At 34.9% G+C, this 72,089-nt stretch overlaps 1 protein-coding gene and 1 long non-coding RNA gene across 2 annotated transcripts in view; both read left to right on the top strand.

Annotated features, from left to right (window-relative positions):
* LOC118766817 overlaps positions 1 to 24,324 on the top strand; it is a 31,404-nt gene extending 7,080 nt beyond the window's left edge. Inside the window, exons 2-9 of the mRNA XM_036510600.1 lie at positions 492 to 642; positions 2,902 to 3,220; positions 5,784 to 5,845; positions 16,472 to 16,775; positions 19,696 to 19,761; positions 21,499 to 21,819; positions 23,033 to 23,322; positions 24,166 to 24,324. Of these exons, the coding sequence (XP_036366493.1) occupies positions 16,766 to 16,775; positions 19,696 to 19,761; positions 21,499 to 21,819; positions 23,033 to 23,322; positions 24,166 to 24,324 (846 nt within the window). The 5' untranslated portion in view covers positions 492 to 642; positions 2,902 to 3,220; positions 5,784 to 5,845; positions 16,472 to 16,765. The remainder of the gene's footprint in view (positions 1 to 491; positions 643 to 2,901; positions 3,221 to 5,783; positions 5,846 to 16,471; positions 16,776 to 19,695; positions 19,762 to 21,498; positions 21,820 to 23,032; positions 23,323 to 24,165) is intronic.
* A 9,356-nt stretch (positions 24,325 to 33,680) lies between these two features.
* LOC118766966 lies at positions 33,681 to 40,299 on the top strand. The gene is made up of 3 exons (XR_005002885.1): positions 33,681 to 34,255; positions 34,747 to 34,762; positions 40,216 to 40,299. It is a non-coding gene; the product is annotated as an uncharacterized LOC118766966 (long non-coding RNA).
* The last annotated feature ends 31,790 nt before the right edge of the window (positions 40,300 to 72,089 follow it).

The following is a 72,089-nucleotide window of genomic DNA, read 5'->3' as shown; positions in this document are numbered from 1 at the left end:
ATTCTGTCTTCATTGTGTCATTCTTTTCCAAATTAGCCTATTATTTTCTAGCACGTAGATTTAATGAATGGAGTTAGCTAATGTACGACACGTACTTCTGATTACTTTAAACAAATTACTTTGCAGAGTATTTAGCAAGAAATTGCAAAACCTTCTTTATCGGCCTACGAGAGGCTACTACCATTCATTCATTCATTCATGAATTAATTCATTCATTTTCTTCAATGTCCATGGCTCTCCATATTGTTATCTCATTCTGCGCCATTGTTATATAACTGCAATTGTATATTTCTCTCATTTACTTGTTACCCTTGCTTTTACTTATAGCTGTTAACATTGTAGAAACAACACCAGCTGAGGGTATTGAATTTGGAAAGACATTTAATATAACATGCATGCATGTGTTAAAGAATATTCTTGACTTCAGACTCCAACAAAACGGAACTACAGTTTTAAATATACAATATCACAGGAAATCTAGATCATACCAGAAAATATTTATGAGCAAAGGTTTCGACTGTGATTTACCTGTTAATAATATAGGTTTTGTTACCTGTTGGAAACATAACCCCACTTGCAATGATGTAGCAGCTTACTCATGTAAAACATTTCACGCAGTTTCAAAACAGAAGATCATTAAAGGTTGGTGTTACCCGGCTTTTGCACTTACTGAGCCCCAGAAATATTCATTTTAAGTAGATTTATTTCTTTTGTGTATTTCTAATGCACTGTGGAACGCAGACCATCACATTTTGACACATGCAATATTTTGCACCTGCCAAAGTCCTTTTCTTTTCTATTTTATATTGCAATGAAAATACTCTGTGTATGATGTGATATACCTAGTTTTTCTATTCTCTGTAGAATGAAGTAGAAGTTAGTATTAATGATGTATAAGGCCAAAAAATCTCAATTATTCACTATTAAACAACTGTATGTTAAAAACAATTCATTATGTAAATGACTAAATTCGCTTAAAACAATTATAATTTTCCAGTCACGCTTAGATTAGGTTTTAAGGATAAGATGTAGGAATAAGTCACCATACAACTCCTAAATATTATTAGATTCTCTCCTTTTACTTTTCATTTTTGATGAATTATAATTAACTAAATTTCTAAGATCCATCAACCTGTTTCAAACCAGGGTCTGTAATCTACAAAAAGATTGTTCTAATCAATAAATGTGTAACTTTATAGATAATAATTCCTGGGGTATAGCAATCATTTAAGTGTTAACTTTTCATCCAGCTATATATCTGCTCGTCATTCCATGATTATCTGTTAGATTTAGCCGAAGATTCGCAAATCACGTCTAATAAGACCGAAATAGTTTTGGCGATTTTTCAGTAACACCGAAGACCATACTTCTGCTTTACTACAGTCTCTATTTAATATTGGGTTGTCTCTCTTTTCTGTTTTATGTAGCAGTGACTAAGATTAGTAATTTATTCTGACAAAAAGGGTTTTATTCTTAATTATAATATATTGTATCTTGAATTGCCATCAGAAGTTTGCTATCATCCATTACTACTAAGTTTTCTTAAGCGTCCCTGTGTATTTTTTGTACGGTGTGTAGCATTTTGGTAAAAAATGAAAAAGCAATTCATTTCCTGCTAGCTTTGGAAAATATGTGGTCGATTAACATTGATATCTTGGAGTCTGTGAACTAACAGATTCCAATGTGCTGTTTTGTGACTTGCAGACGTCTTTTTCAGATGTAAGTCTAAATTACCTAATTTATTTAATTTCCAAGCAATTGAAACATCCAAGTTTGAGAAAGGGTTGATGCATGCGAAGAAAGTCGTAGTGCCATCCGCACTACAAAAGCTTTTAATAAAGGAATTTCCTATGGGGAACCCAGGAGTCTCGAGAATGAAACCACAAATGAGAAAAATTCGTATATTGGCCTACAATGGACAGTGATATTAAAGAGTCGGTGAAATCCTGCAGAGGTTGTACACTTGCAGCCAGGTCACCACCGGTAAAATTCCAACCGTAGTTTAAAACCGACAGTCTATAGATCAGGCTGTGTATAGATTTTGCTGGATCAATAAATGGCGCATATTCCCTGATTGTAGTAGATAGTTATACTAAGTGGCTGGAAATATGTAGATGTAGGAAACCAACTTCTACGGTAACACTAGAATATCTTCATCAACTCACCATAGTATCAGAAAACGGTACGCAGCTTACGACGTACGAGATTTTTACTAAAAATGAAATTGAACACATCTGTATTCCGTCATATCACGGAACTGTTCGTGGATGCGTTTAAAGGAGCATTTAAAAAAATCAAGAAACGAGCTAATCGATAACGCAGCAATGACAGAACTGTTGAATGTTTATAGGATAACACCAAACCCAAACACTTGTCCAGGCAAGTCGTTTGCAGAACTAATATTTGCTTGAAAGATAAAACCAATTTTTTACTAGCTGTTACCAGTAAGAAAAACAAATAGTTAGCAAATACTGTTAAAAATACTGTTATCAGTTGGAAATATTGTTACCAGTAAGAAAAACAAATAGGGAAAACACTAAAAATACGATAAAGTATTTTAATATCGGTGCCAATGTGTTTTTCAAAATATATAAAAATGCAGAGACATTGGGAAGACGGAGTAGTAAAAAAAACGAGTAGGTAAAATGATATATTTGATAAGAGGCGAAAAATGAGAACACAAAATACATTTAAACCAGCGCGTGTGCGTCACTGTGTGCGTGTGTGTATGTGTATGCAAATTAGAAACAGTAGTTCACAGAAGTCCAGCATCAAGAACAATTCGTCTGGTGTTAACCATTTTAGTTTAGTATGAAAATTGTAGTTTATATTAGTGAAACAACCCAATAGTCAAAGCATATTGTTCAAACATTTTGATGTATTAGATCGTTTTCTTTGCAGCAAAATCCAACTTAAAGAGTCTGGAAAAAGTTAAGGAGTCTGGCGGACAAGTAAGAACCTTTAGATGTGTAGCAAATGTTGTCAAACCATTTGAATCACATGTATCCTTTGTGTGGATTGTAACAAAACATGGAAAATCAAATCATGTCACCAAAAGCGTGAAAATACCAGTTACTTCGAGCTGTTATTCTCTGGTGTCATCTGAGTATAATTTCCATACACCAATGAAAGACGTATCTGACACAAATATCACATGTAAAACAAATTTTGGTTCAATTACCAGACGAATCTCCGGTTAGGGAGCAGTTCGTAAGAAAAGGTAAATCAATTTTCTATTTCTTACCCTGATTGGTGGTTACCCTTTTCTTGTAACAACGGTTATTTAGCCTCAGCTCAACCGTTATCTAAGAGTCGACGGTATTCCGGGTGTGATCACACATCTGTACCTTTCAGGAACTATAATATCCAATGTATCCAAATTTCTTTTAAAACAGTTCTTGTGATATGTATGTGACGTGGCTACTATTTCTTGTTAGTTAAAATGCCACATAGAGGTATTCTCGTTTAAATATGCTTACGGCGTCTCTATGCTATTGTATGTATTCATACTTTTCATAGATGTGTGTGTGTGTGTGTGTGTGTGTGTGTGTGTGTGTGTGTGTGTGTGTGTGTGTCTGTGTGTGTGTCTGTACCTTCTTGCGTACGAAGATGTTTTCGTGTTTTTATACGTGTGGGTCTTTGCAAAAAAGCTTTGTTTATGTGGTTATATGTATGTGGTTTCTGTGCATTAGCATACGTGAAATAGATACGTTTCCTTGATGGGGGATGGTGCAAACATCTGGGCAAATATTCTTTTAGAAACAAGCTTGCATTCATATTTGTATATGTATGGCGGCATGCATATTTTGTGTACGTTTACACACACGCGTGATTGTGAATATATGTATGCATGCGTATTTCCATGTATGTATATACTTTTTTCATCAAAACACACTTAAACCCTTATGTAATATTAATAATATTATTAGGAATGATACTTTGTGCACTCTGAATCACAGTTGTTACGAACGTCGAGGAAATAACAGTAGGATATTTGGGTTGTAGATAAATTGTTTACAAAATAACCGATAGGCATTGTGTATGTTGTCCACAGTTTTGGGCAGCTGGTTACAGTGAACTCAAATTGGTTATCCATACAATCAACATAGACGAGATTAATAAACAGCTTCAGGATACTGAAGACGGAACATATCTCACACAAAATGGACAAGTTGTGCAGATCGAATTAGCCAACCAGTTACGCAGGAATTGATGGGTAAATTTAATAACAGATGTTGGGTTTCATCAAAAAGAAATATTTACAGAATATTAGAAGTGTAGTTTCGACAGAGGAGGTGAAGAGAAAAGACATCGCCTACGGCGTGCTCGTCGTGAGAATAATCATTCATCATTTTCTCGATCCCTGAAATACATGGACAAAGATTTGCAGAGACTAACCATGTATAAAGGCCCCATTTATGTCTGTGACGGACTGCAACGAGTAAGTCAAATGGTTCCAGACAATGGTAGCGGTTTTTAAGCGGAACGTGTTTCCAAAAAGCAACAGACTGGAGATGTCGGATTTTGAACGTGGATCGTTGCTATAATGCACAGTGACTTCTGTTGGTTATCAAAATAAGCAATAATCTATTGGTCGTGCGTTGAATCAAGAGTTTGCTCCATTAAATTTGCATTTTTGTTTTTTCTTTTACATATTGTCTCTCATGAGGATCGTAACGAGCTGTTATAAGTATTGAAAGGTATAACGCCCTAACTATGACAGAGAAGGAAGAATCGTGTCTGCGTAAAGACTGGCGATTTCACTCTCATCGTTCCGACCACTGGAACTCATGATAAACGGTGCATTACCAAAAGCGATCGAGATGGTTGCATGAATGTCTGTTATTGATGAGAAGACGAATGGATATCGTTTATAATTTTAGGTATTCTGGTTCAGTCCATATGTCTATGTTAATTAAAATTGAGAATAATTTTCAAGCATCGTTACCCTTCTCACTCAGAAAGGATTAAGTACTGGTGATAACTGATTGGCATTGGTGTAGCTGAAAGACGGCTGATCTCGTCATAAGAACCTTCTGAGCAGAGTGACAACAATTCACTTTGTTTCTTGTCGAAGGAACAGGGTTCAGTGTTCAAGAGATGCATCTACTCAAAACATCCATTTCAATTGAAGACGTGAGATGGTGTGGCTGATGATGCGAAGACATGAAAATACTGAACAAAGACTTCCAAATAAACAAGTCAGATAGATGTGGGTGTCAGTTATGAAGCTTATTTTCGTACACTTGCTCTCCTTCCCCGTTCTTTACTCTTGGGAGAAAGGTTCATAGAAATTTAGGGGTTTTGTATCTTGAATGTTGCCAAGCACTTACCACATTGTATTAACTGGACAATGAGCTGTGTGAGACGTCGAATTTCACATTTACAGGGTCATTGGAGATCATGACTGTAAATGGAAGTTAGGAAATCTTTTCGGAAGGTACACTTGAGATGAGATGAAGTTGAATGTTTGGTATGAATTTTATTGTTACGAGTTATATGGTGCAGCCAACAAACGAACATGCCCGAAAAGGATGTATGTATGTATGTATGTATGTATGTATGTATGTATGTATGTATGTATGTATGTATGTATGTATGTATGTATGTACGTATGTATGTATATCTATCTACCTGTCTATCTATCTATTTATATTCATAAACACACACATATAAATGCGCACGCACTGACACAGCGCATGCTTGTAAATATGTATACATGTTACCTTCTTCATAACCTAACCATTGTTTCTCTATATGATGGCAATTCTTCCCTTTTACAGAATGCTGTTTACTTAACACCTGATCCAAAATTTCGAAGTCAACTTCACTGTCAACTTTCTTGGTAATAAATAAATATATTTCCTCTATATAGTGTACTGAGTTCTTTGTTCAGCTATTACTACTTGTTACTTTTCAGTCTTAAGTATGTATGTATGTATGAATCTACTAGTATATATATATATATATTATATATATATATATATATATATATATATATATATATATATATATATATATATATATGTATGACTGTATGTATAAAATATATATGTGTATATATATGTATGAATGAATATACATATATATATATATGTATGTATGTATATATATATATATATACATATATATATATATATATATATATATATATATATATATATATATACATACATACATATATAAATATATGTATATACATTCATACATATATATATACATATATATTTTATACATACAGTCATACATATATATATATATATATATATATATATATATATATATATATATATATATATATATATATATATATATACTACTGTAGTAATTGAATAATATTCTTAAGGCCGCAATATATTCACACGCAGTACATTTCAGAGATTGTCACTAATTCAGTTATTAACCAAATTGAAATAGTTAATATTTTCGTAGAGGACTTGTTCCGAGGTACATTTTGGCAGAAAGAAATTGAGTTTTGATCAAGCGAGAATACTTTAAAAAGTGAGAAACAAAAAGTATCAATATAGCTAAAGTGTTATGCAAAATGAAATGATATGTATGGTAGGCAAATTCGTTATGTAAAAAAGAAGTATTGGCTCACGCAAGCAAATTTTATTGTGTATTTGTTATGGCTAAATTTTGCTGAATATATAATATTTATTATTGTATCATTCAGTTTATTGTACTAATTTTGTACTACTATAATTTTTTATAGTCCATTTTAAAAATTCCTATTATAAATTAATAATTAAAATGATAAATTTTCTTAAAGTGCGAAATATATTTTAACTGAGCTATTTTTAATATTTAATAGAAGTAACAAGTAATAACAAATAGAAGTAATAACTTGTAATAACAAATAGAAGTAATAACTTGTAATAACTAATAGAAGTAATAACTTGTAATAAAACTTTTACTTTTTATAAAAGCTAATATTTTCTGAATCTAAATATTTCATCTGAAATTTTATCCTTATCTGCAATATTTTAAGTAAAAGTTTTCTACATCTGTATTTTACCAGATCTAATAAGTTTTCATGAACTTTTGCAAGTATAATAACGCTTCCTGTAATTTTGCAGGTTTCTAATCTTAAGAATATTGTTTCTCTTGCTCGCATTTTCCATGTAATATTACTCTTTTACTCTTTTACTTGTTTCAGTCATTTGACTGCGGCCATGTTGGAGCACCGCCTTTAGTCGAGCAACTCGACCCCGGTACTTATTCTTTTGTAAGCCCAGTACTTATTCTATCGGTCTTCTTTTGCCGAACCGCTAAGTAACGGGGACATAAACACACCAGCATCGGTTGTCAAGCAATGCTAGGGGACAAACACAGACACACAAACACACACACGCATACATATATACATACATATATACGACGGGCTTCTTTCAGTTTTCGTCTACCAAATCCACTCACAAGGCTTTGGTCGGCCCGAGGCTATAGTAGAAGACACTTTCCCAAGGTGCCACGCAGTGGGACTGAAACCGGAACCATGTGGTTGGCAGACAAGCTACTTACCACACCGCCACTCCTGCGCCTATATATATATATTTACCAGACGCAAAAATGAAGTCGATGTTGTTACATAACTTCAAGGTTCTGAGAGATTTGAATAGCTTTTTAAGCTATTCATCACAATGTATTTGGTTTGCACGCATTGTTAATCAATTAATTGATGAATTTATCAATGAACTAATTAGCCTTCGACAAATCTCATTAGGATTTGATATGTAGTTCTCTATACAAAGTTAATACCAAAAATTAACTTTGCACTACTATTTGCAGGAATTTTGGCTGGATTGTGATGTTAATTTTGAATAATATATTAAAGCTGAGTTTTGCTTTATAATCCTTCCTATTCTTTTTGGGTGTAAACTGAACCACAGTGACCTAGTTGTGGATATATCCTCAAAGATAAGAACGTTCCGTAATGACCCCGATATCTTCTATGTCAGTGGATACTTCATTCTATAGGCTCATTGGTGCAACATCAATAACTTTGTCTAGACGGTGTGTCTTTCTTACATTAAAGTAGCACTTTGAGACCAGGTCAAAACTTGGGCTCCCCATAAATTTGCAAAACATGTCTTGAAACTTAGTATAATGAAGCAAATCACAACAGCTCTTGATCATAGTGGAGGCTGTTTTAGTTATTAAGGTACATCCTTTCTAAGTATCTGTGACGAGAAGAAGGCAGGAATATATGATGGACATGAAATAAGAACACTCCTCAGGGATCCACATTTTGCTGCTATAATGAGGGTGGGCTTCTATGATGTGGTGCTGAATTCTTTGGGAACAGGAAAGGTGACAAATATGAAGAGATTGTGAAAGAGCTGCTCTTGAGTTTGCAAGCACTTGGATGTAGAATGAACATTAAATTGCACTACTTACTCAGTTTCTTGGATGAGTTTTCTGAGAATCTGAGTGATGTTAGCGACGAAAAAGGTGAACGCTTTCATCAAACAGTTAACATAATCGAAGAACACTACCAAGGGCGATCGGACTCAGATATGATGGTGGAGTAATGCTGGTGTTTGATGATGGCCATCCCAGAAGCTGTGCACAAGAGATCTTCCAAAAAGATGACGTTTTTGCAGTAATAAAATGAAAAGATATTTGTTATGGATATTTGTTATGGATCTTCTGTAAGAAGGAAGCTGTATAGCATAATTTGCCATTTGTATATACGAAGACCAAGAAGAAATCTTGCGACACAGAGTTTATTTTAATGAGATACCTCTTGAAATCAGCTCTCGAGAAGAACATCTACATGACAGATACACCTAAATCAGATGTTCAGGTTTTAGGTTTTAGCTTACATATAATAATTATTAAATAATAAATTTATATTATGTTACGTATCTGAATTATAAGTAAAAAAAATATATAGTAATTGAAAGTCCATATTTTTTCAATCCATAAACATATAAATAAAGAAATAAATTACTCCATTATTACTTAAATAAATATTATAGATATCATTCCGAAAATATTTATGAAACTGAATATAAGAAATGAAAAATTCCAAAGTAAAAACGTGTAACTTATCGTTTATAAACTTATTTACGAAAAGATACATATTATCTTTCTTCTTCTTCTTCTTCTTCTTCTTCTTCTTCTTCTTCTTCTTCTTCTTCTTCTTCTTCTTCTTCTTCTTCTTCTTCTTCTTCTTCTTCTTCTTCTTCTTCTTCTCTTCTTCTTCTTCTTCTTCTTATTATTATTATTATTATTATTATTATTATTATTATTATTATTATTAAATTTAATAGTACTCGAAATATAATACGAGCTTTTAGTTATACCAAAACATTTGTACAATCAAAATCACAGTGATTATATTTTCAGATATAATAATTATAAAATAATAATAATTAAATAAATGTATCTAAATTATCATTAACTAATAAAAAATAAGAAAATCATATTTAACAATCAATACTTATATAGATTAAATAAATATCTCAAACAAAAATGTCTACTTATCTCTCCAAAAGGTGTATTATGAACTAAAAAGTTTCAAAACGAAAAACGTATTACTTAGCGTTTATAAATTTACTCGTGAATACGTGGCTTAGAGAAATAGAACAAACAGATGGAAATATACATTTTATCCATGAAAACTACAAATATATTTTAGCTTAGCAAAAAAGAGAATAAAATCTCTAAGAGAGAAACAAATACTAAACAATAAGATATCATCCACTAGAAACCTAAAATTTAGAATTAACTATGATAAAATATAAATAAACTCAAATTACCATATAGTTAAATAAATTTATATAACTACAATTTACTGTATATTCTCTAATACTCTTATACAAATTTATTTGTTTCATTCGTAATTGTTTTTAATCATTGCAGATAAAGATATATGTATATTAAATAAATATCATTTGTGTACTGATTTTTAAGTTTATCATTTTTGTTTGAATAAAATAATAAAAATTACAATAATTAACATTTCGTAAAATTGTCCTTTTGAATAATTTTCATTCATACAATTTTCCATTCGAATAAATGATTTTTGAATAAATGTTTTCGCATAATTGTTTTCAAACTATTATTTTCGAACAATGGTCACATAATCCTTCGTTATAGGGTGATTTCGCTGATTATTTCAGGATCGGTAGTGGAGTTTTGATTTAGAACAAATTTACAGTGTTCAACCCATCTTTCCCAGAATTTCAACTTTGCTAATTTCTGTTCTGTCGCTAGAGAGAAAAGGTTCTGTGGCTCCCTTTAGATTGTTATACATTCCTCTAAGTTTCGGAGAGTTATCATCCTGTTCAAGTTCTTGGGCTTTTTGACCCTCCAAGAAATTTTCATATCATACAATTTTTTCTGTGTAGTTTTTCTAGAGAAAATGTATAGTGATCTTAGTGTTGGTGAGTTTTAGTCCGGAATCCGTGTATTGTGTCTCTTGTGCAAAGTTTGTGGGAGAGATTTAATTTGAGAATCGTTCTCGTTGAACCAATTGTGCTACAACACTTCATGGTTGTTACACTCCTCTATTTCTGCAAGCTTTGAGTTTAAATGCATTTCAAAATGTTTTGTCGTTTCTAGATTTTTTTCAAGAAGCGATGTTTATTCTCAGATGTATACTGCATCTCAGTATCCTCTTTGTATATGTTTTAACAAATACTTTGCTGTGAACTAGTCTGTGATCCGTGGCAAATAGTGGAATATGTTATAACGAAGAACAAGATATATATATTTATATATACTTTTACATATATATATATCTATATATATTCATTATACATATATACATGCAATACATATATGGTTACAAACACACACATATACACATACATATTTAGAGAGAGAGAATGATTGAGCGATTTCTGACTTAAGTATTTAAGTGCGCATTAAGCCAGCAGGGTAGCTTGGACACTAAACTTAGTCTATACAAGCCTTCACCACTGAGTACGAAATCCCTGTGCGTGCTATCTAATGGTCATCATGACGTGCATTGATAGAAGAAGTGAATTGGCTTGAATCAATAGACTCTGCTCAACCATTGGTTTATGAGTTCATTTTGTAGACGGAAAATGTGTAGAAACATTCGTGTGTGTGTTTGCGGACTTCCTGTTTTGCTCACAATCATTGATAACTTGTGATGATTTGTATTCGTCCATATAACTTAGCGTTTCGACAAAATATTCCCGCAGAAAAATCATTTGTTTCGATTTCTTCAAGCAACGTTATAGGGCGGTGCTCAAACATGGCCGCATCCGTTTGACTGATACAAGTAAATGAGTAAAAGAGTAACAGAAATAACATAGTTAAGGAGTAATAGGAGTGTATGTATCCACGTGTGTATGTATACCTGCACTCATATATGCATGTGTATATGTTTAAACCAGGTCACTTTTAGTGATACTGGTAAGGTGCAACCCAGCACAGCCGGTCGCATAGTCGAACTGTCGGTGAATATACCGGGAGACTTACCCAGCTGGTTTGGTAAGGAGGGTGATTTCCGTTGGACACCCCACAGGACGAAAAACAAAACCTGTGAAAATGTGTATTAACGCGGTAGATTTAATGGCCATCCAACAGGTTGGAATAAGATCCCTTATTCTGATGGAAACCTTACACTGATATATCACATGAAACTTCGTCTGCATCCAGTTATGTTGACTAATACGTCTTTTACTTAAATATCAATTTAAAATTCGGTACGGGCAGTGATATCACGATAATTATTACAGATACATGGAGAAAAATAGGGAAGCTTAGATTAAAGGAAAGTTCGAAAATTGCGCGTGGTTTTCCAGGAAAGAAAAATTGCATTTTAGGGACGAAATGATAAGTGATGTTACATTTCGTGGGAAAACCTTGAAAGCAAAATATTTTGCATTGAAAAATATGACAAATTTATTTGGAACTGATTAGATGGAATTATTTAACTTATGGGATCTTTTTATAAAATTTTTGTAAAATCGGATTGGGTCCTCCGCCAGTACATACAAAGCATCGGAGGACTTAAAAAAAAGTTTTTTATGAATTGTGTCTTTGCTCCAAAACAGAGGCAAAACATCAAATGAAAGAAAACGCTATACCGGTATTTAAACCCAAACAAGCTGTACCTTTCACAGCATTGAAACAAGTCAAAAAAGGATTGGATAGACTTGAAAAGATTGACGTTATTGAAATAATTGATTACACAAAATGGGCTGCCCCAACACTATATGTCAAGAAAAAAAGTAAAATCCGATTAGGTGCTGATTTTTTAAGAGGCTTAAATAAATGTTTGATGAGAGTCAAGACTATTGAAATGGTTGCAAGACGCAACGAAAATTTTGGGAAAATTAAAATAAGAAATTAGTGGAAATTTTACCGGTGAGTGTGGTAAATTATAAGGCACGGAAAGAAAAGGACTCTCCCCTGGCACAACATAACATGATGTCATAAAATTACTCGTTATCAAGTCCGGAGGAAATTTTCGCGAATTTGAATGGAGGAAAATTTCTTCAATGTTGGACCTATCGGAAGCATACTTGCATGAAAAAGTTGATGATGAATGTTCTAAATTATTGACAATTAATACTCATAAAGGGCTGTATAAATTTAAGCTACTTCGTTTTGGTATAAAGGTAGCACCTGGCATTTTCCAACAAGTTATGAACGACATACCTTGACGACATGCTCATATAAAAGTGAATTTCGGTGTCAGAATGTTGAGTGTTTTAAAATGGCCTTCGAAAAAATAACTCAGCTGGGAAAAGTGTGAATTTTTTATGACAAGAATAAAATATCTAGGGTAGATTATTGATGAAAATGGACGCAGATCAGACCCGTATAGGGTGAGTGTAATAATATGCCACTCTCGACGAACATTACAATGTTACAGATATTTTTGGGGCCTTGCGAATTATTACCAGGTATACAGACCGTTATGAACGATATAAAAGCAGTTATGTTTACTAGCCGAAAATGAATCTAGATATTGAGAAGATGGTAACATCCTTCAGAAGTTGTACTCTTGCAGCGAAAGCACCACCTAAAAATTTTCAACCTTGGCCCAAGACCGATATGCTATGCACCAGGCCACACCTAGACTTCGCTAGACCGTTAAATCAATCATATTATCTAATATTGGTAGATTGCTATACAAAATGGCCAGAAATATATAAATTTGAGAAACCGAGCTCCACGGTAACAGACGAACTTCAACATGAAATTCTTGTTAGGTATGATGTGCCCGACAGCATAGTCTCCGATAACTAAACAATTCATGGCGAATGAAATTAAGAATGTTTGCAAGAGCTACTCAGTTGAACAAGTCACTAACCCTCAGTGTCACCAAAGACCGAACGGACAAGCTGAACCGTGTAATACGAAGCCCTAATATCTATTTCAGGCGAGTCGCCTACTACACTGATGTTCGCAAGATAAATTAGGTCAGTTTCGCAAAATAATAAAACGAGTCGGTAAAATGACAAACCTGGTGAAAGATTCGACATGGAAGCATAAAACACATAAATCAGCTGAAAAGAAGGTTTGCTGAAGAAAGGTTTACGAGGAAAGAAGTATCCATGGAAGTCCACGACGATATTTTTAATGCGCCGACTCCACAAGAAATTGTCGAATCAAGGCGTAGCGGTACAGGAAAAAGAAAGTATACGAAATGGTTGGAGGTAGTACCACAAATTCTAAAAAGAAAGATGTGGTGTAGAAAAAAATATTCACTTCCAGCAGAAGTCAGTCTCAAAAAGGGAGATGTGATAGATACGAGGGGCGTTCAATAAGTAATGTTCCTGACCCACTTGCAGTTGTTTGATCTAGCTGAAAGTTTGCATGTGCACGTATTTATACCTCTATAGATTAAGTGGCGAATTACAGCTCTGAACTAATTGTGGTTTCTGATTTACAGGTGTTTGAACTGAGTCAAGTGTGAAATGGAGCCTGTTGAGTGTCGAGCAGTGATCTGGTTTCTGTATTTGAAAGGACGCACACCACGGGAGACTTTTGATGAAATGAAAGTAACTTATGGTGATGATGCCCCATCATATGACCTTGTAAAACGCTGGCATTGTGAATTCAAACATAGTCGGAACTCTGTGGAAACAGCTCCCTGATCTGGTCGCCCCTTTCTGCAGTTGATGAGACGTCTGTCCGTCAAGTTGAGGCTGCCATTTTGAAAGGTCAACGCATAACTATTCGCCAAATAGCCCATAAGGTCAAGATTAGTACCGGGTCTGTCGAAACTATCATTCATGACCATTTACATATGCAAAAGGTGTCTGCCAGATGGATTTCCAGGTTGCTCACACCTTTCCAGAAGCAAGAACGCGTTGAGTGCTCGAGGATGAATTTGGAGATGTGCCAAGAAGATGAGTCAAAATTGTTCAAAAGACTGATCACACAGGATAAAACCTGGTTCCATCACTATGATCCATAGACCAAAGCCCAGTGAATGCAGTGAAAGCACCGTGACTCACCTCCTCCAAAGAAGGCAAGGGTGCAGCCCTCCGCTGACAAGGTTATGCTCACAGTCTTCTGGGACCAGGACGGAGTAGTGATGACAGATTTCCTGGCAAAGGGTACCACAATTACAGGAGCCTATTATGCTTCACTTTTGAGGAAATTAATAGAAGCTATCAAAATCAAGAGGCGGGGCAAGATCAGCAAAGGCATCCTCCTCCTGCAGGACAACGCTCCGGTCCACAACTCGCGTGTCGCCAGATCAGAAGCACAGGCGTGCAGCTATGAACTCCTTCCCTTGCACCCTCTGATTTTCACCTCTTCCCAGCCATGAAGTTGATTTTGAAAGGAAAGCGTTTCCCAGATGATGCAGCCTTCATTTCTGAAGTCACGTCGTGGTTGGAGGACCAAGCTGGAGTCTTCTACAAAAACGGCCTCCAGAGCTGTATCAAACGATGGGAGAAATGCATAACTCTGGGTAGTTCCTATGTAGGAAAAGACTAATAACTGTGCCAAGTGTCGTTGCTCTACTGTTATGGGACGTGGGTCAGGGGCATTACTTATTGAACGCCCCTCGTATTAACACACATCTGTGTAGACTTATCGGATTGTTATATCGTTAATTACGTCAAAGGGTGCTTTTGAAACTTCCGCTCAGTAAACAGAGAAATATAAATTACGCCTTGTGAAGACATTGATATTGTTATGGATTTTGGCTAGTGCAGTATTTCTGACCCACTTTTGGGTGTGGCGCCGGCACGTCTGGAAGAAAAGTGACAGTCCTTTGTTTACTGGGAGATTAATGGGACCTTTTGGCCTTGTGCGGTCGATTGGAGGTCGTCCTAGACACCCCTTGAAGAAGAGGAAGAAAATTAGTGAGAGAGATAGGGTATAAGGCTAAGGGAGATTGAGGATAGAGATAGGCAGTAAGGGCAGACAGCAGATAGAGAGGATATTGGCAGTGAGAGAGGATGAGGGGCGATAGACATAGGCAGTTAGGGACCAGGGCAGAGAGAGAGGCTATAAGCAGAAGAGCAGATGGAGATTAGGGTAGTGGAAGGAGAGAGAGGAAGTGAGGTTTTGGCAGTTGGTAGTCGGTCGTCAAGAAGGACAGTCGGATTTTGGAAGTCAAAGGGAGTAGTTGGAACCTTAGGAGCAAGCGGCTGGATTCAGGACTTGGCAAGCTGGAGTTAGCAGAATTGAGAGAGAGATGGAGTGCAATATGGGACACCGGCGATTCTAATTAGGAATTAAGGTATTTGATTATGTATTGATACGTGTCACGATGTAAAGAGACAGTGAAAAGAATTGGTGTATTGAACAGTGAAAAGAACAGTAAAGGACTTGTTGATGTGACGTTATCTGTGATGTGTTTTGCAAAAGAACTGTGAACGTTATCTGTTGAAGTGATTTGAAATAGAACTGTTGTCTTCGGACGTGTACCTTTGAAATGCTGTTGTTATTGAACATGATGTATTGAGTAGTCACGTGCATGTCCTCCTTTAAATGTTTGCCTTAAATGTATTTGATGTGTAACAATTGATTGTCATATAAACTGGTTGTTAAATGTAAGCCAGTGTTGCCGTCCTGCCTCTTTTGGTGTATCTCTCGGTTGTATCTCTGTGTCTCTGTTGCCTTGCTGCGGTTGTGTCTCTCTCTCCTCTCTCCGACGAGTTTCCGTAGCTTATTCGCTGCATGGAACGGGCCTGTGTGAAGATTTCCGTAACAGTTCGAATCGGATGCCCCCCACCTCGTAACAATATTAAGTCCACTTCGTTAAATTATATATCCGAACATTTTAAGGGTATAAAAGTATATTACATACGTTTGATCATTATAAACAAAATCTTTATACAGGTCTATCAGCAAGAAACTGCTGAACCTTCTTTCTCAGAGTGCGAGAGACTACAATTGGCATTCACTCATTCACCTTTTCAATGCCATTGCTCTCCGTACTATATCTTCTTCTTAACCATTGTTATATAAGCGCAATTATGTATTTCTCTGATATATATGTTTCTCTTCATTGTTCATTTAGATTCTATAAATGACACCAGCTGACGGTATTGATGTTCGGATGACTTGTAACATGATGATATGTGGTATATAATTCTTTTGACTTCAAACTGCAACAAAACGAGGTTAGAGTTGTGCATATACAATACGTCACGAAGGACAACATACGTGAAAACCATTAATAATTATCCAAGGTATCGAGAATGATTTATTTTCTGGTGAAGTAAGCTCTATTACGTGTTGGAAAGCAAACCCCACATGCGAAGCTGTAGCAGTCTGCTCATGGGAAGATTATAAACGAACTTGAACAAGGAAGATGGTTAAAGGTTAGTGTTATCTGGCTTACAGTTATTCAGCTACATTACTATTAATTTTCGGCAGATTTATTCTTATTGTGTATTTCTACAGCACTGTCGAGTAAGCGTCCCTGAGTATTTTCTGTATGTTGATAAATTTGGAGTTTGGCTTAGGTTTTTGATATTTCTTTTTAAATCACTCCTAAGACATCTTATTGTAGCGATTATTTCTATTTTCATCTCTTACATTCTAGTTGTCCCTTATTTCCTATCTGTATATTTAGGACACTTTTCCATTTCGTTTAGAAATGAATTATCTATTGTTGAGGCTGGTATCTTTTGTAAAAAAAACAATTTCTTTCCTGGTAGCTTTTGAATGTATCAGTGTCGATTAAAGTTGATCTCCAGGGCTATGTGAACTGACACATCCCAGACTGTTGATTTTTTCTTTTGCAGAGGCTCTTCTGGTGTAAGTTTACACCACCTCATTTTTGTATTATATAAAGGCATTAATGCGGTGAGCTAATAAAATTGTTAGCACGCAGGACGAAATTGCTTTGGGGTATTTGGCACGTCACTACATTCAAAGTTCAAATTCCCTCGAGGTCAATTTGTCATTTATCATTTTGGTGTTAATACATCAAGTACCAATGAAATACTGCAGTTTATGTAATCGACTTGTCCCCTCCCACCAAATTTTCCACCTTTAGTAGTAAGGATCATATAAAATCAATAAGACACCGAGCTGGCAAAATCGTTAGCACGCTGGTCAAAAGACTCTTTACAGTGTTTTGTCCTTCTACGTTCTGAGTTTAAATTCCACCTTGGTTGACTTTACCTATTATCCTTTCGAGGTCGATGAAATAAGTACCATTTAAGATGTAATCGTCTAGCCCCTCCCACACCAAAAGTTCAGGCCTTGTGCCCAATATAGAAAGGATTATATGAAGTTAATATAATTTCCAGTAAGCGTAATTTCCAAGTTTGTCGCGTCTCTTGTATTCAGTCTTTGTTAAATCTGTGTTTACTAGCGACTATATTTAATTTTTCTCTCACCAATATCCAAATATTCCACAGGTATTTAATTCATTCTGTTTCATTACATGATTTTAGTATTTTCGATTTAAGAAAGCTTTTATTCTGTGCCTCACTCAAAACTTCGACAGTCCTCGCATTCTTCTATCTATTCCCACTTTCTGTAGAAATGTCAGGTATTGAACATCATTTTAACATTTTTCTATTGCATGATTGTTATGCATTTTCTTATTGTTGCTTATATTGAAGATACGAAACAATATTTTCTTTGTATTCATATCTTTCGGCAATTTATTTTAGCCTTCTTCTGTTCTTTACAACTTATATTTATAATTCCACAGTGTTATAGTTGCATAATTTCCATATATCTGTGTTAATAGTAAATATAATCTAGTTGGTGTCATTCTATGTCCCTCGTTCCTTTATCAAATGACATTAAAATTCTTAACATTAGTGTTCTTAACTATTTCCTGCCATTGATTGTTATTTCGGTGCAGTTTTCTAATCCAAATCTCATATGCAGTGCCTAAATGAATGTCTGTACTGTGTGTAGCAGATGCTCTATTTGTGCATGATCTCACAACAAGAGCATGTTTGTATACGAAAAGATGTTTACGTGATCATCCATTACGTTTGCATTTGAGTCTGACTTAGAGGAACCTGATGGTTTCTATAACAATAACATCATCAAGAACAATAACAGCAACAACGCAAGCATTACATCAACAAAATACAATGAAATATTTCTGAACTTATTAAACCCAGAAATACTCTTCCGCTTGCAACAGAAATTGGTGAAGCACCACGTCTGCGGTCGCTCCTGTTGTGTAACCGGAAACATTAACAATGACTTCCATATAAACTTAATAGGCAACAACAAGACCACCACATCAGTTAGCACCATCATTTGAGAAAGCAACACGAGACTGGGTTGAAATTCTATTTCAGGACAGCATAGATTTAGTGTTTATGCTCCAATGAGGTGAAAGCAAAAATGATAGTCACGCACGGGTACTATAGGGAGAAAGGTAGCCACAACAGCAGCATGAAGAACATTACTCGCTTCATATTCACAACAAAGGCAGAGAAGGGGTTGGCCACTCCTGTTATCGAAACTTTGAAGTCCCACAGGGGTGCCAACCTACCAAAACTAACGACATCGTAACATGAGCACAAATGGCAGATGTACACTTATAGGCATCAGACAAATTCCGTCTTTTCTTCTTGTGTCTCATCAAACGTCGATAGATACATGAGAGTGCGGCAAATTGCGATCAAGATGTGGAAGAAAACCAAAATAAAATTACATTAGTATCAGTAAGCGAAAAATAAATAGAAAAAAGAAAAAGAAAAAAGAGAAAAAGAAATGTCAGAAGGACACCAAAATTCTCAGTAACTTAGTGAAACCACAGCAATATCAATAAATTATTATCATGAATAAGAAAAAAAAACATCAGAGACATTTTCATTGAATATTTTTTGCTTGCTGCAACAGCTGCCACGTTGCTAACATTAAGATGTGTCGGTGTGATAGCATTAATAAAAACACTACAGGAATCACTAATAAATGTCAATTAAGAAACGGTTGTTAATATTATTAAATTTCCTTATTGATTACTTTGTCATTTTCAGCGTTATGTAGCGATCTCTCTTTGTTTTGACTGTCATGAATTTGACAAGTGTGAGTGATTGAAGAGTCTTCCTTGCATCATTTTATGTATGGTGCATACCAAAACGAATGACTAAATCAATATGGATCGTCAATAGCGTGTATCTATCAGTAGCCAAGAAACATTACTCGATTATTCACGCTTAGATATTTTCCAACTTTCTATCAAGTTTTCTTACTCTTTTGCTGTTTATCCATAATTTTTACCTGAATCATACATGTGTTTTGATCATATTTCTGTTACAGGAGGCCGCATTTTCATTTCAACGCTGTTGACAGCTATGATTTCACTGTTAATGAAGAAAAGGGAGTGTAAGTTAAGATTAAAGAAAATATTTTCTTTTTGGCTCCAACACACAATCTTTCTCACTTGGTTATTTGCCATGCTTTCTGTATTTCTGTGCCACCCAGACAAGTGCTTAGATACGCCCGCAAATACACACAAAGGCACCTACACATACATGCATATAGAAGTAGAACACTGACTTTCCTGACATTAATGGTCAGCAAATGTCTCATAACGCGTACTTATTTACAATAAATTAGAGGTACCTATAAGATGGTCGGCTGAAAATTTATAGGCTGATCAAGATACCCTGACTGAAAATAACCAAATGAAGTTTATTTCTCAACGTATTCCTTCTTGCAGTCCATACACTTCTCCATCGGTGTTGCAGTGCTTGGATTCCATTCGTGAAGAAGCTTTCATCCAACAGCAGATATGAGGTCGTTCAGACTGCGATACTAGTACCCAATCTAGTCATTCTCCATGCCAGAGATGCAATGCATAGTCTGCTGGGGTCAAACCAGGAGAATTGTGAGTGGGAGGGATCAACCAGTTCAAAGCCACAGTCACACAAAATCGACATTAAAAGCAAGGATTTTTGAAACATTCATGTGTGTTTGATCTCAGCATTTTGAAATAAACTTTAGGTTTCTGATGTGGCCATTTTGGAAATAGGTCAAGAAACACTATGTCATTTGTATCTCAAAAATCTGAGGCTGTCATCTTCAGAGTCTCTGGCTCAAAGTGATAAAGTCAACACTCATCCTAGGTAAGTAAACATTCAAGGAAATCAGCTCGGTCGTCTTGAAACGATGAGAGATTTTCCCGTCATATGATTGGCCTGGGTCGCTTTTGATCAAGTGTTAGAAGACGTGGCACCCATCGAGCAGAAACGGTCGTTATTGTGCAAAATATTCTGAACCCTCTCATGGATTATCTGTTAGCATTCTTGTATTTTCCTCATTCAGCTTCACTTTCATACTATTTTCTCGATGGTATACTGGATCGCTATCGTTTGATTTATTTTCTTGTATATATATGCTGATTTCATTTCTGTTCTCATTTGTTCTTTTCATTGATAATTTGCTGTATGCTTTCTTCTTGTTCGTATTCTACTGATTTACTTAATTTCATTTCGCTTTCTGCCAACTCCTTCATTTCATTTGTCTTGTATTTGATCTTCCTCAGACCTTGTACTTATATGACTTCTGCTATTTCGTTGGAAGCCTACGCAACGTTTTATTCTGCATTCCCGTTTTCTATCACATCCTTTGGCTTGGGCTGCCGTTCATGCTTTGGTTATCGTCTTCAACATAAGGTTGCATGGCCTAGCTTTTAGGGTATCGTAGTCATAACCGCAAGATCAGGATATCCATTTCTGGATTGAGTGGTGCATTGTTTTCTTGAGCAAATCATATCTACTCACATTACTTTTCCATAACTGCGACACCCAACGTGTGATATACCGAACTCCTATTCACAGCACGTCGATTTGATGAATGGAGTTAGCTAATGTACGACACATACTTCTGATTACTTTTAAAAAAATTATTTTGCAGGGTGTTCAGCAAGAAATTGCAAAACCTTCTTTCTCGGCCTACGAGAGCCTACTATTATTAATTAATTAAATAAATAATTAATTAATTAATTCATTCATTTTTTCAATTTCATGACTCCATATTGTTATCTCTTTCTGCAGCATTGTTATATAACTTCAATTGTATATTTCTCTCATTTACTTGTTAACTTGTTTTTACTTATAGCTATATATGTTGTAGAAATAACACCAGCTGAAGGTATTGAAGTTGGAAAGACAATTAATATATCAATAACATGCTTGCATGCGTTAAAGAATTTTCTTGACTTCAAACTCCAACGAAACGGAACTACACTCGTACATATACAATATTCTAGGAAAAAGGAGAAATACCTGAAATTAAATACTATCAAAGGTTTCGACTGTGATTTACCTGTTGATAATATAGGTTATATTACGTGTTGGAAATATAAACCCACTTGCAATGATGTAGCAGCTTACTCATGTAAAACATTGACAACAGCTTCACAACCGAAGATCATGAAAGGTTGGTGTTACCCGGCTTTTGCACTTATTCAGCCCCAGAAATATTCATTTTAAGTAGATTTATTTCTTCTGTGTATTTCTAATGCACTGTGGAATGCAGACCATCAGATTTTGACACATGCAATATTTTGCACCTGCCAAAATCCGTTGCTTTTGTATTTTATATTGCAATGAAAATACTCTGTGTATGATGTGCTATACCTAGTTTTTCTATTCTCTGTAGAATGACGTAGAAGTTAGTATTAATTATGTAGAAGGACAAAAAATTTCAATCATCCACTGTATGTTAAACACAATTCATTATGTAAATGACTAAATTCGGTTAAAACATTTATAATTTTCCAGTCACGGTTAGATTAGGTTTTAAGGATAAGATTTAGGAATAAGATTAAAGCAGGTCCTTCATAGTCACCATACAGCGGCTAAATATTAGATTCTCTCCTTTTACTTTTCATTCACCCAAGATCAAACGGGCAAGCGGAACGGTTCGTGGATGCCTTTAAAAGAGCATTAAAGAAATCAAGAAACGAGCTAATCGATAACGCAGCAATGACAGAACTGTTGAATGTTTGTAGGATAACACCAAACCCAAACACTTGTTCAGGCAAGTCGCTTGCAGAACTAATGTTTGCTTGAAAAATAAAACCAATTTTTTACTAGCTGTTACCAGTAAGAAAAACAAATAGGGAAAACACTAAAAATACGAGAAAGTATTTAAATATCGGTGCCAAATTTTTCAAAATACATAAAAATGCAGAGATATTGTGGAAAACGGAGTAGTAACAAAACGAGTAGGTAAAATGATATATTTGACAAGAGGCGAAAAATGAGGACACAACAGACGTTTAAACCAGATAGATATACGAAAAAACAAAGAGACGTCCGTGAAAGTGCTCAACGACAAACTTGATGTCCCACAATAATTCCAACCTAAGAGGAGCAGCACGAGGAAGAGGAAATAAACAGAACTTTTGGAAGTGTTTGTTTGTGTGTATGTGCGCGTGTGTGTTGTGTGTGTGTGTGTGTGTGTGTGTGTGTGTGTGTGTGTATGCAAATTAGAAACAGTAGTTCACAGGGTCCAGCATCAAGAACAATTCGTCTGGTGTTAACCATTTTAGTTTAGTATGAAGATTGTTGTTTATATTAATGAAACCACCCAATAGTCAAAGCATGTTGTTCTAACATTTTGCTATATTAGATCGTTTTCTTTTCAGCAAAATCTAGCTTAAAGCATCTTCAATATGTCAAGAAATTTAAGGAGAAAGGCAGACAAGTGAGAACCTTTAGTTGTGTAGCAAATGTTGGCGCACCATTTGAATCGCATGTAGAATTTGTGTGGATTGTAACAAACCACGGTAAATCATATAATGTCATCAAAAAAGAGAACATACCAGTTACTTCGACCTGTTATTCTCTGGTATCATCTGATTATAATATCACTACACCAATCCAAGACGATTCTGTCACAAATATAACATGTCAAACAAAGTTTGGTTCATTTGAGGTACATATTACCGATGAGATATAAGTTTGTAAAAAAAGGTAAATCTATTTTCTATTTCTTACCCTGATTAGTGTTTACCCTTTTCTTGTAACAACGGTTATTTAACTCAGCTCAACCGCTATCTAAGAGTCGACTGTATTCCGGGTGTGATCTCACATCCGTTCTTTTCAGGAACTATAATATCCAATGTATCCAAATTTCTTTCAAAATAGTTCTTGTAAAATGTATGTGACGTGGCTACTAATCTTGTTAGTTAAAATGCCACATAGAGGTATTCTCGTTTAAATATGCTTACGGTGTCTCTATGCTATTGTATGTATTCAAACCTTTCATACATGTGTGTGTGTGTATGTCTTTGTGTGTGTCTGTGCCTTCTTACGTACGAAGATGTTTTCATGTTTTTATACGTGTGGGTCTTTGCAAATACGCTATATTTATGTGGTTATATGTATGTGGCTTCTGTGCATTTGCATACGTGAAATGGATACGTTTCCTTGATGGGGGATGGTGCAAATATCTGGGCAAATATTCTTTTAGAAATTGGCTTGCATTCATATTTGTATATGTATGGGGGCATGCATATTTTGTGTACGTTTACACACACGCGTGATTATGAATATATGTATGCATGCGTATTACCATGTATGTATATAATTTTTTCATCAAAATATACTTATACCCTTATGTAATATTAATAATATTATTAGGAATGATACTTAGTGCGCTCCGACTCACAATTGTCAAACCGGCATCACCAACGTCGAAGAAATAACCGTAGGATATTTGGGTTGTAGATACATTGTTTACAAAATAACCGATAGGCATTGTGTATGTTGTCCACAGTTTTTGGCAGCTGGTTACAGTGAAGTCAAATTGGTTATCCATACAATCAACATAGACGAGATTAATAAACAGCTTCAGGATACTGAAAACGGAACATATCTCACACAAAATGGAGAAGTTGTGCAGATCGAATTAGCCAACCAGTTACGCAGGAATTGATGGGTAAATTTAATAACAGATGTTGGGTTTCATCAAAAAGAAATATTAACAGAAAATTAGAAGTGAAGAGAAAAGACATCGCTTACGACGTGTTCTTTGTGAGAATAATCATTCATCATTTTCTCGACACGAATCACGAAGTATGCCGTGCTTGTACTTAGGGCTCGATCCCTGAAATTCATGGACAGGGATTTACAGAGACTCAGTGCGTATATAGGCCCCATTTATGTCTGTGACGGACTGCAACGAGTAAGTCAAATGGTTCCAGACAATGGTAGCGGTTTATAAGTGGAACTTAGCCTAAATGTTTCCAAAAACAACAGACTGGAGATGTCGGATTTTGAACGTGGATCGTTGCTATAATGCACAGTGACTTCTGTTGGTTATCAAAATAAGCAATAATCTATTGGTCGTGCGTTGACTCTAGAGTTTGCTGCATTAAATTTGCCTCTTTGTTTTTTTTTACATGTTCTCTATCTTGAGGATCGTAACAAGCTGTTATAGATATTGAAAAGTATAACGCCCTAACTATGACAGAGAAGGAAGAATCGTGTCTGCATAAATACTGGCGATTTCACTCTCATCGTTCCGACCACTGGAACTCATGATAAACGGTGCATTACCAAAAGCGATCGAGATGGTTGCATGAATGTCTGTTATAGATGACAAGATGAATGGATATCGTTTATAATTTTAGGTATTCTGGTTCAGTCCATATGTCCATGTTAATTAAAATTGAGAATAATTTTCAAGCATCGTTACCCTTCCCACTCAGAAAGGATTAAGTACTGGTGATAACTGTTTGGTATTGGTGTAGCTGAATGACGGCTGATCTCGTCATAAGAACCTTCTGAGCAGAGTGACAACAATTCACTTTGTTTCTTGTCGAAGGAACAGGGTTCAGTGTTCAAGAGATGCATCCATTTCAATTGAAGACGTGTGATGGTGTAAACTGATGATGTGAAGACATGAAAATACTGTGCAAAACTTCCAAATAAACAAGTCAGGCAGACATGGATGTCAGTTCTGAAGCTCATTTTCGTACACTTGCTTTCCTTCCCCGTTCTTTACTCTTGTCAGAAAGGTTCATAGAAATTTCGGGGTTTTGTATCTTGAATGTTTCCAAGCACCTACCACATTGTATTAACAGGACAAGGAGCTGTGTGAAACGTCGAATTTCACATTTACAGGGTTATTGGATATCATGGCTGTAAATGGAAGAGGAAAAATTGTCATCATCTACAATAAGATTCTAAATAGTACATACTTCAGAATGATAAAGAAATCTTTTCGGAAGGTACACTTGAGATGAAATGAAGTTGAATGTTTGGTATGAATTTTATAGTTACGAGTAATATGGTGCAGCCAACAAACGAACATGCCCGAAAAGTATGTATGTATGTATGTATTTACGTATGTATATATATCTTTCTACCTGTGTATGTATTTATCCTTTTATATTCATAAACACACATAAACGCGCGCGCGTGTAAATATGTATACTTGTTACCTTCTTCATAACTTAAGTATATTTTCTCTATATGATGTCAATTCTTCCCTTTTTCAGACTGCTGTTTGCTTAACATCTTTTCGAAAATTTCGACCTCAACTTTATTGGTAATAAATATATATATATTTCCTCTAAATAGTGTACTGAGTTCTTTGTTCAGTAGTTACTACTTGTTGCTTTTCAGTATTAAGTATGTATGAATATCACCGTGATCACCGTGACCGACCAGACCATCAGATGTTGCTTCACATCGCTGGTCACAATGCGTTTGCATTGTTTTAGCCTTCGAATGACGTCACCCCGCTGGCTAAGCGAGCAGGCCAACAGAAGAAAGAGTGGGAGAAAGAGTGGTGTAGGAGTACAGCAGGGATCAGCACCCCCTGCCGGAGCCTCGTGGAGCTTTTAGGTGTTTTCGCTCAATAAACACACACAACGCCAGGTCTAGGAATCGAAACCGCGATCCTGCGACCGCGATTTCGCTGCCCTAACCACTAGGCCATTGTGCCCCCACATGTATGAATATATATCATTATAAATGTATATCAATATACATGTATATATATATATATATCATTCAACTACTGCAGTAATTGAATAATATTCTCAAGGCCGCAATATATCCACACGCAGTAGCAATTATTAACGATCGTAACATTTAATATAAAGTATCACATCAAAAGAAAAAGTATAGAAAGCGAACAAACTGCTATGGTTTGAGAATTATATTTAGTCTGTTAAGATATTGGATAACAAACGGGGAATGAAAATAATTAAAACTGTTTGGGATCTCCTTTATCTTTCATATATTTCGGCATCCGTGGAGGCGCAATGGCCCAGTGGTTAGGGCAGCGGACTCGCGGTCATAGGATCGCGGTTTCGATTCCAAGACCGGGCGTTGTGAGTGTTCATTGAGCGAAAACACCTAAAAGCACCACGAGGCTCCGGCAGGGGATGGTGGTGATCCCTGCTGTACTCTTTCACCACAACTTTCTCTCACTCTTGCTTCCTGTTTCTGTTGTACCTGTATTTCAAGGGGCCGGCCTTGTCACTCTCTGTGTCACGCTGAATATCCCCGAGAACTACGTTAAGGGTGCACGTGTCTGTGGAGTGCTCAGCCACTTACACGTTAATTTCACGAGCAGGCTGTTCCGTTGATTCGGATCGACCGGAACCCTCATCGTTGTAACCGACGGAGTGCTTCCATCCATTTCGGCATCCTCAATCGCAATTCTCTTATCGAATACTTACTCCGTTGAAGAAAGCCATGGAGCACAATCAGTTTATTCATTCTGTACTCATTCTCCAAGAAGAAATGTTTTATAGTATCCTGGACCATCAAAATATTTTATCGCAAGCAGTACTTTAAATTCCTACAGGAATCAGCTAACGTTAACTAAAATAGTTATTTTCATAGAAACGACGTTAAAACGGTTGTATATGGCGATATTACGAAACCTTCTGCAATTACCCGTGCATGATAAGGATAAAAATGATGGTAATGATAACAGCAACACAACTACAACAATATCAGCGAAACAACAATATCAGCGAAACAACAACATCAACAGCAACAACAACAACAACAATAACGTAACTTATCAAAAATATATATATTTAAAAGCTAACAGTAATTAAAGAAAAGTTCATAATTATTTCTTACTAGTCTCAACAATGTCCACGTGGAAGTGTTTTATGTGTAGGAACATAAAACGCTTCCACGTGGACTTTGTTGAGACTACTAAGAAATAATTATGAACGTTTCTTTAATTACACTTAGGTTTTAAATATATATATTTTTGAGAAGGTTCGATTTTTCAAGTGGAACCGAAACATGCAAAATCTCTCAGATAATTAAAATTTATTATATAGTGGCGTTTTCAATCTTCTGTTTTATAAATATACTCCCACTCGTATGCCACCTAGACTTTTTGTAAATATATATATATATATATAGAATATAAATTAGAAATATAACCACTATTATGCAACTCAAACAGTGATAGACAAAAACCAATACATAAATAACAAATAATAAATATTTTTATAAAAGATATAACTTATAACTAGATCTCAAAAAGTATAAAATGAATGATAAATATATAATATTATAAGTAAAAACACCACGTACGTTTCATGGCTGCAATTAAATTCGAATTACAATTAAGTTTAAATTCAATTGAAATTAATTTGATTTAAAATTATAGTCAATCTTATACTTAATTTGTTGGGATTTTAGTCCCCATATGTATTTGCGAAGCCCTGTAGATTTCATAAGATTTCTATTTCTAAAGGAATGCATATGCTGTGCTACTCTTAATTTAATTTTAGAGGAAGTGGATCCTATATAAATGGCATTTATGTTATTATTATTACTACTGAGTTAATATTGAATGTGTCTAAAAGTTATTTTATTTTAATAAACATTTGACTCCAACGTAACCATATTATTTGAGGATAATAGTTAAATAAATAAGCAAATAATATTTATTTAATAAATAAATAAGATAATAATTTTCCTATAGAAAAAAATCCACTAACTAAATTAGAAACTTAAAACATTAGGATTATTTCCTACAACAGCCAAACAACAACATCAACAGCAACAACAACAACAACAATAACGTAACTTATCAAAAATATCAATAATAATAAAGATAAAGCATTCATAGATTGTACATGTAGAGATAAAACTAAGTTTAATTTAATAATAAATGTGATTTAAACGATGTTGTATATAAATGTGTAATTACATTAATTAATGAGAATAATAGGAATAATAATAACTTAAACGCCATATATATCGGGTCCACGTCCTCTAAAATTAAATTAAGAGTAGCACAGCATATGCATTCCTTTAAAACTAGAAATCTTATGAACTCTACAAGGCTTAGCAAATACATATGATGACTAAAATCCCAACAAATTAAGTATAATTTAAAGTGGGAGATAATTTGTAAGGCGAAATCATATATTATAGGTAGCAAGTCCTGTTATTTATGTTCTAGTGAATTTAATGAAATATTATTTAATAATCATAATAAATTAGTGAATACATTAGACGAGCGTAAAATTAAATGTAGACACAAATTACTTTATTTATATAATACATTTCTAGATAAATAGCGACTATATTTAAACCCTATTTTGTTTCTAATTTGTAGTTATATTTTGTACTAGTATTAATTCTAAAATTTAGTATATGATTTATATTGTATATTACATAATTTAATAAATATAATTTAATATTATTAAATAAATTAATAAATAATTGAATAAATTAATTAATTTATGATAGTAGTGTTGTGTTTGCACTTCTGTAAGTGGATTGAGTATTAGTAAATAAGAGTTAGTAAAGGTTCTTTAAATACTTATAGTTAGATTATATTTAGATGTTTATTTTATTACTAAATATATAATTTATTTAAATAATATAGATTAAAAGATAGTTATTTAATTTTTTGTGGTTGATATTGTTATTATTGTTACTGTTAGTATTATGATTATTATATGTCTACTAAAATTAATAGTATTAAATATATATATCTTTTTTGGTAATAGTTTTAGTATCGTTAAATAAATAATTTTTAATGTGTAGTGAAATATTTTTTTCTTTATGTAATATTTATTTATAACAAGTTTTAGGGATTCATAGTGGAGAAGATATGATATTGCTGTGGACTCGCCCTAGGCAAGAAGTTAAAATTGTTTGCTCATGACACTACATGGACCCTAAGTAAGGCATGTGTAAAATTTGAATGAAATTGGTTGTGTAGTTTTCAGGTTTTAGGGATTCACACAGACAGAGAGACCCACATTCTCAGTTATATATATATAGATGATAATATGTACTTTATTTATTCAATTAAAGAGCGAAGTACTTGATCTAAATATAAATTACTTTACTTATATAATAAGTTTAATTTATTATTATTTAGCATTTGTTTTGAGTATTTATATGATATATAATATATATTTATTATAAACGACAGTTAAGTTTATAGATTGTAATAAATAAATTTTTTATATTAATCAAAATGTATTTTATTATATATCTCGAAGTAGATTTATTTAGATGTTTATCTAATTAATTAATATTATATTAATGAATTTTATTACATTATAGTTTTTAAATTTATTTAGTTTATTAATTAATGATCCTAATATAAATAATGATTGAATTACTACTGAGTTAATATTGAATGTGTCTAAAAGTTATCTTATTTAAATAAACATTTGACTCCAACGTAACCATATTTTATATATATATATAAAATAAATTAATTTGTATACGTTTATTAGAGAATATGCAGTAAATGGTAGTTAAATGGTGTATTTTACATCCTAAAAACTGAATCCATCACCTTCCCTGCAGATGAAACGACCTTGGCCAACTTGGAGCTGGCGAGGAGAAGCGTTTCCGCTGCAGGGATTGTCACTTTGTCTCCGGCGCATATTAATGAAGCCAACACTCACCCATCCTGGGTTAGGAGATTTTTCCGTGATATGATTGGCATGGGTCACTTTTGATCAAGTGTCAAAATACATGGCATCCATGAAAGTAGTAGCTCATGCTTCGTTATACCAAGTTCATTGTGCAAAATAAAAGAAGGTGTCAAGCAAAAACATCCTGGAAAGAATGTATTGTCAACAAAAATTCTAGGCGAGACACAGAAAAGAGAATTTGTGTCCATAAAAATGAATAACGTAAATATCAAGTTACAATTGGGTACGAGCAGTGGTATCAGGGTAATTATTACAACTGCATGGAGGAAATTAGGGAAACCTAGATTAAAGGAAACTTCGAAATTTCGCATGGTGTTTCAGGAAAAAAATGCATTCTATGGGCGAAATGAGAAGTGAAGTTACATTTCGTGGAAAAACTTCGGAAGCCAAGGATTTTGTATTGCAAAATACGAAAAATTTATTTGGAACAGGTGGATGGAATTATTTAACTTATGGGATCTTCTCAAATAATTTTTGGAAAATGGGATTGGCTCTTCCGCCAGTACATTTAAAGCATCGGAAGACTTAAGAAAATTTCCTGAAGTTTTCTTTTATGAATTGGGTCTTTGCTCCAAAACAGGTGAAGTTTCAAGTGAAAGAAAACGCTATAACGCTATAAACCAAAACGAACGGTACCATTCACAGCGTTGAAACTAGTCAACGTAGAATTGTATAGACTTGAAAAGATTGGCGTTATTGAAAAAAAAAATGATTACACAAAATAGGTGACACAAAAAGTTTATTTCAAGAAAAAAATTCCAAGTATGCGTGGATTTTTTAACAGGTTTAAATGAATGTTTGATGCCATATAACTACTCGTTACCAAGTCCGGAGGAAATTTTCGCGAAGTTGTATGGAGGAAAATGTTTTCAATGTTGGACCTATCTGAAGCAAACTTGCAGTTAAAGGTTGTTGAGGAATGTTCAAAATTTTTGATAATTAATACTCATAAAATGTTGCATAAATTTAATCGACTTCCTTGGAGTATAAATGTAGCTCGTGGCATTTTGCAACAAGTTATGGACATTATGCTCGGATTTCGCTGTAGCTTACCTTGACGACATACTCATTAAAAATGAATCACGGGGTGAGCATGTTGAGTATGTTAAGAATCTTTTCGAAAACATAAAAAAATATGACTTTAAGCTCAGCTAGGAAAAGTGTGAATCTTCTTGGCCAAGAATAAAATATCTAGGGCATATTATCAACGAAAATGGGCGTAGACCAGTCCTGTCTAGGGCAAATGCAATAAAAAATATGCTTCCCCCGACAAACATTACGACGTTACAAGCACTTTTTGGTTCGCAAATTACTACTAGGTATACATACCAAACATGAACGATTTAAGAGTACCCCTGAATAACGTGTTAAAAAAAGACGTTAAGCGGAAGTGGTCGGATAAATGCCAAAAAATTTGAAGAAATTGAAAACGTATTAACATCGGAATTGTTACCACATTTTGACCCGAATTTAGAAATAATAGTGGCATCAGATGCTAGTTAAAGTGGCATTGAATCTGAGATTTTATACAAATATGAAGATGTTAGCCCGAAAGTAGTAGCTCATGTTTCGCGTTCATTACTGCTGGCTGAAAAAAGTTAGAGTCAAATAGAAGAGGAAGCATTAGCCATATTTACGGTAAAAAGTTTCATAAATTTATACATGGAAGAAAGCCCCGTTATCAGAGAGACCACCGCTCATTATTGTCGCTCTATGAATTAAAAAACGGTGTTCCCATATCCTCACACACAGCCAACAGATTGCAGCCCTGGGGGACGATTCTATTGAATTATGACTTCAAGATGAAGTATTTACCATCTAAAAAATTGAGACATGTTATTGGTTTGTCGCGATTAATACCAAAATATAGTGAACCACTAGAAAACATAGAAACAGCGGCGTTAAAAGCCGAAAATTAAATAAAACATTTATTGTGCAACGTTGTACGTTAATTACCGTTGACATCGGAGGAAAGAAAAACGAGTTTATCACAAAAATGAAAAAGATAGTGAGATCAGAAGAAACAAAGGAAATATTGCATGTGGCTGGACGCAACACAGTTTTGAATTTGTATTCAATATGTGATAATATTCTTATGTACACACAGAGGATCGTAATGCATGCCTCGCTACAAAATCGAATGTTAAAGGAGTTCCACACTGGACATCCAAGGAATTTCTAGGATAAAGTCGCTTATGAGGAGTTATTGAGAAGTTGGTAACATCCTTCAGAAGTTATGCTCTTGCAGCGAAATCACCATGTACAAAATTTCAACCTTGGCCCAAGACCGGTATTCTATGGACCGGGTTACTCATAGACGTCGCAGCACCGGCACCGTTAAACCGATCATATTATCTAATAGTGGTGGATAGCTATACAAAATGACCAGAAATAATTTGTAAATGTGAGAAACCGGCCTCCACGGTAACAGACGAATTTCAACACGAACTTCTTGCTAGTATGGTGTCCCAGATACCATAGTCACCGATAACAGTACACAATTAATTAAATATTTTTTGCAAGATGTAGTCAGTTGAACACATCACTGCCCCTCAGTATCACCCAAGACCAAACAGACAAGCTGAACGCTTTGTTGACGCGTTCCAAAGGGCACTAAAGAGATCCAGAAATGTGTTGAAAGGTGATGATGTAGCATTGACACTATTTCTGAGAGTTTACCGTGTAATACCAGACCCTAATACGTTTTTTAAGCAAGTCGCCTACTGAACTGATATTCGCAAGAAAACTTAGGTCAGTTTTTGAGAAGTTATTACCTGGAAGAAAGTTAAAATCTAAGGAGAATACTCAAAATACGATCAAGTATTTTAAATCTGGTGATAAGGTGTTTTAAGAGTGTACAGAAATGGAAAAGAAGGCTGGGAAAGCGGCAAAGTAATAAAACCAGTCGGTAAAATGACGTACATTGTGAAAGGTTCGAAACGGAAACATAAAAGACACATAAACCAGTTGAAAAGAAGGTTTGCTGAAGAAAGGTTTACGAGGAAAGAAGTATCCATGGCAGTCCACGACGATATTTTTAATGTGCCGACTCGAATCAAGTTGTAACAGTACAAGAAAAAGAAAGCCTGAGGAATAGTTGGAGGTAGTACCAAAACGAAAAAATATTGAGTTTGAAATGGAAGTAAATCTCAAAGAAAGGAGATGTGGAGTAGAAAAAATATTCACTTCCAACAGAAGTCAATCTCAAAAGGGGAGATGTGATAGACATTAACACACATCTGTGTAGACTCGTCGGATTGTTATATCGTTAATGACGTCAGAGGGCGTTTTTGAATCTTGCGTTTTGTAAGCAGAGAAATAAAAAGTACGCCTTGTAAAGACATTGATTTTAACTTTGCTTCGTTAAATTATATATCCGAACGTTTCAAGGATATAAAAGTACATTACATACGTTTGATCATTATGAACAAATTCTTTGTGCAGTCTTTTCAGCAAGAAACTGCAGAACCTTCTTCCTCAGAGTGCGAGAGACTACAATTGTCATTCACTCATTCATGTTTTTCAATGCCATTGCTCTCCATACTATTATCTTCTTAACCATCGTTATATGACAGCGATTACATATTTCTGTGATTTATATGTTTCTCACCTTTAGTTTTTATTTAGATTCTAAAAATGACACCAGCTGACGGTATTGCAGTTGGGATGACAAGTAACATGATGGTATGTGGTATATAATTTTTTTGGCTTCTAACTGCAACAAAACGAAGTTAGAGATGTGCATATACAATACGTATATGTGAAAACCATTAATAATTATCGAAGGTTTCGAGAATGATTTACCTTTTGGTGATGTAAGCTATATTACGTGTTGCAAACCAAATCCTACATGCGAAGCTGTAGCAGTCTGCCCATGTAAAGCTTATAAACGAACTTCAACAAGGAAAATGCTTAAAGGTAAGTGTTATCAGGCTTAGAGTTATTTAGCTACATTACCATTAATTTTCAGTAGTTTTATTTCTATTGCGTATTTCTACTGCAACTTTCGAGACCAAATTTGTAGACTTTGGTGTGTGCCATATTTTGCACATGCCAAAGCCCTTTGGTTTTTAGTTTTATATTGCAATGAAAATAATCTATGTACTGTGTAAAGTACTTAAGTGTTCTTTTTCCAGTAGAATGGAATAAACGTTGGGATAATTGATGTAGAAAAAAAAAATTAATTAGAAAAATTTAAACACCTTTATAACAAGATCATTTAATTACATAAATGACGAAATTCATGGAGCTATATGCAAGAGTTGGAAAAAATAATGGAAGCGCCTAGCATCATAGCACCATAATTTCGAAACATCTATAAAACCGTCAAAATCTTGTTTATTTTTATGTTTTTGATTTATTATTAGTGTTGCTTAATATGTTTTGCTAAAATTGCTGTTTCTTTTCAGATATCATCAGAAAAAGGTAATTAAAATTCATTAAAATGACAGATCTATCGGACTTTCGAAGAGGTTAAATTCTTGGTGCTCGTATGGCAGGCGCCAGCGTAAGGAAAACAGCCGAAATGTTTGGTGCTTCAAGAAGTTCTGTCTCAAAATTAATGACAGCTTTTGAGAAAGAGGAAAACAACCTCCTCTTCGAAATAGAACGTCGGAAGAAAACCAAAACATTGAGATAGGGACGTGCGGACTTATACGCAAAATGTTAGAAAGGATCACAAAAACATAGCTCCCAAAATTACTGCAGATCTCAGTGACCATCTCGAGAACCCAGTTTCCACAAACACTGTTCGTCGGGAGCTGCACAAAGTCAGATTTCACCGGAGGTCTGCAACCAGAAAACCACTACTTTCAAAAACAAACGTTGCACAGCGTTTAGAGTGGAGTAAAAAAAAACCTACAGAATTGTTCCCTAAAGAAGTGGAAGAATGTTATATTCTCGGATGAGTAACCCTTTGTCTTATTTCCGACCACCGGCCGAGTATACGTGTGGAGACAGTCAAAAGAAGAATTTGACCCAGACTGCCTTCTTCTACCTGTTAAACATGGAGGGGGATCTGCGATGATCGGGGGTGGGGTGGGGAGGGCTATATCTTGAAAATCCTCATTTTATCTGATAAAATCCATCCTATGGTTGCGGAACTGTTTCTGGAGGGAAACGCAATCTTTCAGGTTGATAATGGACCAATTCACAGAGCTAAAGTTATTACTGAATGTCACGAGGAACATTACAGTGAAATTGAACAGATTCTCTGACCACCACAGTCCCCTGATCTCAATATTACTGAACATTTATGGTGCATTATAGAAAACAAGCAAGGAGTCGATATCCTCCACCATCATCACTACCAGAACTGGAGATTATTTTCATCTCTTGCATTCCAGTTGTCACTTATTTCATTTCTGTATATTTGGAAAGCTTCTCCATTTTGTTTAGAAATGAATTATCACTTGTTGGGACTGGTATTATTTGTAAAACAGCAATGTCTTTCCTGGTAGCCTTTGAATGTATCAGTGTCGATTAACGTTGATCTCCAGGGCTATGTGAACTGACACACCCCAGACTGTTGTTTTTGTTACTTGCAGAGGCCTTTTTCCGGTATAAGTTTAAACTACCTAATTTATGTTTGTATTATATAAAGGTAATAATGCAGTGAACTAAGAGAATTGTTAGCACGCTGGACGAAATTGCTTTGCGGTATTTCGTACGTTCTAAGTTCAAATTCCGTCGAGGTCGATTTTGACCTTCCCTTTCGGGGTCGATAAATTAAGTACCAGTGAAACTCTGCAGTTGATGTAATCGACTTGTCCGTTAAATTTCCCACCTTTAGTAGTAAGGATCATATAAAATCACTAAGACAGCGAGCTGGCAGAATCGTTAGCAAGTCAAAAAACGCTTTGCAGTGTTTTGTCCTTTTACGTTCTGAGTTAAAATTCCAACTAGGTTGACTTTACATATTATCCTTTCGGGGTCGATGAAATAAGTACCATTTAAGATGTACTCGACTAGCCCCTTCCACACCAAAAGTTCAGGCCGTGTGCCCAATATAGAAAGGATTATATAAAGTTAATGTAATTTCCGGTAAATGAAATTTCCAAGTTTGTCGCATCTCTTGTATTCAGTCTTTGTTAAATCTGTGTTTACTAGTGACTATAATTAATTTTTCACTCGCCAATATCCATATATTACGCAGTTATTTAATTCATTCTGTTTCATTATATGATTTTGGTAACTTCAATTGAAGAAAACTTTTGGTTCTGTGCCGCACTCAAATCTTCGACAGTCCTCGCCTTTCTTTATCTTTCCCCACGTTCCATAGTATTATTAGGTATTAATCATCATTTTAACATCTTTTTCTGTAGCATGATCGTTGTGCTTTTTCCACAATTTCCGTTCTCTACACTCCTTTTTATTCACACATATCTAATAACTGAGCCATTATTATGCATTTTCTTATAGTTGGCTACTTTGAAGATAGAAAGCAGTGTCTTCTTTCTGTTCATGACTTGGGGCATTTTATTTTAGCCTTCTGTTGTTCGTTACCACTTATATTTATAATTCCACAGTTTTATAGTTGTATAATTTCCATATATCTCTGTGTTTATTGTAAATATAATCTCCGTAAGCTTTGGAGTTGTGTATTCTGTATACAGTATAGATTTACTTTTTCTGATTTCTTCTCTCAATTCTTGTCAACTGATTTTGCTAGGACGTTTAAAATATTATTGCCTAATACATTAAAAAAAATAGCCTATGCTTTAATACATTATACTTGTATTCCTAAACTTTTCCTTCGTGTGTATCTATCTCCTACGTACTTGTAAATATCTAGTTGATCTCATTCTATGTCCCTCGTTCCTTTATCAAATGACATTAAAGTTCTTAACATTAGTGTTCTTAACTATTTCCTGCCATTGATTGTTATTTCGGTGCAGTTTTCTAATCCAAATCTCATATGCAGTGCCTAAATGAATGTCTGTACTGTGTGTAGCATATGCTCTATTTGTGCATGATCTCACAACGGGAGCGTGTTCATATACAAAAGATGTTTACGTGATCATCCATTACCTTTGTGTCTGAGTCTGATTTAGAGTAACCTGTAGGTTACTATAACAGTAATAACACCAAGAACAACAACAGTAACAACGCAAACATTACATCTACAAAATACAATGAAATATTTCTGAACTTACTAATCCAAGGAATCAATACGCTTCCGCTTGCAATTGGTCAAGCACTTCCTCTGCGGTCGCTCCTGTTATGTAACCGGAAACATTAACAACGACTCCAAAATACATTTAATAGGCAACAACAGAAACGCTACATCAGTTACAACCATCATTTGAGAAGGCAACACGAGACTGGGTTGAAGTTCTATTTCAGGTTAGCATAGAATTAGAGCTTATGCCTCAATGTAGCGAAAGCAGAAATGATAGTCACATGACAAAGGTAGCAACAATATCAGCATGAAGGACAATACTCGCTGCAAAATCACAAAGACAGAGCAGGGATTTGCTATCCTTGTTGTCGAAACTTTGATGTCCCATGGGTGCCAGTCTACCAAATCTAATGGCAACACAACATGAGCGTAAGTGGCACGTGTACACTTATAGACATCAGCCAAACTACGTATTTTCCTTCTGTTTCTCACCAAACGTAGCTGAGTACACCGGAGTATGGCAAATTGTTGAAATGAACTGTAGGTATTATCTTCAGTAGGTAGTACAATGTTGATAGAGTATTGACTAGACATGTCTACGACATATCTGTAGTTGCAGTAGGAGATTAAATGAAGTTGACAAAATTACTTTAGACAAGATATATTTAGTATATATAGTAGGAAAAGTTCCAGTTTTGGGTCTCAAATCCTGATTATCTCACCCTCCAAACATTAAAGGAACTATCTGTTAAAAGTGACTAATAAAACATCAGGCATGTTTATTGAATATGTTTTTGCATGCTGCAACAGCTGACACTTTGTTAACTTTGAAGTGAGTCTATGTGATAACATTCATTACATATAGGTATTACTCATTTGAAAGCAATAATAAATCACTAATAAATGTCAACTGAGAAACGGTTGCTAATATAATTAAATTTGCATATTTATCAATTCGTCGTTTTCAGCGTTATGTAGCATTCTCTCTTTGTTTCGACTTTCATGAATTTGACAAGTGTGAGTGATTGAAGAGTCTTCCTTGCATCATTTTATGTACGGTGCATAACAAAACGAATGAATGAATCAATATGGATCGCCAACAGCTTGTACCTATCTGTAGCCAAGAAACATTACAGTGATTCCTCGTTTATTGCGGTAGATTGGTTCCGAGACCGGCCGCAATAACTGAATTTCCGCGAAGTAGGGACACCATATTTTCAGTATTTGTCTAACGTGTACTTGGACTTTTAAAACCCTCCCTGCACTGTTAACAACTCACCCATTACAGTAGTCTAATAATAACAAGGACAACTGTTAAGTAATAACACTTTAGATAAAAAAAAATAAAGATTTTTACTCTACTCAACACGAAAGAAGTTGAAGTAAAATTTGAATGATGATGGTGAATTTGCTGCGTAGTAGAAATGATGATGATGAAGCTGACGGCGGTGCCCTTTCCTGGGACACCTCTTCCACTTCTTCCGAAGGTGCAACCGTAGTCGTAGCAGCAGGAAATGGCTCTCTTTTGCGAAGTTGCAAAAACATTGTGATAGGAAGTTGCTGCCGCTGCTTCTTTTTCCGTAAAAAGAGCACCTTGTAGGGATTCATGACTTCGTCGACCTTGTTGCATAATTGCACAGAAGGAACCATATCGTCGTCCCATTCCTGTGACTCCTCTTTCAATTCTTTAGCCAGGTTGCAGAGCTTGGCTAGCCGTTCCAAAGTCAAGCCAGTCTGGTCGACAACTTCTGTTTATTGCTGCGTTTCTTTTTCTTTGGATTTAATGAAAAATTTTAGGTGTTCATATTTATATATATTTTTAAAATCCACGAAGTTGTGAATCCGTGATAGTTGAAACGCGAAGTAGTCACAAATGATTCAGTTTTACTTGCTGAAAGGGATTAACGTGGATGAGAAACAATTAATCACTATGTACTATAGTAGTATTGTAAACTGACATGTTATTATTACTGAAAAGTCTTTATTTGCTTAATACACAGACACACACACACACACACGCACACACGCATACAATATACATACAGACATACGCCCATACATAGACACACACACTCACATTTTCCGAAATGTACAATATTATACATCTACTAGCAGTATCGCCCGGCGTTGCTTGGGTTTGTGAGGGAAATAACTATATAAGCATTTTTAGAGAGTTATATCCCTTATATAACCCGAGCAAAAATCATTAAAAATGCGGAAAAATGATGGTAAATTTTTAAAAAATCGTAGACTCATCGTAGACGCGCGCTAATACTCAGAAGGGCTCGATATGAATGACGACTATACCTGCTTTTGGTTAAACTGCACCGCAAAATGTGGGAGCAGTTAGGAATCTAAATCGGAGGAGACAGTCTCACACACACAACTTCAGTTTTATATATAAAGATTACGTTCGATCTTAGCAATCAGTTTCGTGCTAGGGTTTCCACGGATTGTTAGGCAACAATCCGATTATGCAACCCTGCACACATCACAGGTAGCCGATATGAAATGAAATATGGTGACTGCTCTCTTATTATTGGAGGAGAGTAGAGACATCCGGTTTGTAGTCGTGAAAAGAATGATGACACAAAACGAGTAGAGGGATGACTTAAGAGTTATGGAACTTGATACCAATACATCACTCTCGATTATTCACGCTTATATATTTTCCTTTTTCCTCTCAAGGTTTCTTATTCTTTTGCTGTTTAACCATCATTTTTACGTGAATCATGCATGTCTTATGGTTATATTTCAGTTACTGGAAGCCGACGGCTATTTCCCCGTCTATCTCGTATTTGCATTTTATTTTCATCGATGTTGTCAGTTATAATTGCAGTGATGTATCATGAAAAAGATCGTAAGTTAAGATTAAAGAAAATATTTTTTGTGGGGCTCCAACACACAATCTTCCTTTTCTACATTGTTTGCCATGCTTTCTTTATTTCTGTGCCACCCAAACAAGTGTTTTCACACACACACACACACACACACACACACACACACACACACACACACACACACACACATACATACACACACACACACTCAGACACACACACAGACACACACAGACACACACACACACACACACACACACACACCAACACACACACACACGCACACACTGACTTTTCTGACATCAATGGTTTGCAAAATTCTCATAACACGCACTAATTTACAATAAACTAGAGGTATAAACTATAAGATGGTCGGCTGAAAATTTATAGGCTGATCAAGATACTCCCACGGAAAATAACCAAATGAAGTTTATTTCTCAACGTAGTCCCTCTTGCAGTCCATACACTGCCTCCATCGGTGTTGCAGTGCTTGGATTCAATCCGTGAAGAAGCTTTCATCCAACAGCAGATATGAGGTCGTCCAGACTGCGATACTGGTACGCAACCTAGTCATTCGTCATGCTGTGGAAGCAATGGGTATTCTGCTGGGGTCAAACCAGGAGAATTGCGAACGGGATCAACCAGTTCAAACCACAGTCACTCAAAATAGCCATTGAAAGCAAGGATTTGTGAACTGGAGGATGGTCCTGATGAAACAAATCTCCTTTCTCCAGTTTTCATGGGTGTTTGGTCTTGATAACCCTTCTTAACTGCCTCAGCATTTTGAAATAAAACTCTCCAGTTCTGATGTGGCCATTTTGAAGATAGGTCAAGAAACACAATGTCATTTGTATCTCAAAAATCTGAGGCTGTCATCTTCCCTGTAGATTAAAAGACTTTGGTCTTCTTTGCTGCAGGTGAGGAGGGGCATTTCTACTCCAGGGATTGTTTCATAGTCTCTGGCTCAAAGTGATAAAGTCAACACTCATCTTAGGTAAGGAAACATTCAAGGAAATCAGCTCGATCTTCTTGAAACGATGTGAGATTTTCCCGTCATATGATTGGCCTGGGTCGCTTTTGATCAGGTATTAGAATACGTGGCATCCATCGAGTAGAAACGTTTGTTATACCAAGTTCATTGTGCAAAATATTCTTAACCCCCTCATGGAATATGCTGTTAGCATTGCCTATTTGATTTATAGTCAACTGCCTGTCATCCACTATTTGTCTGGTGAATACTATCAATGCTTTCTTTGGTGGTGGCGGTTGCAAAACGCTCAGATTTGGGTTCATCTTCAAAAGGTTCCCATCCCCTTCTAAATCCAGCTGCCCACTTTTGCATTGTTTATAAACCTGGAGCACAATTCAATAAAGTAGCAACCATGTCAGTAGGAACGTCCTTGGGGTTTGAACCCATTTCTACAAGTACGTGCTAAAAATGCTATGACAAAATTGTCCATCTTCAAGAGAAGTCGCTACCAGTTAGTTCTGAAATATTTCATAAATAATTAAACGTCAGTTTACTTGGAACGTGACAATTCACTTATTAATAAAGCTAGTTGAAATTAATGAAAAGAGTTTAGAGATTTCAGAATTAATGAAAATATTTGACAGTCGGCCTATGAACTTTCCAGCTGACTCTCGTATATCATCTAATTACTTAAATAAATTTAATATTTTCTTAACTAAAAGTATGTTGTCAAAAGCGACAATCTCCGATTTGGAAAAACAATGAGTAATCGAGAATGGTTTTGGAACTGAAAAATCTCGGTCAGATCGTCGCGTGGATAAGGCCGTATGTTCAGTCACTCTATCACACAACGTTGATGCATGCAGTCTTATGAAATCGGCTTCAGGTCCGGCATTCATCTAACCGACAAAGTTTGGCAAGCTGAGTAAATGTCGGCTGCTTTCAGATAGGAAAACGTTCAGCCCTATCGCAAGTTTTAGGCTTTAGGGTTAGAGTTTGGGGTTAAGTTTTAGAGTCAGGGATAGTATTTAGGATTATAATCATGATTTGGATTTAAGGTTTAGGGTTCGGGCTAGGTTTAGGATAAGTTTTAGGATTAGAGTTAAGTTTAGTGTTTATAGAGTCTTTCAAAATACCATTGTAAATATTAATTTGTTGTTTCTTTTAATTTTTACATTCTTTTTTTTGGCTTAATTGTTTTGTAACCTTTTCATTATTAATTTCTCTAAAAATGTCTGTTTGTAATTTTCCTTGCGTCACATGTCTGACACAATGTACTTTTCATGCCATCGTTACGGCATTGTGGGGATTGTATAGAGCTGATTGGTTAAAATTACTAAAATTTCGAACGTTAAAGGTCTTCCAAAAATTGCTTCTATTTTGTCGTAATCGCCATAGAAAATACAACTGTGTAGAAATTCTCAATGAAATTGTGTATTTCTAACAGAAGTTACTGTAGATAGGTTTCTTTTAGAAACTGACGGAACACTATTCCAGCCTCTCCATTCACATCCATCCTGAAAGTGACTGGAATAGTGATTGCCATTCTTGGAAATGCGTGCCTCAAGAAGGAGATATTCTTTCGGTGTAAGTTGCCCGCTATTTCTAAAGTAATGCATTAGTCACTTTGTCGGTTTGGAATACGGACATTTTCACGACTCCGTCTAAGATAATCCAAATAAATCGAAGCGATTTAAAATTGTGGAGGACAGTGAAGGCCTGGGAAAAGTGGCAATGAGAAATCAAAGAGGCAAAGAGAAAGAGAATGAATTGTCCAGAAAATGCTGGAATGAAAGAAAAATTGACAAGGTAAAAAAAATATTATTAACGGTAAGAGATAAGAGCGTGAATAGAAGAAAAAGAAAATGTAAAGTTCAGAAAATAGAAATTGTATATACGTACGAATGGATGGAAGCACTCCGTCAGTTATGACGATGAGGGTTCCGGTTGATCCGAATCAACGGAACAGCCTGCTCGTGAAATTAACGTGTAAGTGGTTGAGCACTCCACAGACACGTGCACCCTTAACGTAGTTCTCGGGGATATTCAGCGTGACACAGAGAGTGACAAGGCCGGCCCCTTGAAATACAGGTACAACAGAAACAGGAAGTAAGAGTGAGAGAAAGTTGTGGTGAAAGAGTACAGCAGGGATCACCACCCCCTGTCGGAGCCTCGTGGAGCTTTTAGGTGTTTTCTCTCAATAAACACTCACAACGCCCGGTCTGGGAATCGAAACCGCGATCCTATGACCGCGAGTCCGCTGCTCTAACCACTGGGCCATTGCGACTCCACATACGTACGAATATCACAGTATCGACTATGTGACAGATGCTGTTGTACACCGCTGGTCAGAATCCGCTTCCAATTCTGTCTTCATTGTGTAATTCTTTTCCAACTTGGCCTATTATTTTCCATTTATATTGAAATATTTAAAGTGTATTATTTACAGCGACCGGAGGCCTTTCTTTTCAAATTTCAATGAATTTTTAAATGGGTTTCCGAGTTACGTCGCTTTTCTTGATAAGTTGCATGTCTTGGAACCAATTACCGACGTAAGCTGGGGTGTGACATTACTTATGCCTATTATTTTCCATTTATATTGAAATATTTAAAGTGTATTAATTTACAGCGACCGGAGGCCTTTCTTTTCAAATTTCAATGAATTTTTAAATGGGTTTCCGAGTTACGTCGCTTTTCTTGATAAGTTGCATGTCTTGGAACCAATTACTGACGTAAGCTGAGGTGTGACATTACTTACGTCTCCCCTCCTGTATGTCGCAAATGGCCATGCTGGTAATATTTTAACGGAATGTCTTATACTTCATCCACTTGAGTATTTCACCCCACAGAATCTTCCCTAATCGCTGATGTATCTAACACTAATTTCTTATAGCTGGCCCCATAATCTATTTTCACTGCAATTCACTCCCCTTTTCTCTTTCATTTATCTATCCTTCCACTCTCCTTCCTCAGTTTTAATGTATTAGTTTACTCTTTTACTCTTTTCTCTCTTTTACTCGTTTACTTGTTTCAGTCATTTGACTGCGGCCATGCTGGATCACCGCCTTTAATCGAGCAAATCGTCCCCGGGACTTATTCTTTGTAACCCCAGTACTTATTCTATCGGTCTCTTTTGCCGAACCGCTAAGTGACGGGGACGTAAATACACCAGCATCGGTTGTCAAGCAATGCTAGGGAGACAAACACAGACACACAAACACACACACACATACATATATATATATATACATATATACGACAGGCTTCTTTCAGTTTCCGTCTACCAAATCCACTCACAAGGCATTGGTCGGCCCAGGGCTATAGCAGAAGACACTTGCCCAAGATGCCACACAGTGGGACTGAACCCGGAACCACACAGCCACTCCTTCATTTATTTTCACTTATTTTTTTATTATTTTACTTTAACCGCTAATGTTTCTGTCTCCTTAGTCTGCACTCTTGCATTTTTCTCATTCAGCTTCACTTTCATACTATTTTCTCGATGGTATAATGGATCGCTATCGATTGTTTTATTTTCGTGTATATATGCTGATTTCGTTTTTGTTCGCATTTGTTCTTCCATTTATCTTTTGCTGTATGTGATCTTCTTGTTCGTTTTCTACTGTTCTCCTTAATTTCATTTGCTTTGTGCCAACTCCTGCATTTCATTTGTTTGATATTTGATCTTCTGCTATTTCTCCTTCATTACCGTTTTCTATCTCCTTGTTTAGCTTGGGCTATCATACATGCTTTGATTATCGTTTTCAATATAAGGGCACATGTCCTAGTTGTCAGGGTATCGTAGTCACGATGACGAGATCATGAAATCCATTTCTGGATTGGGTGGTGCGTTATTTTCTTGTGAAAAAGATGTTTTCCATCACTTCGATACCCGATGTGTGGTATACCGTACTCCTGTTCAGCGAACGTCGATTTGATGAAGGGAGTTAATTTAATGTACAACACATACTTCTCTCTTTACTCTTTACTCTTTTACTTGTTTCAGTCATTTGACTGTGGCCATGCTGGAGCACCACCTTTTTAGTCGAGCAAATCGCCCCCAGGACTTATTCTTTGTAAGCCTAGTACTAATTCTATCGATCTCTTATGCCGAACCGCTAAGTTACAGGGACGTAAACACACCAGCATCGGTGGTCAAACGATGTTGGGGGACAAACACAGACACACAAACATATACACATACATATATATATATATACATATATACGACAGGCTTCTTTCAGTTTCCGTCTACCAAATCCACTCACAAGGCTTTGGTCGGCCCGAGGCTATAGTAGAAGACACTTGCCCAAGTTGCCACGCAGTGGGACTGAACCCGGAACCATGTGGTTGGTAAGCAAGCTACTTACCACACAGCCACTCCTACGCCTGATCACTTTAAACAAATCATTTTGCAGGGTGTTCAGCAGCAAATTGCAGAACCCCATTTCTCGGCTTACGTGAGCCTACCATCATTCATTCATTCATTCATTCATTTATTCACTCATTTTCTTTAATGCCATGACTCTCCATATTATATTCTTCGCCGTTGTTCTATAACTGCAATTATATATTTCTTTGATTTTTACTTATAGATATTGAGGTTGTAGAAATGAAACCAGCTGAGGGTATTGATGTGGGAAATACAGTTCGTATATCACTAACATGCCAGTATAAGGTATATAATCTTCTTGACTTCAAACTACAACAAAACGAAGATACAGTCGTACATATACAATATGACCGTAGCAAGGGCTACCTAAAATTAAATACTAGCCAAGGTTTCGACTGTGATTTACCTACTAATTTAAAAGGTCATGTTACCTGTTGGAAATATAATCCCACTTGCAGAGATGTAGCAGCTTACGCATGTAAAACATTCTACGCAATTTCAGAAAGGAAGGTTCTTAAAGGTTGGTGTTACCCAGCTTTTGCACTCATTCAGCCCCAGAAATATTCATTTTCAGTAGCTTTATTTATTTTGTGTGTATCTGCAGATTTTGACATGTGCAATCTTTTGCACAAGCCAAAATTCTTTGGTTTGGTTTTCTATGTTATATTGCAATGAAAATACACTGTGCATGGTGTACACTATCTAGTTGTTCTATTCTCCGTAGAATTAAATAGAGGTTAGAATAATTGATGTAGGACAAAAAAATTTAATTAATCAATATCAAACAACTTCATGTTAAAAGCAATTCATTATGTGAATGACTAAATTTTGTAAAAATTATAATTTTCCAGTCACGGTTAGATTATATTTTAAGGATAAGATTTAGGAATAAGATTAAAGAATGTCCTCGGTTGTCTCCATACAGCTGCTAAATATTAAAATCTCTCCCTGTTACTTTTTATTTTTGATGAATTATAATTAACTAAATTTCTGAGATCCACCCACCTGTTTCTGATCAGAGTCAGTAATCTACAAAAAGATTGTTCTAATCAATAAAGGTATAACTTTATAGATAAATATTCCTGGGTTATAGCAATCAGTTAATTATTATCTTTTCATCCAGCTATATATCTGCTCGTCATTCCATGACTATCAGTTAAATTTAGCCGAAGATTCGCAAATCAAGTCTAATAAAAACGAAACAAATTTGGTAATTTTCCAGTAAAACGAAAGACCATACTCCTGCTTTACTACAGTCTCTATTTAATATTGGATTGTCTCTTCTGTTTTATGTAGCAGTGACTGACATGAGTTATTTATAGAAGTATTTATTCTGACTAGAAAATGTTTTATTTTTAATTATGATATATTGTATCTTGAATTGCCATTAGCATTTGGCTATCATCCATTACTGCTAAGCTTTCTTAAGCGTCCCTGTGTATTTTCTGTACGGTGTGTAATTTGGAATTTGGATTATGTTTCTGATGTATCTTTTAAAATCATTCCCAAGGGATCTGTCATTATAGGGACCGTTTCTGTCCTTTCCGACATTCTAGGTGTCCTTTTTTATTTTTCATTTGTAAAAATATTTCGTATAAAAATAAATCACTTGTTAGGACTAGTATTTTGGTAAAAAAAAGTAATTCCTTTTCTGCTAGCGTTTGAAAATATGAGGTCGATTAACATTGATCTCCTGGTCTCTGTGAACTAACAGATCCCAAACTGGTTTTTCTGCGGCTTTTTCTGATGTAAGCCTAAATTACCTCATTTATGTCCATTGTATAATAACTCAGCTACTGTTACGTATTTTCTAACTGTTTGCTACTTTGAATATAGAGAAGTGTTTTCTGTCTGATCAGGTCTTTAAGCTATATGTATTTGCTTACTATTCTTCCTTATTAGTTATATTTCTAATTCCACTGTCGATATTTTATAAGAGTGTTATAGTTTCATAACTCTGTGTTAGCGGTAGATATAATCTTTCTTTGTCAGATTTCAAATTATGAGAGGTGTATTTTAAATGCAGTATAGATTTCATTTTCTTTATTTCCCCTCTCAAATCTTGATATTTCATCTTGCGCCCAGTGGAGAATATTATAACTAAAGCTAATTGCCCAATACGTTTTAAAATATTTAGCTCATGCGTTAAATTATTATACTTGTATTGCTAAGACTAGGTTGAAATTTTATTTGCCGATAGCATAGAATTAGACCGTATACCTCAATGAAGCAAAAATAAAAATGAAAGTCACACATGGATGCTACAATGACAAATGTAGTAGTAATAACAATGAAGAACAATACTCGCTGCAAAATCGCTACAAAACAGTGAAGTTGTTTGCTTCTTTCGTTGTCAAATCTCCGAAAACTCAACATTTTTTTAACATTATTTACTTAAGAACCTCTTCGTATTTACATTTCGCTTGGTTTTCTTCTCTATTATTATTATACAACGTGGCTCTATTGTCTCTATTTGGTTCTCTCGCAGTGTTCCAACAGTTGCCTCAATTTTTGTCCATTTCCGTTTTTTTCACTACTTCTTTGTGTTTAACTGGCCACTTCCCTTGTCTAATTATTATGTGAGATATTTGAAAACAATTTTTTTATCCCTCATTTATTTCAAATGCAAAAATATTAATGCATTCATATTGTTTAAAATAAAATTTGTACAATATGTAATATTATTTGCATTGCTTTTTGCCACACTGAACCAAATCAAATGAAATGAATAGCCTTCTATACAAATATATATATATATATATATATATATATATATATATATTATATATATATATATATATATATGAAATTAAATATTGCTTGATTAATACAAAATATATGACTCAATATGAGTTTAATAATAAGCATAGATTTCAGATTTCGAAGTGTAATACTTTAGATAATTGGTGAAGTCGAAATTAATCCTACAAAGAATCTCCTCAACGTGGAATGGGGGTGAACCAGAAATTAGGCTTACGCTGGCAATGGTATTTGAATGATAATCTAAATAATAAAGGATATAAAAAAATGTTAATGGAAAAATTCCTGTTTTGCAGGAAAAAAGTTCAATAAAATGTTCAAACGTTAAATTTTTCTCTAAAAAAAGGTTTAATAAAATGTTGAGTCTTCAAAAGTTAGAAATTAGTATCAGAAAAATTAAAAAATAATTAAGTGGTATTCTGTTGCATATTTTTAAATGCTAGTCTCATGAGCAACAAACCAACCCTATTTTTAAACGAATTGAGAGATACCAACACTTCGATCCCAATATATTAACAAATAAATATTAATTATAGCATTTTTTTAGAAGCACAATTAGATGCATTATAGACGGAAGGAGACAATGGAATGGAGGAGTGAAAAGGAAAAGAAAGATATGAAAGAGAGGAAATTATTATGAAAACTTTTTTTTTCAAAAAGTGAAACAAAATGCCAATTAAAACTTTTTTTATCTTTTCAATTCTAGTCTCGAATTTTTCAAGGCTGAACATTTTATTCACCTTTTTTCTATAAAACAGGAAATAGTTTTGTGGTGGCGAAAGTCATTGATACCCTTGTGGGATTGGAGAAAAGAACTAGCCGAACTTTTATTAAGGGTTGCGTATTGGTTGAATTGAAGGCGGTCGTAGGAATTGTTAAGGGTTTGTAGACGGCGTAGGAAGACCTTGAGATCGTTGAGAGTTTTCATTTATTGGAATATCGTGTTTAATGGAGTAATTTGAAACACTTCGTGAGAAGACACTTGTGTCCATCTCCGCTTCATGACATCTGTATATCCAACGTATAGCAAGATATAAAGTGGCGACGTCGGACGTTAACATTTCCTTTTGATACAGAATCAAAGAAAAATTAGTTAACGTTGAAGACTTATTAGCCTCCGTGGTGCGATTGCAGCAGGCAACAACAACAGTTACAGCAGCAATTACAGCAACCACAACAATATCAACAGTTGCTGAAGTTAATGCTGAAGTCCCAAAATACTCCAGGCTCGCTTTCACCATCGGCGTAGCAAACGCAATTGCAGAATTTAATTACAACCCAGAAGAAGGTATTACTTCTTTTGCATATTTCCAGTGAAGAAATCTTCAAGAAGGAGTGCAAAAATTGGACGGACAATAAAAAGGTACGACTACCTTTAAGACAAGTGTTTCCTGCCGAACACGAAAAATACCGTATATTTATTCTGCAAAAAAACGGAATAAAAACAAAACAAAAGATAACAAACAAAAGAGGAAAACACGTGAAATTTGTTTCGATGAAACAAATTATTATCGAAAATTTTCAATGAGAGAAGTTCCTGTCCAATACTTGCTAGTAATGTTTGAATTTAGTAAAAAAAAAAGAAAAAGATGATTTTGTCATTTATACCAGAGTCGTAAATCGAGAACGTGAAAAATTTAAACTGAAAGAATTAAGTCTGGACTTGTTCAAATATTTAATTTTTGTTCAAGGGTTAACTGCAAGCAAAAATGCACAGATACGTGGCCGGATCTAATTGACAAAACTAAAACAGGACCAGAATTTCATTCTTCAGGCAGTGGCAGTGGAATGTCAGAGAACTATTACTCTACGATATAACGCAAATAAAATCGAAGAAGAGCATTACTCTCATATACAGAAGTGTTGGATAAGGAAAAAAGAAAACCAAGATCAAGACCGAATCCATGCTATGTGTGCGGATGTCTACATGTTAAAAATAACTGTTAATTCAAAGATTTAAATCGGACATAAAACCTCACATTGCAGAGCAAAAAAAAAGGCCGAATGAAAATAAATTGCGGTAAGGTTTTCTCAACAGAAAGTCTATGCGAAGCTCACAAAAGAAAGTTTGTGTACATAAAAATTAATATTGTGAACGTGAAGTTATAACTAGATACAGACAGTGATATTACAATTAAGAATTAATATTGATGCATGAAAAAAATTGGAAAGATTACATTAATGAAAACTTCAAAATTTGCAAAACGTCTCTCAGGAAAAAATTAAATGTTTTGGGCGAAATGATAATTGATGTGAGATTTCGGTGTAAAACCTTGAAAGCAAAAGTTTTTGTGTGAAATAATGCAGCAAACTTGTTCGGTACTGACTGAATGGAATTGTTTAATTGATGGGACCTTCCCATAAATCTGTTCTATAAAATTAGAAATGCTTTTTCCTCCAGTAAAAACAGACGAATTGAAAGAAAAAGTAATAAATATTTTCCCCCGAGTTCTGTCCGATAAATTAGATCTGTGTACCAAGACAAAAGCATGTTTTCAAATAAAAGTAAACGCCATACCAGTATTTAAACGAAAACGAATGGTGCCCCTCCCAGCGATGAAGCAAATCAATGAAAAATGAGAGAGACTAGAAAACATTGTATTTATCCAAACAATGAGATATTCTAAAGGGGCAGCAGCAACTATATATATTAAGAAGAATAATAAAATTAGTGTGTGCTGATCTTTCCACGGGTTTACACGAATGTCTTAAAATGTGCCACTATTCGCAACCTATTCCGCAGGATATATTTGCGAGATTGAACGGCGAAAAAATCTTTTCTTAATTGGATCTCTCTGACGCGTACATAGAAGTTAGAATAGACGATAAATGCTCGAAATATCTAACAGTTAACACATATAAAAGACTGTATAAGTATAAGTGGTTACCATTTGGTTTAAAAGTCGCACCAGCGATTTTTCAACAGTGCATTGATGCACTGTGAGCGGACTGTGAATTCGCAATTCCGTATCTGGTTGATATAGACATTAAAAGTGAATCCAGGGATCGACACGTCGAGCACAGAAAAATACGTATTTGAGAAAATTTAGGATTACGGCTTTACCTTGAATGAAGAAAAATATGAATTTTTCTTACCGGAAATGAGATATTTTGGACAAGTCATTGACAGAAACAACCTGACCTGTCGAGGGCAGCTATAATTAAAAGTATGCCCTCCTCAGACTAATATAGCGACCTTACAAGCATTTTCACGACTTGCAAATTATTACCAAATTATATCCCAAATATGCATCAGGTTAGGGCTCCACTGAATAATTTGCTGAAAAAAGATATGGAATGGAACTGGTTAGAAAATTGCCAAAATATTAATATTTGATTTGTCATTAGCTCACATTGATCCTGCAGCGGAGATTGTTGTAGCTTCAGACACTTGTGAAAACAGTATAGAGAAGTAATGCTACATAAATATAACAATGGTAACATGAAAGCGGTGGTTCATGTTTACGTTCTCCGATATTAGCAGAGAAAAATTATAGTCAAATCGAAGAAAAAGGTCTAGCAATCATGTTTGCTGTGAATAGATTTCACAGATTTTTGCATAGTAGAAGTTTTCGGCTACAGACTGATCACCGACCGTTATTATCGATATTTGGGTCGAAAAAAGGAATCTGTACCTATACTGGTAATAGATTACAACGCTAGGCTACGGTACTATCAAACTATGATTTCAAGATGTAGTGTATACCATCCAAGAAATTTGGTCTTGCAGATTTTCTATCAAGCCTGATTTAGATAAACGTGGAACCATTCGAAGATACTGTGATTGCCGCTTTGCGAGAGGAAAATGAAATTTAAAATGTTTTTTGTAAAGTTATCTGTGAACTGCCAGTTACGTTACCACTGGTAAAATTCCAGCCGTAGTCTAAAACCGACAGTCTATAGACCGGGCTTTATATAGATTTTGCTGAAGCAGTAAATGTCCCATATTACCTGATTGTATTAGATAGTTATAATAAGTGGCTGGAAATTTGTAGATGTAGGAAACCAACCTCTCCAGTAACACCAGAATTTCATCATGAACTCTTTGCAAGATATGGTGTCCTGGATACCATAGTATCCAAAAACGGTGCACAGTTTACGGCGTATGAGGTCTTTTGCAAAAAATGAAATTGAACACATCTCTACTCTGCCATATCAGCGAAGATCAAACGGGTATGCGGAACGGTCCGTGGATGCATTTAAAAGGGCATTAAAGAAATCAAGAAACGAGCTAGTCGATGATGCAGGATTGACAGAATTCTTGAGGGTTTATTGGATAGCACCATACCCAAGCCCTTGTTCAGGCAAGTTGCTTACGTAACTAACGATTGCTCGAAAAACAAAACCAATTTTTCACAAGCTGTTATCAGTAAGAAAAACAAATAGGGAAAGCACTAAAAATACGAGAAAGTTCTTTAATATCGGTGACAAGGTGTTTTTTTCAAAATGTATGAAAATGAAGAGAAGTTTGGGAAGACGAAGTAGTAACAAAAGCGAATTGGCAAAATGATGTATATAAGACGCGAAAAATGAGAACACAAAAGATATACGAAAAAAAAAAAGAGATACTTATGAAAGTGCTCTACGACACCGTTGATGTTCCACATGAAGTCTGTAGTGGTTATATATCGTCTGTACAAGGTGTCGATATGGCAGCGTGTATATTATTACAAGAGTTCATACAGAGATGAATAAATTCAAGAACTATACATTTACTACATAAAAATATATATTTTATTTACTGGACAATGATGATACATAATCAAAATATAGAATCTAGTTGAATGAAGTAATCTATGCAAGAAAGTTCAGCGATAAGAAATATAGAAATAACAGCTAAATGTTAGCTTTCAGAAATGTGGCGTAGAGAAATAGATGGACATAGCAATGACGTGAATGGCTCCAAGTCTAATCGACTAAGAAGCGAAGACCAGTGTGAGGAAGCTGTTTTTATTAATGGGACGCTAGACATTCTAGAAACTTCGAAAAGAAACGCTAAACTTCTTGAGTAAGTAAGAATCAATTTTCATGAAGCAGATGCTCCGAGAAACTTAGAACGGACGTTACTCTATAATCTTTCTTGTAAGAGAGATCACTCAACTATCTTGCTACCCCTCAGGCAGAGGTAACGGTATACAATAACAGTAACAAAAATGTATACATCATAAAATATCAAAAATAGATGAAAACAGAATGGAATAAATGAAATATTTGAGGTCCAAAGTGAAAAATCAAAGTTCAAACTTCTGTAACGTGTATGTTTGTGCACGCAATATAGAGGTAGTGAAAATTGTGCATCTCAGGAAACAGAATTCAAAGAAATGTATAGAGGACAGGATTTATCCGAGGGAGTCCGAATAGCAGTGTCGTTTTGCGTGCGCAGAGTGCAGAAAATGCCAGTCAGAGCGTGACTGATGCAGAGAGTGTGTGCACACGAGTGACAAAAAACGACAATGACCTGCTGGCGGTTTAATAGATACGTATTTCTATCACGTCGGGGTCACCAATTTATGTAGTGGTTATATATAGTCAGTACTATGTGTTGATGTGGCTGTGTGTTTATTATTAAAAGAGTTCATATAGAAATGAAGAATAAATTCAAGAACTATATATATTTTATATAATGGTAGATGATGATACATAATCAAAATGTTGAAACTAGTTGAATGAAGTAATCTATGTAAGAAAGTTCAGAGATAGGAAAATAGAAATAACAGCTAAGTGGTGGGTTTCAGTCATTTGGCGTAGAGAAATAGACGGACATAGTAATGACGTGAATGGCTCTAAGCCTAATCGACTAAGAAGAGAAGAGCCAGGTTAGCAGGCTGCTTATATTAACGGAACACTAGACAATGTAGAAACTTCCAAGAGTAACGCTAAGTTTCTTGAATAATTAAGAATCACATCTCATGATACAGGTGCTTCGAGAAACGGGAATAACGGGAGGTTATTCAATAATCTTTCTTGCAATGGAGATCATTGAACTCTCTTTGCTACCGCTACAAATCCAACCTAGGAGTAGCAGCACAAGAAAGAGGAAATGAACAGAACTGTTGGAAGTGTGTGTGTGCATGTTGGTGTGAGTACGCGTGAATATATGTGTGTGTGTATCTGTTTGAGCATATGTGCATGTCTGTATGTGCGCATGAGATGTGTGCTTGTCCATGCGCATGTGTGTCTCGGTCTGCGTGTGTTTATGTGAATGTAAGTTAGAAACAGTAGTTCACAGGGTCCAGCATCAAGAACCATTCGAGTGGTGTTAACCATTTTAGTTTAGTATGAAGATTGTTGTTTATATTAGTGAAACCACCCAATAGTCAAAGCATATTGTTCTAACATTTTGCTATATTAGATCGATTTCTTTTCAGCAAAATCTAGGTTAGAGAGTCTGCAAATTGCCGACGGATTTAATGAAGAAGGCAGAGAAGTAAGACACCTAAGATGTGTAGCAACTGTTGGGGCACCTTTTAAATCGCAACTAACCTTTACGTGGATTGTGATAAAAAATGGTAAAAAATTTTATTTCGTCAAAAATGAGAAAATCCCGCTTACTGCAAGCTGTTATTCTCTGGTATCATCCGATTATACTTTCATTCCACCACCCAGAGACGTATCTGACACAAATATCACATGTAAAACAAACTTTGGTTCACTTAAGGCACAAATTTCCAATGAGTTATAAGTTCGTAAAAAAAGTAAGTTAATTTTCTATTTCTTACCCTGATTAATGTTTCCCCTTTTCTTGTAACAATGTTTATTTAGCCTCAGCTCAACCGCTATCTAAGAGTCGACGGTGGTCGAAGGTATTCTGGGTAGACAATTACATCCGTTCATTTCAGGAATGATATAACTACAACTTTAATATCCAATGTGTCCAATTTTCTTTTAAGACAGGTTTCGTGATATGTACGTGGCTGGCTACTATTTCTTGTTAGTTAAAATTCCACATAGAGGTATTTTCGTTTATATATGCTTACGATGTATCTATGCCATTGTATGTATTCATACTTTTCATACATGTGTGTGTGTGTCTTTGTGCATTCGTGCATACGAATATGCTTTCATGTTTTTATACGTGTGGGTCTTTGCACACAAGCTATATTTATGTGGTTATATGTATGTGGTTTACTGTGCATTTGCATACATGAAATGGATATGTTTCCTTGATGGGGGGTGCAAATATCTGGGCAAAGTTTCTTTTAGATATACGCTTGCATTCATATTTATATATATATGGGGGCATGCATATTTTGTGTACGTTTACACACACGCGTGATTTTGAATATATGTATGCATGCGTATTTCCATTTATGTATATACTCTTTTCATTAACATACACTTATACCCTTATGTAATATTAATAATATTATTAGGAATGATACTTAGTGCGCTCCGACTCACAACTGTCAAACCGGTATCACCAACGCCGAAGAAATAACAGTAGGATATTTGGGTTGTAGATAAATTGTTTACAAAATAACCGATAGGCATTGTGTATGTTGTCCACAGTTTTGGGCAGCTGGTTACAGTGAAGTCAAATTGGTTATCAATACAATCAACATAGACGAGATTAATAAACAGCTTCAGGATACTGAAGACGGAACATATCTCACACAAAATGGAGAAGTTGTGCATATCAAATTAGCCAACCAGTTACGCAGGAATTGATGGGTAAATTTAATAACAGATATTGGGTTTAATCAAAAAGAAATATTTACAGGAAATTAGAAGTGTAGAGAAAAGACATCGCTTACGACGTGTTCGTGGTGAGAATAATCATTCATCATTCACCAGTAGTATCTTGTCAAAATTTGACTTTAGTTTTCGAACCTGAAAAAGCGTTTGGGTTTGGTGTTATCCTATAATCCCCCAAGTATTGCGTGAATGTTGTGTCATCGACTAGCTTGTTTCTCGATTTCTGTTATGCTCTTTTAAATGTATCAACGAACTTTCTGCTTGCCCGTTAGATCTTGGCTGATACGGAGGAGTTTTATATGTTCAATTGAGTACATCGTGCAAAAGTTCTTAAATTCATTCGCCGTGAATTGTGTACTGTATCTAGATACTATGGTGTCCGAGACATCATACCTACCATAAAGTTCGTGTTGAAATTTTACTGTTTCCTATTTCTTTACTACCCACAAGGGGCTAAACACAGAGGGGACAAACAAGGACAGACAAACGGATTAAGTCGATTATATCGACCCCAGTGCGTAACTGGTACTTAATTTATCGACCCCGAAAGGATGAAAGGCAAAGTCGACCTCGGCGGAATTCGAACTCAGAACGTAACGGCAGACGAAATACGGCTACGCATTTCGCCCGGCGTGTTAACGTTTCTGCCAGCTCGCCGCCTTAGAAATTTTACTGTTACCGTTGAGTTCAGTTTGCCACATTTTCACATTTGTATAGCTATATACCACTATTAGATAAAATGATCGGTTTAACGATCCTGCGAAGTGTATGCATATTTTGGACCATGGAATATTGGTGTTTGGCCATGGTTGGAATTTCATAGGCAGTGCTTTCGCTGCAAGAACACAGCCACAGCAGGATTTTACTAATTTCTAGATATCTAGATCCATTTTTGGTCAGAAAACATAACTCCTCATAAGCAACTTCATTCTAGAAATTCCTGGTTGTCCAGTTTGGAATTTCTTTAACATTCGACCTTGCAGTGAGGTAGGCATTACGATCCCCTCTACATAAGCACATTATCATATATCAAATACAAATTCGAAACTCTGTTACTTTCAGCCACACGTATTTTTTTTATTTGTTTCTTCTGATTTCACTATATTTTCATTTCTGTGATAAACTCGTATGTCTCTGCCTTCATTTTTATTTCCTCCAACAACAGCGGCAATTCGCGTAAAACATTGCACAATATGTTTTTTTATTTCATTTTCGGTTTCTAACGCCGCTATCACTGTCTTGTAGTGGTTCACTGTATTTTAGTATTAATCTTGACAATCCATCTGCATGTCCCAATTTTTCGATGGCAAATACTCCATTTTGAACTCGTAATTCAATAGGATCGTTCCCCAGAGCTTCAATCAATTGGTTTCATGAATGGAAAGACACTTTTTCGATATATAGACAATAATGGACTGTAGTTTATCTGCAGACGGAACCATCTTCCATGTATAAATTAATGGAATTATTTTGCCGCAAATATGATGGCTAATGCCTCTTCTTCTATTTGACTGTAGCTTTTTTCAGCCGGCAATAATGAACGCAAAGCATGAGCTACTACTTTCAGGCTACCATCTTCATACCATCGCAGCTCCAATGCCACGTTCACTAGCATCTGATGCCACTACTATTTCTAAATTCGGGTCATCAACATCGTTTAACAACTGATGTTGGTGTGTTTACGTCCCCGTCACACCCGGCAAAAGAGACCGATAGAATAAGTGCTAGGCTTACAAAGAATAAGTCCTAGGGTCGATTTGCTCGACTAAAGGCGGTGTTTCGGCATGACCGCAGCCAAATGACTGAAACAAGTAAAAGAATAAAAGAGTAAAAGAGAATAGTGTTGAAGAAAACATTTTAATATCACCTTTTTAATATCAAAAATTGCTTTAAAGCTATTCAAAGTAACTCCGTTTTTACGTACACTACATATTTCCCTTTGATTTCGAAACAGTACATCCATTTTAACTCTGCAAACTAAATTAAAGTTTTGAATATGCCATTTCTGTATAGTATTTCATTTTCAATTTTAGAAATTAATCTGAAAGCATTCAATCGAACATCTCCTAAAGCTAAAGCAGGTAGATAATGTTTTTACTTATTTTTATCATATTCTATAAGGTTGTAATATTTTTTATAAGAAGGAAAGTAGGTCACAGAACTAGAAGAGCGTAAAATGCTTTGCTTGTGCTTACAAGTTTTCCCGCTCTCTGCCACGATTATTCTCCAAGTGAAAGACAAAGCAATGTGTGTGTGTGTGTATGTACGTACGTCATGTCATATCGCTTATAGTACTGCTGATAACATTTAACCCATTAACCGTCGGATGTTGTGTTCATCGGCAACAAAATCAGCAACCTTACTAAGCCTACTTGGTAAGGAGGGTGATTTTTATTGGACATCCTGTTGTAACGTAAATGATTATCCAAAAATTGTGTAGGAGCCCCTAGATTTTGCTTTGATATCTCTCTGGTAAAATGAAAACTCGGGTGTAACTCAAGGAACTTCGTTTGCGACCAAAGATGTAGACTATTTCTTCTTTCTGAATGTTTCGAAGTAGTGGTCCATAAATACAATCCTAGCAACTAAATTCGGCAGCTATTTTCATAACTTCTCTGACTATATATCATTTAACTTTTCTGACGCAAACAGCAATACGAGGCGTGATAGGTTTGCGTTTGGTAAAGTTTTGATGGAAATATTCTACAAATATTCTTCGAGTTGATATGTACACATATGTTCAAAACACAGACATTGTCTATATTTCTTCCAGAGCAGTTTTTTCCTATAAACAGTATGGTTTATTGATTTAGCAGTAACATCATGTTGCATTGAAAGGTCGTATCTCTATGATTGTTTTGGTCTGATTCTCATCAGATATGCAATGGCCTCAACAGAAGAGTAGCATAATCAATATTTAGTGATGCGTCTTGAGGGTTTAAGTGTTGACTATCGCTTTTGCATATTAGAAATCCGGTTGCAATCTCCTGCACTTGGATTGCAAAAGAAATAACTTCAAGATGTGACTTGATATAACGGCAAGAAGTCTAAGCGACGCTGCACTACATGCTAATATTACTATCCATTTCAATGAGGGAAATATATCCATGCATAAGTTTCTAGATATCTTGTTGAGGTATGCGAATCCCGCATTTCTGCGTTCAGAATGTAGGTATCCAAGAAATGTAATCTTCTTGCAGAGTTCATTAGGGGAAAAGACATACTGAATCAGTAGGAACGGGGGTGGGGGTAAAAATAATTAATTAAATGAATAAGAGTTGAAAATAGAATAATGTTATATTTCGATTAAACTACAAATTAAATACTAATGTAAAAATGTTCAAGCAAATAAATAGCTTAACTGTTAGCTAATTATAAAATGCGTTATCATCGCTGTGTCGAAGAGGTAAAGAGTAGTCAATGGTATCACTTGAATAATTGAAAAAAAAAAAAGAAAAAAAAAAGAAACAGATTAAGATGCCATAGTGCAACGAAATTCAAAGCATTATATGTGGGTCCGAAACGAGTACGATAACGACTACTACAAGTTAATGTGAGAAAGGGAAATGACTATATCTGTTTCTTTACTACCCACTAGGAGCTAAACACAGATGGGACAAACAAGGACAGACAAAGGGATTAAGTCGATTACATCGCCCCCAGTGCGTAACTGGTACTTATTTAATCGACCCCGAAAGGATAAAAGGCAAAGTCAACCTCGGCGGAATTTGAACTCAGAACGTAGCGGCAGACGAAATACAGCTACGCGTTTCACCCGGCGTGCTAACGGTTCTGCCAGCTCGCCGCCTTGAAATGACTATATCTGGGACTCAGTTGCTTCATCTAGATAGATGTGAAAGCACATAAGAAATAATATTGAAATGAAGAAATTATAGGAATAGTTGTGATGAATACGAAAAGAAAATTTGAAGGAAAAGAGATCTAAACTACATAGAAAAAAGTAAAGTGGGAAGCAGTAAGAGGGAAGAAGAAAGAAGACAATTATAAAGACAGAAATAAAAGAATAAATTATACTTCCCCCCTCATCCAATTGCTTTCCTTCTATTTCCGACCCCAAATACTTACAACGTGACTTGCCGTCCATCCAACTCCAAACATAACATCTATAAATTAACGAAATAAATTGTTGCCTGTCAACATGCAATGTTTGAGTATATAAATATCCTTGATACACCTATTGTAGGGATCCAAACAGATCCGGGTAAGAACTATAATATAAACTTGTACTTTATTTCCTTACATTTTCTCTACATTTTCTGTGAATTGAAAACTTTTAAGAACTTATTTAACAAATCTAAAGGAAGGAAGTTGGAGCTCTAAACATATCCATGACAGTTTTACATGTATTTGTACACGCAATATCAGATATATTCATGTATGTATGTATGTATGCATGCATGTATGTATGTATGTATGTATGTATAATGTATGTATGTATGTCTATCTATTTTATCTGTCTATCTATCTATTTATATTCATAACCACACACATATAAACGCGCGTGCACAAACACGCGCGCGTGTGAATATGTATACATGTTACCTTCTTCCTAACCTAACCATTGTTTCTCTATATGATGGCAATTCTTCCCTTTTACAGAATGCTGTTTGCTTAACATCTTTTCCAAAACTTCGAAGTCAACATCACAGTCAACTTTCTTGGGAATAAATAAATATATTTCCTCTATATAGTGTACTGAGTTCTTTGTTCAGCAGTTACTACTTGTTTTTCAACATTAAGAATGAATGTATGTATGTATGCATGTATGTATGCATGCATGTATGTTTGTATGTTTGTCTGTATGTATGTATGTATGAATATATCTAGCTATCTATTATATCATCCAACTACGGTAGTAATTGAATAATATACTTAAAGTTACAATTTATTCATACGCAGCATCTTTCAGAGCTTGTAACTAACTCAGTTCTTAACCAAATTGAAAACTGTTAACATTTTTGAAGAGGGCTGGTCCCTAGCTATATTTTGGCATAAATAATTGAGATTTGGTCCAGTAGAAAAAGTTTACATCAAAATTTGTAGCAACGTTATAGGAGAGTAAGTAACGCCACCAATCAAGTTTAGATCTGAATAACTTTTTTATTTTAAAAGCAAAATATATTTATCTTAACTTTAATGATAGAAGAAAACATAAAGAATTTCATAGTTTCGTTCCCATGCAACAAAAATATGAATGAAAAAATTTGTGAGGTAAAATATGATGAGAATATAAACGTAAGGCAAAAAATTGGATTTAAGTATAATTAACTTTTCCATTTTAAAAGAAACTATATTTTAATTAAACGTAAATGACAGATATCACTTCGAGAAATTTCATAGTATCAATCTCATGGAGTGAAATTTCAAAAGAAAACTGTTATGAGTGTTTGTATCTCAAATTCAAAGGTGGTAATATAATCCACATTTTTTTCTCCAAAATTTAAAAGTCAAAATCCCCAGTGCGTACTATATACGAGGTTAAAAAGGAAAAATTTTTTCCAAGCAATGTCCGAGTCTCTATTTGCTGTCCGGCAATGTTTATTCAGGCGCATTTTGTGATGTCGGGCACGAAAACACCTTAAGCTAAGCCTGAAAGCAATGAAGTCATAAAAGAATCATCCATAACTTGCAGTAAGCAACATTTATTAAAATAAAAGTATTCAGATCACAGAATAACAAGTAACAAAAACAATTTGCAAACATATTTACATTCCCATATAACAGTTAAAAACACCACCATTATTGTATTACGCATGCGCGGAAGTATTTGTTCAACTAAGTGCTGCTGGCTTAATTACGTACGAATTGTGCTTAATAGTTTAGCGCTAAATAGTTCATCCTGCTGTTTGTATTGGCAGTTTGCATCATTACCGTAGCAAACTATAGATACTTTATTAAATACCAGTATTAAATGTTTGAACTACTGTGGGCCTTTACTAGAGTTTTTATAAGCGGGACTTAAACCTGCACATTATACTCCAATAAAACATTTTATATATTACATATCCATAAAATGCTTCGTAGATCTTATTCAGCTATGTTTAACTCGAAGTTATATCATATGCTGAAGAGCATGGTAATAGGGCCGCCAGAAGAAAATTTGATGTTGGCGAAAGCAGTGTCAGGTTATGGAGAAGAAATAAAGATGAAATTAAACAGATGCCAAAGATAAAGAAGGCAAAAAGGGGGGAAAATCCAAACATCTTGAGCTTGAAAAAAGTTTGCTTGAATGGGTAGAGGAAAGAAGACTTGGTGGAATAGCCATTAATACAGTTCATTTGAGGCTACAGGCAAAACTCATTGCTAAAAAGATAAAACTTAATGAGTCAGAATTTAAAGCATCACGTGGCTTGGCCAGTAACTTTGTCAAGGCATAAAGTCGTTCACTAAAGGTGGAATGGTTCGCTCTCCCGACCTGACTTTGATATGCAAATGGATCGTGTATGCATAGAATGAACTTGAGCCCCAGATTATTGTGAAACGTTTTATCAGATGTTGTATATCATCTGCACTGGATGGTACTCAGGATGACGTTGTATGGAAAGATGAAATAAATGAAAGTGAATCTTCTGATTTTGACTATGAATCTGCCGATGACGGAGATTTACAATGCAATGATGCTGATCTATTTACGGAGGAACAAATGGAACAGTTATTTGATGCTGAAAGTGACGTTGAATTTGAAGGATTTGAATAAATGTCTTTGCTTTTGCTTTTGTAACTAATAGTGATAAATATTTTATTTTTCACTGACGTTATTACTGTTATTTCTTTATTTTCTGCAAGCAAAATGTACAAAAAAGCTACACGTTTGCATTATGTTATATATACAATAATAATAAAGAACGCTACCGTATACATTTTTAGAAACCAAGGACATTATGTAGACCTCCTTGACTCAAGTAAGAGGAGTGCGTATTATACACAAGGTTTAGGTTTTTCAGAGGTACATCCCCCTAAAAATCCCCAATGATAAAACCAACACAAAAAATTACAGCAATAACAACGAAACATCAACAATAACAACAACAATAATGTAGAAACTATTTTCATTTTGGGACATACGCCACTACTATTTTCTATGGATAATTAGAGAATAACAGTACAAAATAATATTTACAATAATTGCCTTATTTTACTTATTGCAGCTTCCATCTAGGAAGCAGTTTTTAGGTATTCTCCGATTGACTATATCTTTTCTCTTATTTAGACCACATATATATATATATATATATATATATATATATATATATATATATATATATATATATATATATATATATATATATATATATATTATATATATATAATATATATATTTTATTAATTAGAGACAAAACCACTATTATGCAAATCAAACAAAGAAAGACTTAAGCCAATACATAAATTAATTTATATTATTTAGAAATGTAACAATTATTAATATCCACTACGATCGTTTCGTGTCTTCAGTCATCAAATCTATGAGTAGTAGACATTCATCAGGTGGTTTCAGAATCAGACTCAATACTCATAGATTTGATGACTGAAGACACGAAACGATCGTAGTGGATATTAATAATTGTTACATTTCTAAATAATATAAATTAATTTATGTATTGGCTTAAGTCTTTCTTTGTTTGATTTGCATAATAGTGGTTTTGTCTCTAATTTAATATAATATAATATTTTACTATAAAATTGGATTCAATCCTAAATCTGATTTTTCCCTGTAAGTTTGGATTTATTCCCTAATTTTTATTATTAAATATATATATATATATATATATATATATATATATATATATATATATATATATATATATATATATATAATATATATATATATATATATACATATATATATATATACATATATATACATATATATATATATACATATATATATATATACATATATATATGTATATATATATATGTATATATGTATGTATATATATATATATATAATATATATATATGTGTGTGTGTGTGTGTGTGTGTGTGTGTGTGTGTGTGTGTGTATATGTTTATATATAAGAGGATAATTTTATAACTTCATGAAACCAAAAGGCAATTTCTTTAAATCGAAGAGCAAAAATAAAAATAGGACTGCAACTGGAGGTGTTCAGGTGATATCGAGGCGAAAAGAGAAATAAGTTGAAAGGTATAACGAATAAATACTCCAATCTGTCAAAACAACTTTATATCATTCCAAAATTATCAAAGATCACCTGGAAGAAGCTTTGCAGAGTAAGTTCTCCAAGTATGCGCGTCTGGTCAGTGACTGCCAGCGGGCTTGTTGGAGGGCAAGGTGTCTCTCATTGGTAGTTGGATGCGGGTGTTTCGCAGGGCCCAAACCGTATTAGGTATTTTGTCACATATGGACATGATCCAAAAGTTCAGTTCTTGAATTTAGACATATAGCAGCGTCCAAGGAACTTTTCCAGATGAATCATCTTTCCATATTACAAAGACTACAGATAAAGCTAAGACTATGCAAACACTTGCTAAAACTACAGCTTTATGATATTCTTACTTACAAACGGCAAGAAAAACCTCTCCATGGCAAATATCCAAAGAGTGCTAATAATGCTGATATTGACAAAGCCCTTTGTCATCAATGGTTAGTGTCTTAAAATCAGAAACAGCCCGAGACCAAGACCAATGCTTACCTAGAAGAAGTTACCAGCCCAACATCTTAAAAAACAGCAGTAGACCAACATGTGTATGGTCAACAGCAAAATGAATACCAACTGTAATGGTGAAGCAACCTGCTTATGTAAAACATTCAAAGGGGATTCATCCTCGAAGACTTTTAAAGGTTTGTGTTACGCGGTTTTTTCACTGATTCAGCTCCATAAGTATTAATTCTCAGCAGTATTATTTCTATTATGTATTCCTACTGCACTATCGAGCACAGATTTGTGGACTTTCATATGTGAAATATTTTGCACTTGACAAAGTTCTTTGGTTTTCTATACTATATTTCATTTCAAATACTTCGTGTATGGTGTATAATATATAGTTGTTCTATTTTCTATGGAGTAAAGTAGACCTAAGCATAATTACTCTGGAAAGAAAAGAAATTTTAATTAGTCAAAATTAAACAATTTTATGTTAAGAACAAATCTTTATGTGAATGGCTAAATTCGGACAAATTTTTATCATTTTGCAGTCTCTGTTAGATTATATTTTAAGGATAAGGTTTAGGGATAAGATTAAAGCATGCCCTGAGTAGTTACCATACAGCTGTTAAATATTTCCGAGATTATCTCCCCAACTTCAGACCGGAGTCAGTAATTTACATAAAGTGTGTTCTCATCAATAAAAATGCAACTGTATTAATAAAATTTCTTGGGTTATAGCAACCAAACAACTATTAACTTTGCATGCAGCTCTATATCTTCTCGTCATCACATAATTATCAGTTACAATTAGCTTAAGATTCGTAGATTGCCTCTAATAAAAAGGAAAAAGTTTTGCCGGTATTCCTGTTCAAATTAAGACCAAACACAGACGGTACTACAGTCTACGTCTAATTAATGTAATCAAAATGCGAAGTTGTCTCTCTTTCTAGCTTCCTTTAGCAGTAACTTCTTTATCCTGACAACAAAAGGATTTTATCTTTAATTATATCTTGAATTGCCATTACTACTAAGTTTTCTTTAAGTAAGCGCCCCTGAGTATTTCCTGTATGTTGTGTAAGTTGGAGTTTGGCCTATGTTTTTGACGTATCTTTTAAAATTATTCCCAAGACATCTATTATTATAAGGATTGTTTCTGCCTATCATTTAATTTCTCTATATTTGGGTAATTTCTCCATTTCGTTTTATTGTATAATATTTGCTTACTGCACCAGCTGATATAAAGTTAACTTTAACTGAGGAGTCTATCGGATAATAACATATACGTATTCCTCATTTGAAGACTCGACAGGAATCACTAATAAACATCACTAATAAACAACGTTACATAGCTACCTCCCTTTGTTTTAACTTGCATGAATTTGACAAGTGTGGACGCTGAAGGAGTCTCCATGAATTATTTTATGCATGATACATCACAAAACGAATGGTAAAATCACCTTGAGATGTCAACAGCTTGTAACAGCTTGTAACATTACCTACAAATGTTTCAGATCCCCTTGCTGAAAGTGAATAACGTGGATGAGAAACAATTAATCACTATAAACTACGCTAGAATTGTAAAACTGACAAGTGATTATCATAGAATTTTACTTGTGTGTATATATATAAATATATGAGAAGAAAAAGCAAACAGAAATTGGGCAGTTAATAATTGTTTATTATTAACTTTCCAGTCTATTTTCTTTTCTTTGAAATGAATATAAAAAATATATTTTTATATATACCTATTATTTTAAGGAAATTCATTCCCCCAAAATACTAAGTATTGAACCAGTATTTCCTTGGATGAAACCATCCCTTCGTGAGGTTAACACAACCTCTAATCGAATTATATATATATATATATATATATATATCAGCGACATAACAGCTGATTCTCCAGTCAATGATTTATAAAATATCAATGTCTATTCAGGCACTGATATAGCCAGTGGGTTTATTAAGCACAGAGGGTGCAGTCACGCGACCTGGCAGTTCAGTCGGCCGTAGCAGACGATTCTCATCTATTTAGTGCTTGGATAAATGCTTTTATTCAACGGGAGATTCGGCTGTTACGTTTCTACTAGATGTCTGTCACTAAGCTAACCACGTGATCTGGCAGTTCCAGTAGCCGTAGTAGACGGTAATCGTCTGTTAAAGATATAAATACGAGTGCTGTTATGCACCACCATCTCATATTAGAGGTTTCTTGAAGGTAAAGAACGCACTATTCTGTGTTCAATATTTCTTTATTGTTTTTGTTGATCTCGCCCTTTTACTTTGATATAAACCTCTTTCCGCTTTGGTATTTATTTTATTAAGTCCATATATCAATACATTTGGGTCCCTGTGGTCAATAAAACATTATTATTATTATCATTATCATCTTTAGCGGACCACATCACTAACACAATAAATTGTTTGGAGTCACTCGGCATGCTGAATATATCAGCAAAATTTCCATCAAATCACACATTTATACATCTTAAAAAGGAAATATACTATCGTACATAAAAAAAACAAGCCAAAATAGTGGCCTTTCATCATTAGTCTAATATGCAGTCGCAGCTGACCTAGGATGTTTTGTTTTCTCCTGTTGAAAATTAAAAATGACTGATATTTCCTCCGAAACATACTTTGTAATATGGATCAGTGATTCCAAACCTTTTCACTGTGGTTCTCAACAGTGGTTCCCAACCCGTTCATTTAAATGAGGTTTTCCACGGACCCCTTTTAATATACTTACCCTTATGTATATATAGGAAATCTTGAATTTAGTTCACGGACCCCAATACTACCTTTACGGACCTCAGGTTGGGAACCACTGACCTGGATAGTGATATTTTTGATACGTCACTATCTCAGATAAAGAAATGCGCAAGTCTTTATTTACTTGAGGTCACACAAAAACAACGTAAATCAAGTTTGATATGCATTTACATTTAGCTTATACAACAATTAAGGCCAAAGTTAAGAATTTAGTAAATTTCTGTTTATACAATTGACGATTGCAATGTATATCATTTTCATGTATCAGCCCCTTAAATAAAGCATGCTACCATATTTCGTTATTCACTCCTTGGTAGCGACGTTCAAATACTGTATATTATGTTTGAAGCTTTCGCTTAGCTTGTCTGGATACTTCTTCGTTTTCTCCAGAAAGTTATCAAGATGAGCGTCACGGAATTTTTGCAGCCTATTTTAGTGCAATGCCTCACCAAAGTCTCAACCAAAACTGCTTAATTTTCTACCATGTGATTAACTAGGAATCACTACTGTCGCAAGCTGCTTTCTAATTTGGGGGATTTCTTTTTTTATCTGTAATTCAACAAATGACACCTACTTTGACCTTTAACTCAGGAAGCTTAAGGAAGAAGTCTTGAAAGACGACGGATGCGGATTTGACAATTTCTTACCGAACAACCATACCGATGATTTGTTTATAGTGATCAAATGTTTGTGTAGGCATAAGCTCACTCCCTCCCTCAGATGTTGATACACTTCCTATAGACACGTGTTTAGTGCATATTGAAGAAGAGATCTAAGGTTTCAATCCCTCATTACCTCACCATCCTTGCATCCAAAAGAGTATCTGACGAAGTTTATCAATACAACATCAAATATTTTGCATTGCAAGATGTTTGTTTGCTCCACCAGCTGACACATGGTCAACTTTAACTGAGGAGTCTATGTAGTAGCATTAATTACATACATTTCTCAGCTGGAGACTCTACAGGAATCACTATTCAATGTCAGTCGGCAAACAACTGCTAATATTTTTAGTCCTTGTTAATGGTCAATTTTTCATTTTCAATGTAACGTAGCTAACTCGCTTTGTATTGTCTTTCATATTTATTTTCACAGATGCGGTTGACTATATATATATATATATATATATATATATATATATATATTATATATATATATATATATATATATATATATATATATATATATATGTATGTATATATACGCAGTAGACCAGAGGTGTAGTTTCGAAAGAAGAGGTGAACAGAAAAGACATCGCATTCAACGTGCTTGTAGTAAGAGCAATATTTCCGAATTTTCTCAGGCGTATCAATAAGAATGCATTTTTTTTTACCAGGGCTCAATCTCTGAAACACATTGAGTGAAAACAGATCAATGAACAGGAGCTGCACATTTTTAGCTTTTATCAAGGATCCACTTTTGACAGATTGCGACGAGCACGTCAAATATTTCCAAACAAAGTCCAACTTACAAGTCCAACTTACACAGAGTACAAACGACAGAGAAATTTAGAAAAATAATGTACTACTTCTTGCCAAATTATATATATATTCGAGTATATATGTGTTTGTTTCTGCTTGTGTGTGTGTGCGTGTGTGCTTGTGTGTGTGAATGTATTTTTACAGGTGTGTGTACATGTGTGTATGTGTGTATGTGTATGTAACCTACAAGCAGCATTTCACAGGGCCCGGCGTCAAGAACAGTTCTAATGCTGTTAAACATTTCAGTTTAGTATGAAGCTTGTTTATACTAGTGAAACTACCTAATAGGCTTCCAATATGCAAACTTATATATATATAAACAAGTCCAAGTTACACAGAGAAATTTGGAGAAGTGGAATAAATGTATCATAAGCCCAACAGCTGTTTCCGGATGCATTTAACATAGGATGAGACCTAGCTGTGTTTTCGTCTACTTATTTTTCCGAGAGGCACCAGCGAATACCACTAAAATCAAATTATCAACCAAAACTTTTAACAATTTAAAAGTCGTAGAAATCACCATTGTTTACAAACAGGAGTTATGTCCCCTTCTAGTGACGAGTAAGTTTTTGTTAAGACTTTTGTTGCTTATTTTTTTCCATCGAGGAAAAAAGTGTTTTGTTGATATAAGGGCAACCCCACCAAACACATACGTATACATGTATTCGTAAAAAAACATGTATGCAATAGGTGTACGTACGTACGTGAATGTGTGTGTTGCCCATATATATATATACTTAAGACTTAGTTGCGGTCTGAACATAACCGCTTCTGATAGAGAGGATCGGGAACCCTTTTGGGCATTCTATTTTCCTTGCTGGAAGGGTCCCCAGCCCATGCAACCTGATCATCTTTTCCGACCAAACACCCAACCCATGCGCCCCAGTCGATACACTGATTCTGCAGAACTGGGCTGGATGTGAAAACCAACTTTAAAGTATAAATATAGATGTTTTTGAATCAGCAATGTGTTCGGTTAAGGCCTATGTGGGGTGAAAAATCAATAAACTGATTTCTTATGGAGTTTTCTATTTAATCAAAATAAAATAAAAATCGATAAACCGATTCCTTATAGGATTTCCCAATAAAATTGGCTACACCTCATTCTCAACCATAACTTTTACCAATTTTGATGTATTTTGTTCAAACTTGATGCCAGCATTACTTAGGACTCATGGGATCTTTGAATGCTTTAAGCTCTTCAAAAACGAAAAAGAAATCGATGAGTGGAAAAAATCGATAAACTAATTCCTAATCAACTAATTTCTCAATCAAGTTATCTGCAACTCATTTTCAGCCAAAAGTTTACCAATTACAACGGATTTCGCCCAAATTTGACGTCGATGTTACTTACTTTAGTTTGAAATATAAAAACTAGATCAGCTTAATAATCCTAACTTAATCCCGGGCTATACTGCTAGTAATAACTATAATAATATATCATATCAATAATATACAGTACTGGAAACATTATTATGGATTTTTAGAAAACACTATATATTTTGCCTGTTTGGTTATTTAAATGAGATAAATGAGTTCAAATCATATTAATTTTCACGTAATTATGACTGTATATTCTGTGACTTGGATTTTAGCTATGTCTTATACGGGTTTCTAGTGACACCTGGCAATAATGAGCTTCTGTTGTATGACAACACTAAATTGCATTATGCAGCCCAGCTGCTGCAGTCCAGCTGCTGCAGCCCACGTTTCCTTCAGTTTTAGTCGATTAGTGGTCGGTGTAGGATGCTTGTTAGTGTTCTAATGATTGTTTTAGTTACTCTGTAATTTATTAGTTACAACTTCATGTAGTAAGTTGCACTTAAAGTGTAAACAACGTGTTACTTCAATTCTAGGCCGAGATGGGTAAACAAAGAGATCTTAGTCCCCATAAAATTGGACTAACAGAAGTGTATTTGAGGGATGTCTCAGTCAAACAGAGAGAAATTGCAAAGAAACTAAATGTTTCAACTCAGTCAATTAGAGCAATTAAGAAAAAAAAAATGGAAACGAACGAGGATTTGATAGCAACAAGAGTCGGTAACTGTGGTTACCCCTAGAATTGATATAAAAATAAAGAGAATTTTTCTCAATAATAGAAGAGCATCTTGTAGTAAGATTTTCCGCGAATTAATGGAAAAGAACCTCACTGTGCATCGAAGAACGATTAACAACAGACTTTCGGAAGGTGGATTCCACACATATCATCCAAGGGAAAAAAAAAACATGCATGGGCTATAAATCATATTGCATGGACTTCTGAGCAATGAGAGCAGGTAAGACTATCTAAAATAGTGGATTAGAGTCTTTATGTATTGTATCCATGATAAATTATATTATTGATAAAATACGATGTTACCATTGATTCCAGTCATGAAACCATCTTTATATAGGTTTATTTAAAAATAGCTATTAATTTTTAATGGTCATAGACTAAAACAGTAATTTATTCTGTACCTCTTATTAATCAGATATGGTTTTCAATTGTTGCTGGTGGTGTTTTCGAATGAATCAATCATAGCAGTGCTCGTTGATTGTGTGTAAAGTTTGATAACGAGGCTTGGTGTGGAAATTCGTCCGGGCTGTCTTCGAAAAACACTAAAATTTCCACAGAAGATTTTGGTTTGGGAGACAATTTCTGCACATGGAACTAGTCGCCTGAAAATAATTGAAGGTTCTATGAACCAAGAAAGTACTCAGAGATAATTAGAAGTAGGCTATTACCATATTTACTGGACTGGTATGAAGACAGACCTTGGATATTCCAATTAGGACTCAGCACCATGTCATACAGCAAAATCGGTAAAGACATGGTTCGCCGAAAATGCTGTTAACATACTACCATAGACTAATACCACAAGTGTGGGAATGGTATGAAGTACGGGAATAGTATGAAATTACCTGACACGAATCCATTTGAGAGCCTATAGTGTCTGTTGAAAGATGAAATATAATAATCCCCTATTACAACCAAATTCCTCCTTATTGAGCACCTCATACAAGTTTGGTTCCAATGCGATAACAGTCCTTTTTAGGACTATTCTTGGATCGGATCTAATTGCGATAACAGTCCTTTTAAGGGCTACCCTCAGAT

This window comes from Octopus sinensis, linkage group LG18, assembly GCF_006345805.1.
Source record: "Octopus sinensis linkage group LG18, ASM634580v1, whole genome shotgun sequence".
In the NCBI taxonomy this organism is placed as follows: domain Eukaryota; kingdom Metazoa; phylum Mollusca; class Cephalopoda; order Octopoda; family Octopodidae; genus Octopus; species Octopus sinensis.
This window is presented reverse-complemented; position numbering and strand designations above follow the sequence as displayed.